Source organism: Eptatretus burgeri, chromosome 13 (genome assembly GCF_056783735.1).
Source record: "Eptatretus burgeri isolate ZD-2024b chromosome 13, Ebu_testis_v1, whole genome shotgun sequence".
Classification (NCBI taxonomy): Eukaryota; Metazoa; Chordata; class Myxini; order Myxiniformes; family Myxinidae; genus Eptatretus; species Eptatretus burgeri.
This window is the reverse complement of record NC_140973.1, coordinates 55,664,833-55,719,832: the sequence shown is the minus strand read 5'-3', so window position 1 is coordinate 55,719,832 and position 55,000 is coordinate 55,664,833. Positions and strand designations below refer to the sequence as shown.

Sequence of the window (55,000 nt, the reverse complement as noted above, 5' to 3'; positions counted from 1 at the left end):
CCAGTATACTCGATGGGACTCTTTTAGTTCAACGAGATACAAGATTGGTTTGATCAATGTATTAGTCGAGCAAAGAGGATACAGTATGTTCCAACTCCAAGCTTCATACAGAGATGGACAAGATTGCCGACATCCTCAGTGAGAATGGATATCCTGAGTATATCATGAGGAGGTTTATGCACAAATGCCTCACTACTGTAGATGAACGGAAGATGGGTTCTGAAAAGTGCCCGATCTACATCAAGATTCCTTGGAAAGGGAAAATGTCACAAAGATATGAGGAACAAATCAAAAGATGCATCTCAAACACATAACTGGCTGTTCGTCCAAAGAGTGATTTTCACCTCTCGACATTTGATTCCTGCAGTTAAAAAGGATGTTCTACCTGCCTCAAAACTTAGCAATATTATTTATGAGTTCAAGTGCCGATGTGATGCTCGGTACATAGGCAGTACTACCCAGAATCTGGCTGACCGAATCAAACAGCATGTCCCTTTGTCTATCAGGAAAAACACAATTGGTACATGAATACAGCGGGTGCATGCTTGTAGGAAGGTCCCAGCATCAATCCCAACATCGTGTGCATCTGCTATTGGACAACATTTGATTGAGAATGAAAACTGTGCTGAACATTATAATGTGGATTCATTCAAGATATTGAGTAGAGGACGAAGTATAACGCATCTCCGAATACGAGAAGCGACATTTATCAATTCCATGGACCCCAATTATGTCGGCAAAAAGTTTGTCCACTCGCTTTGCTTATTTGTGTAAAGAAGAAGAGGAACACGAACTCTTCTCATGGTCAGGGATGGTTATGAAGAAGATTCTACAACAGCCTGAGCGGCTCCGCCTCAGACTCTGCAACCTCCAATTGGAGAGCTGAACATTGAACAGGCTCATCCCACCTAGAGCATTGGGAGGTGATGACGTATCAGTAGAGAACGTCCAATCAGAATTTACTTTGTTGATAGGTGTCTATTAAACTGTTCTTCATCATTACTCACTCACTTTGTGGTTTTCTTTTTATGATAATGTCTCTGTTTATGTCTATATTAAGATCCATATATATATAGTGGGGAGAACAAGTATTTGATACACTGCCGATTTTGCAGGTTTTCCCACTTACAAAGCACGTAGAGGTCTGTAATTTTTATCATAGGTACACTTCAACTGTGAAAGACGGAATCTAAAACAAAAATCCTGAAAATCACATTGTATGATTTTTTAAATAATTCATTTGCATTTTATTGCATGAAATAAGTATTTGATACATCAGAAAAACAGAACTTAATATTTGGTACAGAAACCTTTGTTTGCAATTACAGAGATCAGACATTTCCTGAAGTTCTTAAGCAGGTTTTGCACAGACTGCAGCAGGGATTTTGGCCCACTCCTCCATACAGATCTTCTCCAGATCCTTCAGGTTTCGGGGCTGTCGCTGGGCAACACAGACTTTCAGCTCCCTCCAAAGATTTTCTATTGGGGTCAGGTCTGGAGACTGGCTCGGCCACTTCAGGACCTTGAGATGCTTCTTACGGAGCCACTCCTTCGTTGCCCTGGCTGTGTTTCGGGTCGTTGTCATGCTGGAAGACCCAGCCACGCCCCATCTTCAATGCTCTTGTTGAGGGAAGGAGGTTGTTGGCCAAGATCTCGTGATACATGGCCCCATCCATCCTCCCCTCAATATGGTGCAGTCATCCTGTCCCCTTTGCAGAAAAGCATCCCCAAAGAATGATGTTTCCACCTCCATGCTTCACGGTTGGGATGGTGTTCTTGGGGTTGAACTCATCCTTATTCTTCCTCCAAACACGGCGAGTGGAGTTTAAACCAAAAAGCACTATTTTGGTCTCATCAGGCCACATGACCTTCTCCCATTCCTCCTCTGGATCATCCAGATGGTCATTGGCAAACTTCAGATGGGCCTGGACATGCGCTGGCTTGAGCAGAGGAACCTTGCGTGCGCTGCAGGATTTTAATCCATGATGGCGTAGTGTGTTTACTTCTGGTTTTCTTTGATACTGTGGTCCCAGCTCTCTTCAGGTCATTGACCAGGTCCTGCCGTGTAGTTCTGGGCTGATCCCTCACCTTTCTCATGATCATTGAGGCTCCATGAGGTGAGATCTTGCATGGAGCCCCAGACCGAGGGAGATTGACTGTTATCTTGAACTTCTTCCATTTTCTAATAATTGCGCCAACAGTTGTTGCCTTCTCACCAAGCTGTTTGCCTATTGTCCTGTTGCCCATCCCAGCCTTGTGCAAGTCTACAATTTTGTCCCTGATGTCCTTAGACAGCTCTCTGGTCTTGCCCATTGTGGAGAGGTTGAAGTCTGATTGATTGAGTGTGGACAGCTGTCTTTTATGCAGATAACGAGTTCAAACAGGTGCAGTTAATACAGGTAAAGAGTGGAGAATGGGAGGGCTTCTTAAAGACAAAACTAACAGGTCTCTGAGAGCCGGAATTTTTACTGGTTGGAAGGTGATCAAATACTTATTTCATGCAATAAAATGCAAATTAATTATTTTAAAACCATACAATGTGATTTTCAGGATTTTTGTTTTAGATTCTGTCTTTCACAGTTGAAGTGTACCGATGATACCAATCTACGTGCTTTGTAAGTGGGAAAACCTGCAAAATCGGCAGTGTATCAAATACTTGTTCTCCCCACTGTATATGTGTATATGGTGTACAACGGGCGTAGTGTCCGGCTCCTCGGAGGCTCGCTTGAGGATGGGTGCTCTGCACTGGGCCACGCTATGAGAGGGTGTAGGGCAGCCTGGAATCATGGTGGAACCCAATCCTTATCCCTGTGTCGTAAGAGGCGACCAGGGTTGCATCAGGAAGGGCATCCGGCGTAAAACCTGTGCCAAATCAGTATGCGGATCATTATGAATGATCCGGTGTGGCGACCCCTAACGGGAGCAGCCGAAAGAACAACATATGTATATATGGTGTGTAATGAGACAAAGTAGATTGTTGTTAGGCCAGGAAAGTGCAGCCTTTTGTAACAGCAATTATTGTTGAATCTGCATGATTGAGTTTCTCAGGTTCTTAAACCCACACAGCATGTGATGAGCCCTCTGGCTTTGCTTGTTACTGCAACAAGCAGGACCCTTTGAGTTTGATTTCCAAAAACAATTCAAAAGTCAATGAAATGTAAACTTTTACTTGGAATAAAGCACTTGCCAAGACATTTGTAACAATTGGGCTTGTGATCCCAGCACCTTTAAAATGCATAGTTACATTATTTTTTTTTTTCCAAATGACAATTGTAATAAATATCATGATTATTCCTTAAACTTTAAACTACTTTTTGTTTGTTGCGATGGCATTACATCTATTCAGAACCTTTCCTTTATATATTTATATATATACAGTATATATATATACAGAAAAAAAAAATCAGAGACTTTCCACATTACACATTTGGGAGGATAGCTCATGAGCACGTTCTGCTTCACAGTGAAATTTAGAGTACAATCTGATCAGAACCCTCACACAGTTGTTGTAAACCACTTAAACATTTTCTGTCTCTGAGTTCTGGGTTGTGTAAAGGTACTTGCAAAGACCAGTCAATAAAACCAAGTAAAACCTGTTGGTAGTTTGCATAAGGAAGTATAGCAAAAAATTCCGTCATAAGGAGGTGAAATGAATTAAAAAACAAACCATTGGGTGCAACTCTGAAAGGCATTCTGCTTTTAACCTGACATCAGTTGGAGCAAGTAGGGAGGAATGCACATTCAGCCTGAGGGCCTGTTGTGAGGAAGGGGTCTCACTTCTCTGACTTCACCCTCCGGCATCATATCTTTGTCAGTCATGACCTTGATGCGCATCGGAGCTTCAAGTTGGCTCGTAGGATCTGCTGGAATGCAGAAGGAACACGTCACATAATCTAGTACCCTCGTCTACTTTGTCACTAGTTTTGTATAATTTGCAGACCCTTCTTGTATGGTGGTTTGAGAGCATCCCTTTATCGGATGTACATAAAATAGAGGTCACCTTGACAACGTAACACAGTCTGAACCTCCCATCACTCCATAAGGTAATATGTAAATAACCATCCAGGGATGAGATCTGTTTGTGGCTATTTTAGACAAATATGAATGACACTTAACACCAAGTGAATGAGCCACCTGTTAGAGAGATTTCTTGTAGCTCTGTGTTTTGCACGTACTCGTCCTCAATGAGCGGAGCCTGTAGAGGACAAGGGAAGGAAGAAATGGAGGGACAGAATAAGGTAAACACTGTTATAGGCTATTGTCACCTACTCATCAGTTGTGCTTTCATTGAATAAGCTCAATGCACAGTTACAAATGCTCAAAGGGCTTTTGATTGTACATGGCACCAAGTTAATCCGAAGTTTGCAGCACTGCTTTTATCGGCCGTTACACTTTGAACAGTTTAATCATTCGTGGTTTGAACAAATGGACACAAGTGGACATCTACGAATTTCAATCGACCTGCCATTTTGTTGGATGGCTTGCTAGATTACCACACAGTACGTGGAGCTCTGACATGCAACATCCAGGTAAACTTCAGAACTCAACCCACCAAGTCCGAATTGACCTCGGCACAGGAGCAAGTCGGCTGGGTTCGACCCGAAATCCAAGCTGCAGCCACATTGATGGGAATATTTATCATGGCAAAAAGCAGCAGCCCGGTGTTGGCTGCATGCACAAACATGTCATGGATGTCGTACTGGGTGAGAGGGGGAGGGACGGAGAAGATAGGTTTGAGAAGCGAACATGTTTTGGCAAGTTCTATATTCTTATGAAACTTACTCTGCTGCTGTTATGACAACAATCACCTGCACTATGGCATGGTCAAAGCAACAACTGGGGCAATTGAGGTTAATTTGTACGTGCGAGAAAAACTTGCAAGGTTGTGTTTTTTTGTTATAAAATAATGGGCTAGCATAGCGATCTTTGCACCAAGTTGTCGAAGCATAAGAATGTCCTTTGTGTTTAGCAGGAGTGACCATCCCTCGAAGACCCGCTGCTGCTGCTCACATGGTGTACAGTCCTAAATGTATTTCCCTCGTCTGCTTGTTTACTTACGAATTCTCCATGGTTCCTTCTGCATGCAGCATGACCGAATTGGCCACACTGTGGTGAACCCCCCCTCACAAATGTCAAAATACAGAGAACGATATTGTCAATTAATATAACTAGAAGCACCCGCTCCCTACGGGAGCCGCCAGAGGGTCATGTTATTATCGTTATGATTATTAATACCATAACCAAGTATGGATCCATGATTAGGTTGTGGGGGGTTGGGTGGGCGGGGGGTGCAAAAGTTTGCATTGCACGGAAAAATATAATTTTGCAGAGTGAGGGGGGAACATTTTTTGGGGTGTTTTTTGTTTTGTTTTGTTATAAATGCTTGACTATTCTAGTTGTGATCAAAACAAATCGATGTCTCTGACGTATTGAACAAGGTTTGACTTGGAAGTGACCTTCAATCAGAATTACGGTTTTGCTTTCAGTTGAAGGTTTGCCTTCATCATCTTGATTATGTGAATCACTCGCAACAAAACTTTCTTCTCCAACATTGTTGTATACCCTGGAGAATTCCCCACAGTGAAAAAGCATGTTCTTGAGTCTAGAAAACACAGACCGAGTGCCAAATTCAAACACAACGATAGGGACTTTGGATTATCTGATATTTGGGATACCAATCCACTTCTTGGTTCATTAATGGCTTGGAGAAAAGCAGCATCTCTGATGACAAATGATTCCGGGAATTCCTTAATCATCAAGTATTCACCATGGGAACAAACGGAATGGTACAAATCAGTTCCATGTTGAATGCTGTGGTCAACAGCAGCTGTGGTCTAAGGAATATTGGGTGACCCCACATTCCATGACCACATCTTCGGTTATATACACCTTAATACATATGAAAAAAAAAAACTATTGCTTTTGATGGGATGGGTGGGGTACACCCCCCCCCCCCCAGTTGGATCCACCCCTAATAGCAGAGTACCCACCCGATGGGCAATGTTGTTCCAAGCATTATTCTGGCACATCCCTTTATTTGGGCGGTGTATAGGCCACTGCCTTGATCCCCAAAATAAAATTAACCTGGGTTACATACATGAAACAAAAACATGTGTACTGCTTATGCGTATATATAATACATTGTGGTTATCCAGCTTGGATAATTCCAATTGCACCCCCACACCCAGGAAGAAAATGGCAAGATGAGTGAAATTATTATTTTTTTTTACAGAATTTTTGATGGAATCAAATGAAACTTGCACATGTACAACTTCAGTGTGCCCTCATTAATCCCAAAAAGTTTCATCTTCCTAAGTCCAATCCTCAGAAGAGTTGATGATACCTACATACATGTATATACATGGCATTAAAGTGCATCAAACAGTTAGGAGGGAACATCTAATGTGGAAATGTAATGGGTTCAGCCTTACGGTTGCAAGTATGACTACTGTCGAAAACAAAATGTTTGTTGGGGAATTTTTTTGTTATAAAGAGTGCAGGTAAACCCTATGGAAGAAAAATCCCAAAGCTCGATTGATTCCTTGAGGAAAGCTGGAATAGAAGCCTCCAAAAGAAGGACTCTGGGAAGCACCTCATGATTTTTAAAGATGTGAACATTCTGTAGATACTGGATCTCTGACTGGCTGTACACCAGGGTGAGCGTCGAATAGACGACGACCGGAAGCGAAATGAACCCGGCGATGATTGAAGTTACTTGCCAAGCGAGTATCTGCAAAACCACAGCAAGAGGTTCATCAGCTGTCACTGTTTCCACCAGAGATCCCAACACTCATAACTTGAACTTGTACGAACCCAATTGTCATACTTACTTCACTTTTTCACTTAACAACAATCATTCAATGTGTGCTTAACATCAATGTCTTGCTCAATTCGTTCATGAGATTTCTGGGGTTTGACGCAGGCCCAAAGGCCTACTTGCTTGTTTAAAAATGCTGTGGGCGGTTAATTTCCAAATGATCGCCGATAGAACAGCTTGCATCAAGTCCCCGTGGAAGGGAGGCATACTTAGTAATGCAGAATGTTTTACTGGAATCATCACATTGGAAGTTTGTTGCATCAAATTAATCATAGTGGGTATTGAACCCAACATCAGAGTTTGCTACCAAATTGGATATCCTGCCTGAAGATCAGATACATTCTAAGATTATTGTGCATTACCCAGATCAATGGTGCTTCTGGAAGAGCAAATAATAGATTCAGATCCATGAAAATGCAATTGCAGAGATGACACAATTATAAGCAAAATGGATATATTAGTCCATTATTAAACCTGGTGTTGGCTTAACGGTTAAGGTGGCTGGCTTGAGATCTTCGGGTCTTGAGTTTGAACCCGAGTCGTGCCGATGAAATAACACCGGGTGGGTTGACTCAACCTGTCATCCTTCTGAGGTTGGCAAAATGTACCAGCTTACTGGTAACAGGGGCACTGTATCAGGGGCATAGCTGTGCTTCCGGAAATGATGCAACCAGCAGCCACATGCTGCATTTCAAACAACAAGTCCATTATTGCAGTAACTTACCAAATTCCCACACAAAAGGATTTATCTGCTCTTCTCCTCCTCCTCCTCCTCCTCCTCCTCCTTCTCCTCCTTATAGATTTCCTTCCTTGGATGTGGTACTTTAGTTGTAAATACAAAGCCAAAAGTTTAAGTTTCTGCAATTGATCTTGCCAACCGTTGAGGAGCCACTGTAATGGTCAGAAACCTGGATAATTACCCATCAGGTGATGGTTAATCTGTGCAGTTGAAATGTGGTTTAAATTAGAGTTGTTTCTCTATTCCTGGAATTTTTCTTTACGTTCGGGCCAGCGGCTTGTATGGCGAGTACTTTTGGCTCAATTGTTTCACCAATTGGTTGGCTCGGCTTGACTTTTAATTGAAGATGATTTGGGCAAGAATTTAATCTGTTGAGGCTTCTGATGATGACTTGCTTACTTTGCCCACCCTCCTCAACCTTGCCATGCATGACCCATAAAATTTTAGGTCCTGTGATAGTACGATTATTACCTCTGCCACTTCAGGTGGACGGAGGTTATGTTTTCAACACTGTCTGTCTATGAGCAGGATATCTCAAAAAGTTCTGGACGGATTCAGATGAAACATGGTGGACAGGTCGTGAGTGTGAAAATGAAGAATAGATTCGATTTTGGTGAAGATCCAGATCTGGATCCGAGAATTTTTAAAGTGATTCTTCTCGAATGAGTGAGTGAAAGGGCGAAAAACGTTATATAGCACAATGTCTCAAAAAGTTATGGGTGGATTCGGATGAAACTTGCTGGACAGGTTTGGTGTGTGACAAGGATGGATTGACTCGAATTTGGTGAAGATCCTAATGCGGATATGAGAATTTTTTTTTAATATTGCAAGTGATTCTGCACCATTGAGAGATGCAGCCAAAAAACGATTATAAAGCATGACAAGTCTGGAGACGGCGATGGTTCACGAGCAATGAACACGGTTCGCCTTTTTTATTTTTTGACCTTCGAGGGGACGGCGCGGGCAAACTCGTGGGAATTGGGAAAAACGTAAATGATGAAAGTTGAAGTACTCGAAGAGCACTACTTGCATACCAACTTTCATTCGAAACAGTTGAAAACCCTAGGAGCTCGATGCCCAGTTTATTGATTTTTTTGACATTTTCTAAGTTCGTGACCTTGTGACCTTGACCTTGTGACAAAAATGAAAAATTGAGCTCCGTGGGGCTATGCAGGTGCCATTGGGCTAACAAAATACCGAAACCCTGCCAGATTCGACAAACCCCCTCGGAGAAGATGTAACTTGAAATTGGCTACCCCCTAAAAACACGTTTTTTGGGCGCGGCTCCACCCATAATGGGCGCAGCACGCCCATTCTCCAGAAAACACAACTAGATCATGATACAAACCTCGCACCCTGATTTTATCAAGATCGGATCAAAACCCACGGAGCTATGCTCGGGACAGACAGACAGACACACACACACACACACACACACACACACACACACACACACACACACACACACACACACACACACACACACACACACACACACACACACACACACACACACACACACATAACGAATATAGTGGTCACTTACTGACTCGTGAACCAATATTTCAAAAAGTTGTGGATGAGTTATGAGAAAACTTGGTGGATGAATTGGTTAGGTGACAAGATCAAGCCGATTAGAGTTTGGTTAACATCAGGATGCAGATCCGGCCTATCACTGGGATACAAAATGTCGGATTGTCGTGTAGCCAATTCCAGGAAGAGAATTTAATTCTCAATTTTACAAATCAGCCCACCCTGGAAAGGCAACATTGGTGTTTAAAATTGTGAAATAAATTATCTTCCCAGTAATGCTTGCAGTGCAATCCCACTGAGTAGTAGGGGGCTGTAGCTTTGCTCAGCTCATGCCTAATATGTGGAGATAATGCGACTGTTTTGCCAGGAGAGCCTTTTTAAAATCTAAACTGTTGCCTAATCACAGAACTGTTTTATATACCACAGACAAGTTAATGTGTGGCAGACATTTCCTGTTGGTCAGGATTCATGCAGCATTAGCTGGTGTGGCAATTGCTTCCTGGTACCGACAACAGTATTGAGGTCTGATCTCGATATACAGTAATAAATAAATAAAAGAATATATACATATACATATACATATTGCAATATTAAAAAAAAATATATTTAATCAATTTTAAAATGTCAGGTGCAAGTGTTTGAAATACATATACATGAACAAAACCATAAAGCCTGGTGTTTGCGTAGTGGTTAAGGTAGCAGCTTGGGATCCACAAGGTCCTGAGTTCAAGCCCTGTTGGCCGCTTGAATTAATACACACCAGGAGGTTGACTCAGCCTGTCATCCTCCCGAGGTCGGCGAAGTGAGTACCAGTGTACTGGGCCCGGTGTATGCCCCGGTTAGAATAGGTGTACCATATCCCTGTGTCGTAAGAGGCGACCAGGGTTGCGTCAGGAAGGGCATCCGGCGTAAAACCTATGCCAAATCATTATGCGGATCATAACGGATGATCTGCTGTGGCGACCCCTGACGGGAGCAGCCGAAAGAAGAAGAAGAAGATACATGAACAAAACCAGAATATATAAACTCACCAGTGCTGGTTTTTGATACTGAGCTGCAGCAACACCAACTACAGAAGGGACTGCCATGACCTGGAACAAGAATTCATGATCAGAGATGGTTACTGAAGTCCCCTCCCCCACCTTCCACTTCCAGATTTTAAGATCCCAAAACTTGTCAAGGGGCATTCAAATGTTCAGAAAATGAGACACACAACCTTACAAGGCTTTCATCCACAGTTTGATGGAGAACTGCTCTCCCCTCTGAGCTGGTTCCCCTGCCTCACATCTTGCTCAGCTTGACGCCCTGGAAACAAATGCTTCCAAGATCAATGGAATCTCTCACGATGAAGCTGAATCGATATGCCTATCACTTTGCCATCGCCGACAGGTGGGTGATCTCTCTGTCTTCTTCCACTTCATTATTCGTGTTGCACCCTCTGTCCTCTCCATGCTTTAACCCCTCCCAGGGATCTGCAGAACACGTGTGGTCCACCAGCAACCCTTGCCGAGTAAAACTCTCTAAATCAAGAACCACTCCTCACCTCCACTCATTTATTCCTCTTTTTCCCCACCTGTGGAACCACCTTCCATGCTGTCTTCAATCTCATTCTTCCCTCCAGGTCTTTAAGACAGCTCTTTAAGACAGCTCTTTACCACCATCCCCCCATCCAAAACCATGGTCTTTTCTGTACCCGTGAACCCAACTCTACCAAAATTTTGCTTTTGTATCCATATTTTCCACCCATTACGTTCTCCCCCAACCCTCATCGTTTTCTGCATCCCTTATTTGTCCATCTCTGTCTACTTTCTCCCTCCGCCCTGCTATTGGTGTTTCCCCTTTCTCCTGCTCTTCCATTTGTTATGTTGTGGCCTGATCTGTTCTGTGCCCTCAATCCTCCATGAGCCTTGACCATGTGTAGAAAAAAAGAAAGAATAATAAATAGTCCAAGCCATGGCAACTTTCATCTGATATAGTGTCCCTTAACTTAAATGCACTTACTCAATTTGTCCTTCAAACTGTCTATGCTAGTAAAATATAAGCTTTAAGATTACTCCTTCAGCCACATCTCGAGTACTTCGTTCAGTTCCTCATGATTGTTTTTTTGGTAGCAATGCAGACAGTTCTTCAGATGTCATCAGAGATTAGGTTTGGGCTGCATGACAGGTGATCCAGATGCCCAAAGCCAATCATAAACGGTCACCTGCACAACACAGGCTTTATACACAGCTGCATTGTTGTGAAGGATGAGCACATCTTTGGTCAACATCCTTCGGCATTCGTCCTTGATGGCCTGCATAAGTCCCCCCCCCCCCCCTGCACAAGGCTGGTGAAATATTTAACCTCTGAATGTAGTCTGTGAGGGATATTGCCAATCGGCATGATTCCCTTGGCATCTCAGAAAATTGAGGCCTTCATTCTTGGTGCCCCAGGGTTTGGTATGAAATGTCTCAGGTGTTGGTGATTCTTCCTGACATTGCATGACTTCTAATCTGGTTTCAGGATCCCAATTATGATCACGAGTTTTGTCACCAATTACCAGGTGAGTGATAGTTGCCTAGTGTGGAAACACCTCGAGGAACTCACAACACATGATACCAGCCATTGCTGTTGATGATGAGTGCTCGTCCTCCTCCTCTCCCCCCATCTTGCCGAGACTTTGGACTGTCCAAGTGTTTGTGGATAATGGTGAAATCGCTGCCTTGAGAAATTCCAATTTCTGTATCTATTTGGTGACCTTACGAGGTAGAGCAATCCTGGTCCACAATTTTTAACTTTCAGCAACTGCCCGATAACGAATACGACTGCAGAAAATAAATCATTAAGAGGAATGGTCTTGGAGACAATAGTGGAATGAATAAACATTTTAAAAAACTCATTCTTTGCCATTACTTCAGCAAAACTAGAGAGTTCATAGAACACAATACCTTGCGCAGTGTTCAAGTTTTTATAGGTGGGCCTTGTCGGACACGGGGGTTACATTCTTGAAAATCCCCGAAAACCGCAAATCCACAAACTTAGGGGGTAATAATGGGGAAAATAAGGTTAGGGCCTTCAACTTTAAAATATGTCAAAAGTGTGCCCTTAATTAACATGTTTGTGTAGTGTTTTTGTGCTATTTATTTTCATGAATAAAAGTATTAAGAACATAAAATAAAGTTTATTTTCTTGAGTTATTAAGATCATGAAACTTACCTTTAATAATAATGATGATAAACTTGATCCAACAATGCGATGGTGATGTCGATGAGGGTGATGATAAAGACGAGTTGATGGTAATGATGATGTTGGAGGGTTTGAGGGGGTTATTATTTTGATGGCTTATGCTAATGAGGTGAATTAACGTGGAAAAATGGTTCGCCAACCCGCGATTATTGGAGCGCTTTGACCGCAATCCGCCAACCTTGCTTCAATAAATTCATCGCAATACAACGAATCCACCAAGGGGAAACCCACAAATAGAAACGCCCTCCTGTACTTCAATTTTAGTAAAATAATGATTTTAAAGATCATTAAAAAATTTGTAAATCCAGAAGTTTAGTGCTACGAAAGTAGTCTTATTCACCAACCACGCTTATCAACCAATATTAAACACAGTGTGTATTTGTGCATTTATGTGTTTGTGTACTTGTCTGTTCCCCTTCATCAGGATGATTTAAGTATGGTTTTAAAGGCAAACCTTTTAACACCACTGTGTGTTCACGACGGTCTATTTCTCAGGATAAAAAACCTTGAAAATCATTTTTCATAAGAGAGTAATTACATCTCTTACTTTGGAATTGTCGACGGTGACTTGCAAACCGAAACTCAAGAGTTTTTCCTGTTCTGGGTTTGGAGCATTGGCAGGTCTCCTTGAGGGCTCCCTGCTGACTATCTCAAAGTTAAGTTTCCGGTCGTTGTCTGTCCCATTTTAACTGTTTATTTTCTCACCTACATGTTACTGTGTGTTCCTTGTTCGGTTTTGTTTCAAAAATCGTGCTATTTTGTCGAACTTGTCTTCTTGGGTGCTTGAGGCCTATCCTTGAGGCTTTTGAGGCCTACCCTTTGTTCCCCTCAGTGTACGATCGTGTTTATTTGTTTTTTCTCCGCATTATCTTCAATATCTATCCTTCCCACTTTCTTAACGTTTTTTTATCTAAAAAAAAAACCAAACAAAACAAAAAAAACCCACCACCTTTCTCCGATTCTTCTTCTTCTTCTTCTTCTTCTTCTTCTTTTTCTTCTTCTTCATCATCTCCTCTTCTTTTTCCTCCTCTTCTTCTTCCTCGATTTTTTCTACAACACTTCCATGAACTAATCTGTTGAAAACTCTCTCAAACATTAATAATAATAACAAAAACGATCTCTTATAATGCTTCATCTTCCTCTTTCACACGTGTGGTACTCTTTACTGTATCATCATGCACGACTCTTCAGCTATTTAAACAGACTGCTCTCAATTCGACCTTTCCTTCATACCTTGCCTAAAAAATCCAACTGTTACAGTGTTCTTTCCATTCTCTGAATTCTCCTTTATTGCATCCCTCAAGAAATGTGTTTAATCACATAACTGACCTAAAACTTTTAAAAACTCCAGTTTGCTATGAATGTTCGCTTTCCATCAACCATTCTTTTTTTCCAACTTCAGTACCAACTCACTCCTCTCACCCCTCACTCTCAAAGCAACCATCCCACTCTTCTCCCTCCAAGCCTCCCTCTCACCTCTCTTAAAAACTCCCCCCTCACCTTTCTCCCACCACTCATCCCCCTCACTCATCCTTCCCAAAGTTGCCCCCCTCCCATCCACAAAGCTGCCTCCTTCCACTGCCCGCTCACCTCCATCTCTTCACTCCACCTCCTCAAATCCTCAACTGCCTTCTTCCCCCTCTCTTGTCCCCCCTCTCCCCCAGCACCACAGTCTTTTCTCCTCCTCATCCGGCCCCTTCCCCTAGCTATTCTGCAATCCCCCACACTTTCAACAACCCTCCTTACCTCCCCCCCTCATCCCTTCTCCTCCTCCCCCCCCCCCCACCCCCTGCACCCAAAGCCTCCTCCCCTACCTCTTCATTAAAAGTATAGACCTCAAATATCCGGGGCCTTCGCTCAAACCTTTCAGATCTTTCCATACAGGTTGCCACTGACAAACCAGACATAATCTGCCCAACAGAAACTTTCCTCCCCCAAGACGTGTCTGACTCCCAAGTATCTCTCCCTGGTTACTCCCTCCTCCGGTTTGACAGACCTGAGCCTCGTCCTGGTGGAGGAGTTGCTCTCTTCATCAAAGACTCGATTGCTCACTCTCCATGCACTGCCCTCACTCCCCCACACCCCCAGGAATACCTCTGGCTACGGCATCCCCTCCACTCCCAACTCATGTTTATTTGTGTACTGTACCGTCCACCTAACAGTGATGACTCCATCTACACCTCACTATGTGAAAACATGGACCAACTTCTATCTTCTCATCCAAACTCTCTCTTCCTCATATGTGGCGACCTCAATTGTCATCATGCCAGTTGGCTAGGGGTGGGTACCTCTCTCACCTGTCAAGGCACTTCAGCAAAAGCTTTCTGCGACTCATTGGGATGGACTCAATCGGTCAACTTCCCTACCCGGATCTCAACCAATTCATCTCTTCTGGATCTGATTTTGACAAATTTCCCTGACAATATCTGCTGCTCTTCCTCCGATCCAATCGGTTCTTCTGACCACGTGCTTGTCAAAGTGGACATCTCTCTGGCTATTACACTGAACAACAAATTTTTTTTACTGGAGATGTGTAAAGTGATTTAGACTAATTTGGGTACGCTGATTTCAAAAATCATAACCGTTTTGCTGTATCACGTCAGGATTTTCAGTAACAGAAATATTCCCATTGCCTAGAAGTCAGGATTTCAATGAAATTTACAAAAATTCATTTATTCATTTATTTCATCATGAATGCTTCAAAATTATAGAAATTACAGAAAAACTCCACTAGAATGTAATTAAAAATGCTTTAGGCATTTGGCTTTGCGTTTGTGCTGCTCTGTGTCAGTTTCACGATGCAGGAACCAGCAGAAATCGCCCATCATGTTCGGGTTGTGCCGCCCTTGGTAACGCGTCTCCATGAGTGAAATCTCTTGGTGGAATCGCTCGCCGTGCTCGTCCGAGACTGCTCCCAAGTTGTCAGGGAAGAAGTTCAGGTGCTGGTGTAGGAAATGGATTTTCAGGGACATCCTGGAGCCAAGTTTCCTGAAGGACTCCAGCAGCTGCTGCACTATTTCTTCATAGTTGTCCGCGCGCTCGTTCCCCAAGAAGTTGTCCGTCACAGCTTTGAAGCTCCTCCACGCTGCCAGCTCTTTGGGGTTTAGAGTTGTCGGAAAAGTTTCGTCCTTCATAATCTGTCGGATTTGCGGTCCAACAAAGACACCAGCCTTGATCTTGGCCTCCGACAAGGTGTTGCCAAACTTTTCCTTGAGGTATAAAAACCCACGCCCATTCAGATCCATTGCCCGTACAAAACTTTTCATCAAGCCGAGCTTTATGTGGAGTGGTGGAAGGAAAACCTTGGCTGGGTCGACAAGGGCGACATGCTTCATGTTGTGTCGACCAGGTACATGCTCTTTTCGCTCTTCCCAATCTTTCTTCGTCCAGTGATTCTTGTCGTCTCTGCTATCCCAGAGACAAAGGAAGCACATGTATTTCGTGTAGCCTGACTGCAGCCCTAACAACAGCGCCACCACTTTCAAGTCTCCGCAGATGTGCCAGTTGAAGTCATTGTACTTGATGGAATCAAGCAGCTGCCGCATAGTCTCATAGGTCTCTGTCATGCCGAACGCGTGAGCCAGTGGGACTGATGGTTTCTCGTTGCCATTGTGGAGCAAAACAGCCTTCAAGCTGTTCTTCCCTGAGTCGATGAAGAGGCGCCAGTCTGCAGGATCGTGATCACACCCAAGTTCTTTCAACAGACCGTTGATGTCACTGCAGAATGTCATCGTGTCTTCCATCTCAAAGAACTCAGCCATGTCTCTGTGACGTGCTCTGAACAAGGATATCTTGGTGTTAGGTTCAAGTAGATTCCACTGCTGCAGCCTTGATCCAAGCAGCTCTGCCTTCGCCTTTGACAGCGAGAGATCTCTTACAAGATCATTTAAGTCTCCCTGGTTCAGAAGGTGTGATTCTTGAGTGTCGGGTTCAAAAGGTTCATCATCACCATCCTCTTCACCACTGCTTACAGCTATGTTCTGATCAGCTGGAGGTGTTGGAACGGGGTTCTCGTCATCATGAGGCACAGGTTTACGAGCAGAGACGCAGTCAGCGTACTTGATGTGACCTTTATTCTTCTTGTTGAAGCCGGCGATGCTTGTGCAGCAGAAATAACAATCATCATGATGATTCTGCGGCTCACGCCATATCATGGGCACCGCAAATGGCATGCTCGCGCGCTTGCCCACCAACCACTGAGTCAAGGTTGTGTGACAGCTTGTGCAGCAGATGTGTGGTGCCCAGCTCTGTTCTTGGTCCCCCACCTTACACCCGAAGTAGTGAAAGTAGGCGGCCTTCATTTTCACTGCTGTAGATATACTTCGCTGTTGATCTTTTTTGGTATACCGACCACAGACATAACAGAAGTTGTCAGGATGATTGGTACAGGAACGCCTACTCATCTTTATCTGAAAGAAAGAAATATAACACAAGTTAACAACAATTGTACGAAATAGACATGTTAAAGACATATGTAAATTTCATTGAAATCCTGACTTCTAGGCAATGGGAATATTTCTGTTCCTGAAAATCCTGACGTGATACAGCAAAACGGTTATGATTTTTGAAATCAGCGTACCCAAATTAGTCTTAATCACTTTACACATCTCCAGTAAAAAAAAATTTTGGAAATTTGTTGTTCAGTGTTATCAGAGAACCACCTCACTGTCATCAATTCTGGCATTTCAAGTCTGGTCTCCAAGCAGCCCTCAAACTTATAGACTGGTCTCCTATCTCTACTTTCTCCAACATCAACTCATCCTGGGAATTCTTTAAAAGAAACTTGCTCTCCCTCATGCACAGATTTATCCCCTCTCGTCTTCAGTTGTCCTTCCCTTCCTCCCACCCTTGGTTCACTGAAGCTTGTGACGAGGCAGTTGTCCCAAAACAACTTGCCTTTGCCTCATGGAAAGCAAACCCAACTGAGGGCAATCTCAGTTCCTTCCATAAAGCTCGGAACAAGTGTGTATCTACCCTCAGGAGAGCCGAAAAACAACATCTTTCTCATCTCAAGTCTGAACTCTCAAACCTCTCTCCCTCCTCCAAATCCTGGTGGTGTCTAATCAAATCTGTTTCTGGTGTATGTTCCCCCTCCATCCCCTCCCTTACCTCAAATGGCAGCACTGCTGATACCGCACATGAAAAGGCTGAATGCCTAAACTCGGTGTTTGCAGCTAAATCTCGTGTCCAAAACCCATCACTCTCTCTACCCACCTTACCCAGTCACACCCACTGTCCCTGGACTCTGTGTCCTTTTCTCCTGACAAGGTGGAGAGCTTGCTGTCAAACCTCGACTCAGATTCTGCAACCGGTCCAGACGGCATCAGCCCACATGTCTACAAAGCCTGCTCTTCTGCTCTTGCTCACCCTCTCTCTGTTCTATTCACCCTCTCATTTGCTCAATGCCATCTGCCATCTGCTTTGGAAATCAGCAAACATCACTGCCCTGCACAAAAACGTGCGAAAACAGATCCCTGCAACTACATACAAATCAGCCTTCTCCCAATCATCAGCAAGGTTATGAAATCCATCATCGCTTCAGACATCAAATCCTTCCTCTTCTCCAATGGCTTGATTTCTGATCATCAATTTGGTTTCAGACCAGGTCACTCTACACTGGATATGCTGCTTCTGCTTTCCCAACAATGGATGGAAGTCCTCAATGGCAGACAGGAAATCTGAGCCGTATCCCTGGATATAGCACGTGCTTTTGACATAGTCTGGCACTCTGCCCTGCTCACCAAACTCTCTTCCTATGGTATCCAAGGCCATCTCCACTCATGGCTCACAGACATCCTCTCCTGTCACAGTCAACGTGTGGCCCTAAATGGAGTTCATTCATCCCCTCTTCCTGTCCAGGCTGGAGTTCCTCAAGGTAGTGTTCTGGGCCCTGTTCTTTTTCTGGTTTTCATCAATGATCTCTCCGACTCTCTGGAAAATCCTCTATATCTCTTTGCTGATGACTCCACCCTCTGCCGTACCATCTGTCACCCCTTAGACCGGCAAGCAGCAGCTTCTTCGCTCACTGCTGATCTGGATAAAATCACAAACTGGTCCAACACGTGGAACATGTCTTTCAATCCGGACAAATCTCACACTCTCACTATCTCTCTTTGAAAGGACCGTTTAGAAACCTCCCCCATTCACTTTCTCAACAATCCTCTGGAAGAAGTCCTTTCTTTCAAGCTTCTGGGTCTCACGATCTGCCATGACCTTTCCTGAGAAAGCCACATTTCAAACATCGCCTCCAAAGCCGGTCGCCGACTGGGAATCCTCCGTCGTGCAAGGTCCTTCCTCGGCCCACCTGAGCTCCTGACCACTTACAAAGCTTTTTGCCGCAGCCTGATGGAGTACTGCTCTCCCCTCTGGGCTGGTGCTCCTGCCTCCCACCTTTCTCGGCTTCACGCTGTGGAAACCAAGGCATTTCAGATCATTGGCATCTCCCGCAATGAGGCTGAGTCTTTGGGCCTCTCACTCAATCACTGCAGGTTGGTCGGTGGTCTTTCTGTCTACTACCGTCTCCTCTCCAGCTTCGCCCCCCCCCTGCTCTCTCTGCGATTTGTCCCACCACATTTCCGCAGGGCGCTCAAGGTCCGCCAACAACCCCCTTCTGGTAAAACTACCAAAATCACGAATCACTGCTCACCTTCACTCTTTCATTCCTCTTTTTTCCCACCTTTGGAATAAACTCCCTCACTCTATTCATTCCCATTCTTCCCTCTAGGCCTTCAAAACAGCTGTTCACCACCACCTCTTATCATCCCCAATCCAAATCCTCAATCTTTTCTATCCCCCGATAATCCACCCAAGCCCACCTCCTTTAAATTCCCTGCTTTCCTTTCTGAAAGTCCCTGTAATATCCATCTTCTATTCCCCATGTTCCCCGTCCCATCCCTCTCCCTTCCACAGATCTCCAAATGTCTCTGTTCCCCACTATTTGTCCTTCCCACTCCCTCCCCTCCTGTCTCATGCCCCCCCCCCCTTGATGTGCATTGTGTGTTAGCTCTCATACGAGCCACAACAAGGTATACAAAAAGAAAAAGAAAAAAATGGCCGTGTACAGAAACGTTTAAAGAATAACAATAATTACAAAGCAAAGGGAGGTGAAAATCGTTTCACGTGATGTGTAACATGCACAGAGTAAAACGAGTGTTAATTTACGTTGGTAAGATGTCAAATAAAGAAGATATAAGCACACCTGACGCTAGGCCGAGGCTTCAGACATTGGCACGCTCAAGAGGCTGTACCGTCGAAATGAAACATCCCAGAAAATAAAGAAAAAAGTGGCACATTTGTACATATAGTGATTTAAAATGTTTATTTTTGCTACAAAACATATCCTCCAGTCTCCTTTAATATTTCGATTAAAATAATTCCAACCCGTCATTTTTGATTGACTTTTATACTAGTACAATAATAAGACGATGTTGAGTTGCAATTGAGGAAATAGAGGTTTTATCGATTGGTCCATAGCCATTATCGGTACATATTGGCCTCTTTTTCACCCCGATACACATGCCACGCCCTCTCATGCTATATATCTATGTATTGAATGGTTCTTTGAAGTATTATGAAGGTGATTTGTGTTCTTCAGTCTTCAAGTATACGATTCAATTTCAATAAAAGTTTAAAGGCATATAATTAATTCCGAATTTTTCCCAGTGTCTATTACTCTACCCGATCTAACACGTCACATTAATTTTTTGTGCCCGTTGTTTGTGGCATTTATGACATCCTTAAAAACAACAAGTTTCCTGTTTTGAATGATTTCAAATTTTGTTTCACTGCCAGGCAGGGAGATGGAAAAAAATAATTTTCCCCCACCTCTCTGCACATGTGCAGTCAGGATGAATTCTGAGCCAAGGTACAGTAAAATGACAGACTTGTCTTCTTATTCATGCTCAAAATGCAACATTCAATTTACATAAGTTGTTTCTTGGTCATAAATTGATGACAGACAGACAGATGGACGGATGGATATGAACCAATTCCTTAACCCTGCTATTTGCTTCATGTGTGTAGGGTAATTATTGTGAAAGACCATTCCCCATAATGACACTACAATATCCAATATTAGTTCTCGATGCCAAACCTCTGTGCCAACGCCACCCTGTCCCACGCTCACCACACCAGCCAACATCGGAGCACGGGTGCGAACCATTGCTGTCTCTCTGCGAAAAGCCATGTCCATGAAGCCCAGCACAAAGCAGGAGACAGCAGTGATCATCTGTAGTATGGCGAGGGTCATTGCAAGACATTCACTGATGTAAGGATGGCGTTGAGGCTGAAGGCGTGTCCCCCGAGGGTTCCTGCGATTTGAAAGCCATGACGATGATAGTATAAACAGGTCATTATCTGCCTCCATGATCAAGCCCTGTAGAAGGAAATATAAATAAGTGAATTCCCTGTGAAGCATTCATTACATTGTCCAATCATTTATCAGGGACATAATCCCATTGTTGCGATTGTAATGAACATATTTTATGTACTGCAAAGGAAAATCTAAATTTAAAAAAGTAAGAATAACTACAAGCATAGTATTTTCGATTAAAAAAAAAAAATTCATTTTAAATCCTTGCACGTAAAATGTACCTTCAAACAGCAAATTAAACTTCTTCAGTTCACTAATTTGTGTGGAGGCTGTTACATCTTGCCTTTGTGGGTCCCTGATTGGCCACTCACAGCCAATCAAGGATCCACAAAGGCAGCATGTGGCAGCCTTCACATAAATTACTGGCATATGCAATTTCCCTCAAAATGGTCAACTTTTTTCATTTTAAGGGATGGAAAGTGAAAAATCCGATCGTGATCAGGTTTAGTGATTTTTTTTTCTGGCTCTGAAATTAGTTTAGTTTTCCTTTATTGGAGTAGAGTCATAATAATGTTTCATCTTAAGGATAATGCCTTTACTCTGATAATTTTAGAACAGTTGTACTCGTTCACGAGCAAACAATTACAGTGTTGTAAAAATAATCCTCAAAATTATCAATCATTTATGATCCTGTAACACCCAATGGAATAGTTAATGTCAAGTTACTTTGACATTTATCGTTCCAAGCCAGTATGACTAGTGTAGATGGGTTACTAGTCAATTGTTTTTCTATTATGCAAGCAGATACTGGGGCACATCCTGCAGACTTAAAATAAACAGGCCAAACTGCACCCCCTCTCAGGTGAGGAAATGGCGTCGTGTGATCCTGTCATCTTGACAAATGATGTCTCGCCACTTCCTGAACCTGTGAAGAGCGACGTTGGTGCTGCAGATGGTACTGCGCCACTCCCTGAGGCTGACCCCAATAACGCTGTTGCAGTGCCACCAGCGGGGCCGTCTGTCAGCTTTGTACCCCGACGATCACCCAGAGCTCCAAAGGGGCCTATCTGCCTCGATTTGTAGCCAACACTCATATATTCATGATCTTTGTATTATTTACTAGTTTCTCATTACTCTTATGTTCATCTTGAATGCATTTTCACACTTAATGGGAGTGGGGAGACGTCATGTATTCAATATACATGTACGAGATCAACCGGAAGTGTGGTAATCGTGAGGCGGGAACATGGCGGCACGACGAGGCTGGGCTCATGGATGGTTCTGAGGTGTCTGTGTGTGGAGCACAATAAAAGATTGATGGTGCATTCAAACTGCTTTCCCCACTTTTTACATTACATGGCGACGAGGATTGGATTCTGGTGAATACATGGAAAGTAAGCTGAGCTATTGCAGTTTGCTGTTGACCTCCAAACTCATTATTTCCCTGCATACGTTACTCGGTCACCATGTCCCTTGGCCGTATTGACGAGTTCAACATGCAGGAAGCAAGCTGGGAGGCGTACATTCAGCGTCTACAGTATAACGACCAAGCTAACGGCAGAGAGGATGATGCCAGAAAGAAAGCAATCTTGATATCAGTATGTGGCAGCAGGATGTTTACTATTCTGGTTATATAGGTTATAATAGGTTATAGTCCTCTTTAATCCTTTATATTATAAAATCCTCTTTATCTCTTTGCTGACGACTCCACCCTCTGCCGTACCATCTGCCATCCCTCAGACCGGCAAACAGCAGGTTGTTCGCTCACTGCAGATTTGGGTAAAATCACAAACTGGTCCAACACGTGGAACATGTCTTTCAATCCGGACAAATCTCACACTCTCACTATGTCTTTCCGAAAGGACCGTTTGGAACCCCCCCCCCACCCCCATCCACTTACTCAACAATCCTCTGGATGAAGTCTCTTCTTTCAAGCTTCTAGGTCTCATTATCTGCCATGATATTTCCTGGGAAAGCCAAATTTCCAACCTGGCCTCCAAAGCCAGTCACCGACTGGGAATCCTCCATGCAAAGTCCTTCCTCAGCCCACCTGAGCTCCTGACCACATACAAAGCTTTCGTCCGCGGCCTGATGGAGTACTGCTCTCCCCTCTGGGCTGGTGCTCCTGCCTCTCACCTTTTTCAGCTTCACGCTGTGGAAACCAAGGCATTTCGGATCATTGGCATCTCCCACGGTGGTATCTTGGGCCTCTCACTCTAGCAGAGATGCCAACTTTTGGAAATCAGAATTAGGGAGGATTTTCAACCGACACCAAATAATGTGCGCGAAGCGCACATCTCGAGCGCGGAGCGCTCGACCCTTGCGGCGGGGTCCAGGGCCCGCCTTAGGGCCCTGGAAGCTCTGGGGTTCTAGATGCTCTCTAGTGCCCTCTGAGCCCTATTTTGGAGCATTTAACATGTTAAGAATTCCCACTTTTTGAACAAAAAAAGGGGAAAATTGTGCACTTTTTAATGTTACATGTATGTTAATATTAGTAAGTTAGGGGACAATCAAAGATTAACAAAAAGCACAAAAGAAGCAATATTTTTCTTACCTTACTGGCTGGTACTACTGCTGCTTGCTTTTTCCATGGCAGCTTTGCTGAGTGACAGCTGTGTGGCTCTTTTAGCCCTTCTGATTATGTCTTTGCTGTATTCTCTCTGGTAGCAAGGGGTGCTATGAGCTAGTTTTTCAATTAAGAGAGCTTCCAGGGTTTTGACACTCAAATTGGGACGAAATTCAGTATGATTCTTCCGTACAAGACTGAGTGCCCGCTCACATGATGCGTTCGAATGAGGAATGACCAAGATTCCCTTCATCACTTTGCTCAAATTAGGATACTTCTTGGCACCAGTGCAGGGATCTGTGAGCTGTGAAATCCGATGCCACTGCTCATCCACTCTCACTGTCTCAGTAGCAATTGTAGCTATGGAGGCGTCTGCCTGGTAGTGAGCGAATTCACTCTCAAGACTGTCTATGTCACTATCACCGCCACTGAACAGACAGGGGAATTTCTTGATGAAAAACTCTACACAGTCAAACCCCACTTCTTGGTGTAGCTTAACATCCAGCACCTGAGCATGCTTGGCTAATTCATCATCTAGCGGCCAGGTTTTGAAGATGTAATTGCAGGCTTTCACATAATATGAGCGAACTGCACTGAAGAAACCTTGGATGTCTGACTCACTCAGAGTGAAGGTGGATTTCTTGAGACTCCTTTGTTCCCTTATATACAGTTTGGCATCGTTCCCAATCATGAGGTCCTCATCATTCTTCTGATGATTTCTGTCAGAGAAGGGTACATTTACCAGAGCAACCGATGACACCGATGGTTTCAAAAACCGTACGAAGATATCTTTCAGAAGACCATTCAATTCTCCGTGCAGGAGATGAATACAGGGTTCGTCTCTTTGGAGCAGAAGATTCCCCTTCTCAAAAAGCTTGTTAGCATATCGAAGGAAGAAACAATGGAGTTTTGTTTGTGGAGACAAGAACATCCTGTTGACACGTTTTTCTCTAGATTCCTGCACAGTGTTTGAGGAAGATGCGCTTTTAGTTGTAGAACTCGTAGTACACTTAGCCGCAGGGCGATCACACTTGCGTTTACTGCCAGCAGAAGAGGTCAGACTCGTAGTACCAGATCCAACTTTACGTTTGAGGAGAGAGCTTGAGGTAGGTGCAGCCAAGGAAGAAGACCTCTGATTCGAAGGTTTTGCTGAGCTTCTATCAAGTGATTTGGCAAAAGCAGAACTTAACTTGGGTCCTTCTTTGCCTGTAGATGGGACTATCACAGTCTTTCTCGACTCTGAAGGGATCTGCTTTGTAGATGAACGTGATGAAGGGCCGGTGATGCTACCTGCTCTCAGCATTGGTTTTGGTGCTGTCCCTGCTGTCTTCTTCGCAGCAGATACTGCAGTGGTAGTGGTGAATGCTGCTCCACTAGTGCTTGATCCTGCAGTGCCAGTACTGGCAGTAGATACAGTGCCGTCCTTCTTGCTCGTTGTTAGAGTCTTGGCTACAGTTGGTTGCATTTTTCTTCGTACTTCTTCTTTGAAGAAGAGGCGAAGTGGCTCCCACTGTTCAATCAGCCCGTCTAGGCACTGACCAAGGGACAGCCACCTTGTTGCGACATGCTTCAGAATCTTGTGTGTCGGGGCATCACAGAGTTCTTGCAGTGCTTTCACTCCTTTGACGCGTTTACTACTTTTGTCCAAGTAGTAGTAAATATCGATGAGAAAGTCATCTAATTCAATGGGTAAGGCCTGAGCCGCCTTCTTGGCCGTATTGTGCATCATATGGCAAGGGCATCCCATGATGTAGCACTCTGGATTTTGTTTGTGGATATAAGCAGCGACTCCTTTGTGCTTGCCCACCATGACAGAGGCATTATCAGCACAAAAGGAAACACAATTTCCCCACGGAATTTTCCTGTCACTGAACTCATGATCAAGCAGTTTGAAAATGTTTTCTCCAGTGGAATCTTGTTTGCACGCAGGCAAACTTAGCAAACCTTGCTTCACAATCCCAGCACTGTTGTCATAGTACGAAATCAGGACAGGATATAGCTGGGCCTCACCACTGTCATTGCTACCGTCTGTAGCTAGGCTAAATGGAGCTCGTCTAGCAATATCGGCAATAGATGAAGCAGTAACATTTGACAACTCACCAATTATTGCTGAAGTTTTTGTTCTTGCACATCCATACTTTGAAGCAACTTTTGAATCTGGAAACATCTTTTGAAATAGAGGTCCAGCATGATCTGAGACTGATATGGGCAAGTTATGTTCCACAATAAATCCACTAAAGAGAAGTTCCGCTCAGGTAACATCCTCTTCCTCGCTTGTCCCTTGTTTGGTGAAATAATTCAGAAGTGTACCGGTACTCGTGCTCGAAGATCTCTCCTTTGCAATGTCTGTGTGCCGTTTGCTTCCAACGTGCTTCCGAATATCATCGCGACCTCCGTGCTCAACTGAAATATCAACGCTGCATACTGTACAATACGCATGATGAATTCCTCTTTCAGACTTTCGAATACACGGGTATTGGAGACTGTATTCGGTCTTGTACTTCTGAGACCATTTCTTGGTCTTCGTAAGCTTCTTTTCTGCCATTTCGTAATCAACATCGAGGGCTTGAAGCATCGGTAACTTCGAAGTCAATACAATATCTGATATTGTATGTGCAATACAATATCGAAGTCAATACAATTTCCCTGACAATATCTGCTGCTCTTCCTTCGCTCCAATTGGTTCTTCTGACCACGTCCTTGTCAAAGTGGACATCTCTCTGGCTGTTATCAGAGAACCACCTCACCGCCGTCGAGTCTGGCATTTCACTCAAGCCGACTGGCAGGGTCTCCGAGCAGCCATCAAACTTACAGACTGGTCTCCTATCACTACTTTCTCAAACATCAACTCATCCTGGGAATTCTTTCAAAGAAACTTGCTCTCCCTCATGCACAGATTTATCCCCTCTCGTGTTCAGTTGTCCTACCCTTCCTCCCGCCCTTGGTTTACTGAAGCTTGTGGCGAGGCAGTTGTCCTGAAACAACTTGCCTTTGCCTCATGGAAAGCAAACCCAACTGAGGGCAATCTCAGTTCTTTCCACAAAGCTCGGAACAAGTGTGTATCTACCCTCAGGAGAGCCAGAAAACAACATCTTTCTCATCTCAAGTCTGAACTCTCAAACCTCTCTCCCTCCTCAAAATCCTGGTGGCGTTTAATCAAATCTGTTTCTGGTGTATGTTCCCCCTCCATCCCCTCCCTTACCTCAAATGGCCGCACTGCTGATTCCACACGTGATAAAGCTGAATGTCTAAACTCGGTGTTTGCAGCTAAATCTTGTGTCCCAAACCCATCACTATCTCTACCCACTTTACCCAGTCGCACCCAACTGTCCCTGGACTCTGTATCCTTTTCTCCTGACAAGGTGGAGAGCTTGCTTTCAAACCTCGAGTCAGATTCTGCAACCGGTCCAGACGGCATCAGCCCACGTGTCCTCAAAGCCTGCTCTTCTGCTCTTGCTCACCCTCTCTCTGTTCTATTCACCCTCTCATTTTCCCAAGGTCATCTGCCATCTGCTTGGAAATCTGCTAACATCACTGCCCTGCATAAAAAGGTGCAAAAACAGATCCCTGTAACTATAGACCAATCAGCCTTCTCCCAATCATCAGTAAGGTTATGGAATCCATCATCGCTTCAGACATGAAATCCTTCCTCTTCTCCAATGGCTTGATTTCCAATCATCAATTTGGTTTCAGACCAGGTCACTCTACCCTAGATATGCTGCTACTGCTCTCCCATCAATGGATGGAGGTCCTCAATGCCAGACAGGAAATCCGAGCCGTATCCCTGGACATATCACGTGCTTTTGACACAGTCTGGCACCCTGCCCTACTCACCAAACTCTCTTCCCATGGTATTCAAGGCCATCTCCACTCATGGCTCGCAGACTTCCTCTCATGTCGCAGTCAACGTGTGGCCCTAAATGGAGTTCTTTCATCCCCTCTTCCTGTGCAGGCTGGAGTTCCTCAAGGTAGCGTTCTGGGCCCTGTTCTTTTTCTGGTTTTCATCAATGATCTCTCGGACTCTCTGGAAAATCCTCTATTTCTCTTTGCCGATGACTCCACCCTCTGCCGTACCATCTGTCATCCCTCAGACCGGCAAGCAGCAGCTTCTTCGCTCACTGCAGATCTGGATAAAATCACAAACTGGTCCAACACGTGGAACATGTCTTTCAATCCAGACAAATCTCACACTCTCACTATGTCTCTTCGAAAGGACCGTTTACAAAACCCCCATCCACTTTCTCAACAATCCTCTGGAAGAAGTCTTTTCTTTCAAGCTTCTGGGTCTCACTATCTGCCATGACCTTTCCTGGGAAAGTCACATTTCCAACCTTGCCTCAAAAGCCAGTCGCCGACTGGGAATCCTCCGTCGTGCAAAGTCCTTCCTCGGCCCTCTTGAGCTCCTGACCACTTACAAAGCTTTTGTCCGTAGCCTGATGGAGTACTGCTCTCCCCTCTGGGCTGGTGCTCCTGCCTCCCACCTTTCTCGACTTCACGCTGTCAAAACCAGGGCTTTTAAGATCATTGGCATCTCCCGCAATGAAGCTGAGTCTTTGGGCCTCTCACTCAATCACCGCAGGTTGGTCGGTGGTCTTTCTGTCTTCTACCGACTCCTCTCCAGCCTTGCCCCCCTGCTCTCTCTGCGATTTGTCCCCACCACATTTCCACAGGGCGCTCAAGGTCCGCCAACAACCCCCTTCTGGTAAAACTACCAAAATCACGAATCACTGCTCATCTTCACTCTTTCATTCCTCTTTTTTCCCGCCTTTGGAATAAACTTCCTCACTCTATTCTTTCCCATTCTTCCCTCCAGGCTTTCAAAACAGCTGTTCACCACCACCTCTTATCTTCCCCCATCCAAATCCTCGATCTTTTCTACCCCCGATAATCCACCCAAGCCCACTTCCTTCAATTCTCCTGCTTTCCTTCCTGAAAGTCCCTTTAATGTCCATCTTCCCCGCGCCATGTTCCCCGTCCCATCCCCATCCCTCTCCCTTCCACATTTCACCTGTGTCTGTTCCCCAATGTTTTGTCCCTTCCACTCCCGCCCCTCTTGTCTCATGCCTCATTGCTGTGAGTTGTGTGTTAGCTCTCATACGAGCCTCGACCAAGGTATACAAAAAAAAAAAAAAAAAAAAAAAAAAAAAGTCGATGTTCCACAGCTGCAGCGCGACTCGTAGAACTCTAGCGGCTGTTAAACACCGCACGGTGGTCGCGACCGCCGGGCTGGTACGGGGCCCAGCTGCATGCAGTGAGCGTATCGCATGCATATACACTGTGCATACATACCGCATGCACTGTATTGCACACATACCGCATGCACTGTATTGCACACATACCGCATGCACTAAATCTCAGTGCATGATCGCATAAGCGAGATCCAGACCCAATGTTTCGCTGCTCCTCATTTGAATTTGCAATTTTTTACGTACAATTTGGAAGCAGCGAACGTTATGGAGTTACCACATGCTATACGTAGCAGACGATGCTTTTCATTCAATTCTCATACTAGTACATTCTGATTAGTGAACAGTGCAAAAATATCAAAATTTCGGGAGGATAAGGATAGTGATCGTAAGGGCGGGAGTTTGGGTGAATTTTCGGAAGCCTCCCGATGAAATCGGGAGGGTTGGCATTGCTGTCTAGCACCACAGGCAGGTCGGTGGTCTTTCTGTCTTCTACTGTCTCCTGTCCAGCCTCGCCCCCCCCCCTGCTCTCTCTGCGATTTGTCCCCACCATATTTCTGCAGGGCGCTCAAAGTCCGCCAACAACCCCCTTCTGGTAAAACTACTAAAATCACGAATCACTTCTCACCTTCAGTCTTTCATTCCTCTTTTTCCCCACCTTTGGAATAAACTCCCTCACTCTGTTCAATCCCATTCTTCCCTCCAGGCCTTCAAAGCAGCTCTTCACCACCACGTCTTATTGTCCCCCATCCAAATCCTCGATCTTTTCTACCCCCATGAATACACCCCAAACCCACCTCCTTCAAATTCCCTGCTTTCCTTCCTGAAAGTCCCTGTAATGGCCATCTTGTATACCCCGTGTTCCCCGCCCCATCCCTCTCCCTTCCACAGATCTTTTAATGTCTCTGTTCCCCACTGTTTTTTCCTTTCTACACCTCTCTTGTCTCATTCCCCCCTTGCTGTGTGTTCTCTCATCCGAGCCTTGACAAGGTATACAAAAAAAAGAGGCTAATTTAGTAGCAATAGGTTATAGGCTAATCTGGTATAAATAGGTTAAAGGCTAAATTTGTATCAATAGGTTATCAGCTAATGTGATGTAAATAGGTTATAGGTTACTATATAGGCTAAACTGGTATATAGGGGTTATTGGCAATGGCATTTATGATTTCAACATTTGTGACTATATCCGAGAAATACTTCTTTGCAAAGAAATATAACATCCACAACAACTGGACACATCAATCCATAATTCGAGAGAAGAAAAACAGCTTTTTACAGGTTTGTAGTTTTGTCGGTTTCAAAAATGCTAAACAGGATGTCATGTCTCTTTTTTTTTCGTTCTTTCAGGTATAAAAGTGTTACTGATTTGAAGCCTTGATAGTTTCTCAGGGCTGGCAAGAATTTGCTCATGTTTCTGAGCTCTCCAATCTTGGATTGAATCCCAAACCAGTTATAAACTGTCATCTTGATGTTTCACAGGCATGGAGGGTGAGGCATGAATGTGTGTGCCATCCCTCGGGCGGATGTTAAATTGCGCATCCCGTTTGCCAGCATTAGTTAATGGACGTTAAAGATCCCACAGTGTCCTTCGTGAAGAGTAGGCAAGTTATTGGCAAACTTCCCAGAATTACAAGCCACTTAGCATAACCCTGTCCAGAAACTGCTTTAGCAGCAAAGACATTATTAAGAATATGGTACGCTGATGATGATGAGGATGATGATGATGATGGTTGCCACAATCTATTTCTTTTTACATCCCCAGCAAAAACAAAAACATTTTTGGTGGATTATTATACCCTTGAAATTGAAAAGATTCAATGCCATCTGATTGAGATGTAGAAATTAACAATGATCATTACATTCCCTGTTTGTAGTGAGAAATCCTGGTGCGTAACACCGCCAGCACCAGATCGGAATCAAGCCACAAGCTGGGCAGTACTGCAGTGCTTTATAAATGGTGAAAAGCCAATGGTATCACACGATGAACATGACCATCATCAGTAGAAAGAGGGAAACAGGTTGATAAAAGTGATGTTTACCCTTTACAGACTGAAATGCGCAGAGTTGTTTCTTGTAACTGCAGATGCCACAGAATGTGGCACGGAGAAAGAAAATGAGTAAATAAACTGGGATTTGTAAATGAAGCAACACAAGGCAAGAGATAAGGACTAATCTGAAGAAGGAATTACACAGTCTTTATCAAGAAGGCCCGTGTTCTATTACGCCATGTGTGTTTGCTGCTGAACTGGAGAGGCGTACGGTAATCGCATCGCCCTGTGTTCAAACGAAAGCAAGTCAAATGGTCCACCATTTTGATTCAAGGCTTTTTGACAAATGAGGTTTTAATTAATCAGAAAGTTTGATGAAGAAGATGCCCACATTTATTCAAGACCAACCATGGTACAACGATGATGATGAGGGGTGTGTATGTGTGTGTGTGTGTGTGTGTGTGTGTGCATATATATATATATATATATATATATATATATATATATATATATATATATATATATATATATATTACAGTTTTCTGATTAATTATATTCACTTGCACATTGATAAATACTAAAGCGTCAGTATGTATCATGTATCAGACGATGGTTAGCATCTCATTTTGTCGACCTTTTTGCACGACCGTTGTAGCTGTAAAAATTAAATAAGCGGTTCTCTGCTTTCCTCCTGAAGCTTTTTGAGAAAACTACCACACTTGCCTTTCCAGTATGATAGCAATGCCATTTGGGGGATAATTTTGTGAGTAATTCCAAACAATTCCAGCTGGACTCCAAACATACCGTGAACACCGTGGCATGTTGGTTGAACTTGCTGTGCAGGTGTAGGTAGGTGCAGTCAAATTGGGGTAAAAGATGAGATGAACATCCTACAACTGTGTTCATCAACACAACTTGCTCTTAAATTGAATAAAAAATAAAAGAATCGTGAAACAGACGGTCTCTTCGGAAGCTGATTGTCCCCATTTGGGACATTCATAAATAATGTGGAATTAAATTAATAAATAATGTGGAACTCGAATAATGATTTGAACTTCAAGGGGAACAATTTCATTATAAACTCACATTTCAGTGTCCCGACTTAACCAGTTTTATTAGAAATGAAAACAGTTTGTATTCAACTTCCTGAATCACACAGGTGTATCTACACAACACACACACACACACACACACACACACACACACACACACACACACACACACACACACACACACACACACACACACACACACACACACACACACACACACACACACACACGTCTTTTCTTCTCAGTGGTTTCGCTGCGATAGAGGTGGAGAGGGCGAACATGGCAGCCACCGAAAGGTAAGGCCAAAGGTAAATCGTATTGCTTGTGCTTTGTCACAGAGCTCACTTTACACAAACGCTATGTCACATATTGCTCAAGGTGACGCACTTGTAAACACGGGACTCACAATATGAAGGTGTAACAGCACCAAGACGACTGCGATCCAGGTACAGGTAGGTGACCAGGTGAGCACCGCACACCGACGTTCTTGAACAATGTTCGGTATTAAACCTTTGGTTTCCTGATCCCCGCCCACACTCTGGAAGGAATTCTTCTTCTTTACCTTCATTTCCTCTTCATAATCACAGGCATTTCAACAGGGAGATGATTGAGGAATCGTTACCAAGTGAGTAATAAAGTAACTATTACAAGCAATACACACACACACACACACACACACACACACACACACACACACACACACACACACACACACACACACACGCAGCCCACATGATTCACTCACTGGGCGGCTGAGAAAATCCCACATTACATCACAATCATCACAATCATCACAATCACCACAATCACATCCTGCTGTTGGCTTCATGGTGAACTTGGTTGGCTGCGCTGGCTGCAGATACAAGGTTCTTCATTTCAAGCCCCTGTCCTAACGTTGAATCAACACCAGGTGGGTTGGCTCAGCCTGTCGTCCTTTCGTTGAGGTTGGCAACACAAGTACCAGCACTTACTGCAAACAGGGGGCACTGCATTAGTGGCACAGCTGTGCGCTTATAGGAAATGATGCAACACAGCCTGCACATCCTTAAAATGGATGAGGTGTGTGTGTCCTACTGTTTGTGTCAATTACATAGTCTGTTCATTTATTACGCCCTATTGGAATGTACCTTTTGACCCTTTAGACTTCTGAGAACGTTCTACCTTTGAAGACCCTTTAAGACTAAAATCCCAAAAGACCCAAACCATCCAGAAGACCCATCCATCCATTGGGACCATACTTTGTGCAGAGTGTTGGTGCTGCCAAAGCAGTTTCCTTGGCTGTTGAGCACAATCCTGGATGGGTCGCCACTCCGACACAGGCAGAAGACCCTGAAGACCCAAAAGATCCTGAGGATCCAAAAGACCCAGATTACCCAAAAGACCATGAGGACCTAAAAGACCCTTAATAAGTTGAAGACCCAAAAGTCTCGGAATACACAAAAGACCCTGAGGACCGAAAAGACCCCGAAAACCCAAAAGACCGTGAGGACCGAAAAGACCATAACCCAAAAAACACAGATGACACAATAGTCCTGGAGGACCCAAAAGACACAGAGACCAAGAAGACCCTGTGGACCCAAAACATTGAGAAGGACCCAAAAGATCCCAAGGACCAAAAAGACCCAAAATACCCTGAGGATCCAAAAGAAAGACTTTTGATCCAAAATATCCAAAAGATCACTGAATTCAACGACCTATTATTTTTGAGGTCAACGTAGGTCAAAGGTCACCAACTGAGGTGCAATTTCTGAAATCCTGAATTTTCATCTGATTGACCTGAAATTTCAACAGGATTTGCATCTCAAGTCACCAAATTCAAGCACCAATTATTTTTGAGGTCTAAACGTCAAAAGGTCAAAAGGTCACCAAAGGCCATCCTGGAACGGCCTACATGTCCCAATTATTGAACAAGAATGCTTCAGGCAGTTTAACCAACACTTGCAGAGGTTTAAATCACTTTTACTTCACTTTAAAACACTCCGTGTGCGTCGGTAAAAACCATGCCCTTTTCCAGATACATGCACATGTCCATCCATATACATCCATATACCAGCATAAATATGCATGAGGAAAAACATGGGCGGAGCATAAATATACATGAGGAAAAACATGAGCGGAGCATAAATATACATGAGGGAAAACATGGGCGGAGCATAAATATACATGAGGAAAAACATGGGCGGAGCATAAATATACATGAGGAAAAACATGGGCGGAGCATAAATATACATGAGGAAAAACATGAGCGGAGCATAAATATACATGAGGAAAAACATGAGCGGAGCATAAATATACATGAGGCAAAACATTGGTGGAGCATAAATATACATGAGGAAAAACATTGGCGGAGCATAAATATACATGAGGAAAAACATGGGCGGAGCATAAATATACATGAGGAAAAACATGGGCGGAGCATAAATATACATGAGGAAAAACATGGGCGGAGCATAAATATACATGAGGAAAAACATGAGCGGAGCATAAATATACATGAGGGAAAACATAGGTGGAGCATAAATATACATGAGGGAAAACATGGTGGAGCATAAATATACATGAGGAAAAACATGAGCGGAGCATAAATATACATGAGGAAAAACATGAGCGGAGCATAAATATACATGAGGAAAAACATGAGCGGAGCATAAATATACATGAGGAAAAACATGAGCGGAGCATAAATATACATGAGGAAAAACATGGGCGGAGCATAAATATACATGAGGAAAAACATGAGCGGAGCATAAATATACATGAGGAAAAACATGGGCGGAGCATAAATATACATGAGGAAAAACATGGGCGGAGCATAAATATACATGAGGAAAAACATGGGCGGAGCATAAATATACATGAGGAAAAACATGGGCGGAGCATAAATATACATGAGGAAAAACATGAGCGGAGCATAAATATACATGAGGAAAAACATGGGCGGAGCATAAATATACATGAGGAAAAACATGAGCGGAGCATAAATATACATGAGGAAAAACATGGGCGGAGCATAAATATACATGAGGCAAAACATGGGCGGAGCATAAATATACATGAGGAAAAACATGGGCGGAGCATAAATATACATGAGGAAAAACATGGGCGGAGCATAAATATACATGAGGAAAAACATGAGCGGAGCATAAATATACATGAGGAAAAAACATGGGCGGAGCATAAATATACATGAGGAAAAAACATGGGCGGAGCATAAATATACATGAGGAAAACATGGGCGGAGCATAAATATACATGAGGAAAAACATGGGCGGAGCATAAATATGTGCAGTTGTATTTAGTGTTCAGTCTCCGTGAGAAGTATTACGTATTTTTCAAGTTTTCTTTCAAGACATTTGCTTTAATGTTTCGAAAAGTTCACGTTGCTATTTAGAGATTATTCCATTTAATGCATTGTAATTTCTTAAATACATTATTTTCTCGTCATGAAACGACGATCGTCCATGACGGGTCTCGCTATTGGCTCAATCAAGGCACGTGACGAAATATCGGAAGTTGTTGTTGTTTTTTTCTCCTTCTTCCTCTTCTTCTTCTTCTGGTGAAGACAAATCCTTTAGGACGCGGCTCTTGGACACATTTGTCCTTGTTTTTCTTCCGTGGTTCAGAGAAGACAAAATCTCAGAAATCATTAAAACACCGTTGTTTGCAATCATCGACTTAAAAAAATCATTTTCTCACAAAGACATTTATTGTAAATGATTTGAAGTTACTCTTTGCACAAGGCCAGTTGGCTGTGAATAATCTACCGCGTTTGAGGCGGTGTATGGTCACATGCTCACTCCGTGGATTTCTTTTCCTGTTTATGTAAATTATCGTCGTGCGTTTAACGTCCGATTTGATCAGGATGCTCGATTTGCGTGTTCAATAATCAGGTTCCTGTCAGTCGACGGGTGGTGATCTTTAGGCCCGAAAGAAGCGATCACGGGTCACCTTCGGTTGAGGTAATGTTCATTTGGATGACTCCACTCGCGATGTTTTCGATAAAACTTGCAGTATTAAAGAAATATATTTGTTGGACGGATGTAAAGTCCCTCTGTCCGTGTTTAAATATTACGAAGAAAGATCGATCCGTTAAATATCAATAGGAAGTCCTTATAAATCACAACCTCAACTCGAAGGGCACTCGGGAGAGCGCATCCCACCGTCACGCAATGCCTGATCCACGAGAACATATGGGGCCCAAAACATTTTTGAAGTATCGTGTTGTACAGAACTATATCGTTTTTGGCCCAATCACCCAATGGTTAAGAATCATTAAAAAAATTAAATAATTATCGATCCAGATTTGGATTCAGATCTTCACCAAAATCGAATCAATTCGTCCTTGTCTCACACACACACACACACACACACACACACACACACACACACACACACACACACACACACACACACACACACACACACACACACACACACACACACACACACACACACACACACACACACACACACAAACACACACTCACACTCACACAACGTGTCCACCAGGTTTCGTCTGAATATTGTTGCGGACCAGGTGTCTGGTGGCGAGAGCGACCACGAGGTGGGGGAAGTTACGCCGTCTCCCACCAGACTCCCGGAATTGTCGGCCGTCGCTCCGGATAATTCTGTGACGCGGCGGGTTGCTTAACTGACCGTGGACGCCAATACCTCAACCGCGTAGCGTAGGGTCTTCCTGCCAGGTGTAATCAGTTTACCTAATTAACCACGCGGTTTCGATTACTGGGGAACCACACCCTCGGTTCGCCCCGCCCGAACCGGATCACTCTACCAACTACGGTGGAGTACCAACTACCAACTCCGGATCGGATGCAGCCGAGCGGAACTGCCAAGGACGTACTGGCTCGAATGAACAGATTATCGGGGATAAAGACCCGGCTAAACTGAGATCCGAACCATGCTGGACCAATGGAGGAAAAGCCAAAAACGAACTGGGAACATTTCTACAATCATTTATTTACACTAAGCGAGGAAAAACATGTGGTACAGGAACAGGTTTATTGGTGTGTTATGCCGGGGACAGAAGAGAGATGTAATGCGACAATTTTACAGCAACTTACAAAAGAGGACACAGAGCAGACTTGTCGCGAGAATAATAAAGGCAAGAATTACAATGATCAAAAACTTATACAATTCTACTTAAAGCACAGGCGCCACACACTCAGACGCACACTCAGACAAAATAAACCCAGTTGAATGGCAAAGGACTTTTGCAGCCAGAGAGGGAGGGAGCTGAGGTCGCAGTTCTTTTGGAACCTGAACGTTCCGAGGGAAGGGACGCTTCATGGTGCGGCACCCAACAAAGGTCGTGCAGTTTGGCCCACAGCTGCACGTGTGGAGACCGTGTCTGCGAAGGAGCCCACGTGGAGAGCACGGAGTTCAAGGTAGAACGGGGCAGCAGACACGACCCAACGAGAGACCTGGTCAAGGTTGGGTGTACTCAGACCAGCACAACAGACGAGCGGCCGAGGCGAGACGTGGGCAGGCACTCCGTGATCCACTTCCTTCTTCAACCAACAACCAAGGGACCAACTCAACCGCCGAACTCAAGACTCCACCACAGAACTCCAGAACTCGAAAGAACTCAACCACTCAACTAACGACCTTCCTTCTTTCTTTGCAACCAGCCAACGAACCCACCGAACTCTCTCACTCTACCCTGAGGATGGTGTCGTAATTTATAGATCCCCCTGGGCGGGGAGGGGCCATGGCGAAGCTGACGTCACTGTCCGCCCTGATTGGACAGGGCCTTCATGGGGTCCGCCCTTTCTGGGCGGAATTTCGGCCAGACCGGGAAAGCCCGCCCACTCCACGCATGTTTGAGGAAGGTGAACGGTGGTACGGCCAAGATTGAGTTGGAACGTTTGGGGAAGCCGAAAAGGAACTGCGGACGTGAAGATTCTGCGTCGGAAAAACGAGGCTCCGGAGATGCAGGTGGACATTGGATCGTGATTTGTTATAATAAAGATTTATTAATCTAACTAAAAAAAACATCGCAACGCACCCCCTTTTGCTTCCCCACTACACACAAGGAGGGATTCTATCTGCATATATACTTAATGGCATTATAACTAACTTTGGAACAATTGTATGTTTGTATGCATACAATTCCTAGAACCGTAACAATACGTCCACAACTTCTTGAGATATCATGTTATATATTGGTTTAGTCCAATCTCTCAATGGTGAAGAATCCCTGAAAAAATTCTCGTATCCGGATTCAGATCTTCACCAAAATTGAATCTGTTCGTCCTAGTCACACACCAAATCTGTCCACAAAATTTCATCCAGATCCGTCCACAAGTTTTTTTCAGATATCCTGCACACAGACAAACAGACAGACAAACAGACAGACAGAAAGGGGTGAAAACATAAACTCCTTCACCTTCTGGTGGCGGAGGTAATAATGACATGTATGTGTGTGTATATATGTATGTATATATATATATATATATATATATATATATATATATATATATATATATATATATATATATATATATATATATATATATATATATATACATTGTTACGGATCTGGAAACCATTTGCATTCAACATACAGATGTCCCAAAAGTCAGTTATGTCGTTAAGTATGTGTGTAGTCAGATCTCCTTCCTTTTGTCTCGTGGGAGAATCAAAGGTGTGCGTTGCGATTTATTTTAGTTAGGTTATTACATCTAACAACCATCTAACAACCATCCCATCTGCATGACCCCTCGGCCCATTACGATCCACCACCAACCAGCTGCCTTCTCGCACCCTGACGTGCCAAGGCAATATCTCGCGGTTCCGGTTTCTCGGCTCCCACCAACGTTGTAACTCTTTTACGACGACCTTTGCAACATTGATACTGTTACTCGCCAAGTATGAACCCGCGTGGAAGAGTAGCTCGGGTTTCCCGGCAGGGGCCGTTGCAGCGTTGATACTGTTACTCGTCAAGTATGAACCCGCGTGGAAGAGTGGCTGGGGTTTCCCGGCAGGGACGAAGGCCCCGCCCCGGAACGGTATGCTGTGGGACCCTGTCCAATCAAAGGCGGACAGCGAGGTGTGTTAACCAAAGCCGCTCCCCGCTGAGGGAGGTCAATAAATTCTCGAGCACGCTCTGAGGCAGGGGTCTTTTTGGGGTCTTGGAGAGTTTTTGCTGAGTCTTTTTGGGGAGTTTTGGACGGTCTTTTGCTGTTACGAAGGTCGTCGAGGCGGCGAACATGTCTCTGCTGGCCCTCTACAAGGAAGGAAAGAGCGACCCCGACCCCCCCCCCCTCCATGGACCCCGCTACTCACCACCCGAGTTCCGCCACGAACCTTGAGTCCCACACGTGCGACTGGGGACCAAACCAGTGACCATTGTCAGGTGCCGCAGCACGGAGTACCCCCTTCCTCTGATGGCCAGGTACCCAACCGAACTCTGACCCCCAGCTTGTCTCTCTCTTCAGCTGCGACGGTCAAATAAAGAACTGGGTTTCTTTTCATTTGTGTGTGTGTCTGCGTGTGGGCCCATCTTTAAGTAGAACTGAACAAGTGTTTATGGATCATTGTAAATACTTCTTGCATATTCGCATCAAGTCTTGGTTTGTGTCTTCATTTACTGTAAATAAAACTTGTTAGAAATGTTCCCAGTTCGTTTCCGTCCCTTCTTGAATTGGTCCAGTATGGTTCGGATCTGAGTTTAGGTGGGGTTTTATCCCCAATAATGCGTTCATTCCAGCCGGCACGGCTTTGCCAGGTTCTGCTCGGCTGCACCTGAACCGGAGTTGGTAGTCGGTAGTTGGAACTCTACCGCAGTCGTAAGAGTGACCCGGTTCGAGCAAGATGTGCCGAGGGCATGGTTTCCCCGGTAGTCGAAATCGCGTAGTTAATTAGGTAAATTGGTTATAGACAAATAGACCCTATGCTACGCAGTTGAGATATTGGCGTCCACGGTCAGTTGGACGACCCGCCGGCTCGCGGAGTTATCCGAGCGACCGCCTACAATTCCGGGGAGACGACGCAAGCTTTCCCCACCTCGTGGTCGTTCTCGCCACCGACCCCAGCCCACAACTGTGTATATATATATATATACACATACACATACACATACACATACACATACACATACACATACACATACACATACACATACACATATACATACATACATATAGAACCGCCTAACTTGATGAGGCAGCAGGTCACAGATCGAGTCCCATCACAGCAATTGATGCACGACCGGTCAGCAACAAGTGTCACCTGCCACACGAGCACATTGTCTCCACCCCGCTGATCTGTGCCCTGCTGACTCATCAAGTTTGGGGGTTTGTTTCAGTTATATTAATGAGCCTGATATGGTCACAAATAAACGACAAGCAGTATGTTGTCCTGATGAGCCTATAACAAGGGCAAAATGTAGATCGACATCTCTGCTTTCGTCTGTTTGTGACTATCGGCTTTAATCTCAGCCTGCAAAGGCTTGAGAACCATACGGATGCCTCCGAGTTTTCAGGTGATGTATTGGTGTAATGTATCCACATGACATCATCGTGTCATTGTCAGCATGTTTTTTTGTTGAATATATATACAGCATATATATATATATATATATATATATATATATATATATATATATATATATATATATATATATATATATATATATATATATATATATATATAAACAAAACTTCTTCGCATTTTGTGAATTATTTATTTATTTATTTTCTATGAAACCACTTCAGGGTACATTTGAGTTTTAAAATTGCTATAATAACCGATGTCTGCATTGTCAGTGTTACGCAGAGAAAGAGTGGATTGGAGGAGGACTCGGAGAACCATTATGACGATGAAGATGGTGCTTCGACCACAGCTGTGGTTCCTGGGTCTGAAAAGGTCCTTTCACCAGCAACCGATCCACCCAGAATGGGCTGCACTTGCACAGAAGCAGCTCAAGGGCAAATCGGTCGAGTCACTCATGTGGGAGGCCACTGAAGGCCTCAAGGTGAAGCCGGTTTACACGTCCCTCGATGCCGATCCTGCCCATCGGAACGAGCTGCCTGGAGTGTTTCCGTACAGCCGAGGTCCGTATCCGACTATGTACACCCACAGGCCGTGGACCATCCGTCAGTACGCCGGCTTCAGCACCGTGGAAGAGAGCAATCGTTTCTACCGAGAGAACCTGGCCGCTGGTCAGCAAGGCCTCTCTGTGGCCTTTGACCTGGCCACGCATCGTGGCTTTGATTCGGATAGCCCCCGGGTCGAGGGGGATGTTGGCATGGCTGGTGTGGCGATTGACTCGGTCGAGGACATGAAGTTGCTATTTGATGGCATACCTCTGAAACAAATGTCCGTTTCGATGACTATGAATGGTGCAGTTCTTCCAGTGCTTGCCATGTTTGTGGTAGCAGGTGAAGAACAAGGTGTTCCCTTGGCGAAGTTAACCGGTACAATTCAGAATGACGTCCTCAAAGAGTTCATGGTGCGGAACACGTACATATTTCCACCCGAATCGTCACTGCGTATCATTGCTGATATATTTAGCTTTACGGCACAGCACATGCCACAGTTCAACTCCATCTCCATCAGTGGATACCACATGCAGGAGGCAGGTGCAGATGCGGTGCTGGAACTGGCTTACACGCTTGCTAATGGGCTGGAATATTGCCGTACCGGTTTATCGGCGGGCCTGCACATTGATGATTTTGCTCCACGACTTTCCTTCTTTTGGGGCATCGGTATGAATTTCTATGTTGAGATAGCCAAGTTGCGGGCTGCACGGCGTCTTTGGGCATTGCTCATGCGGGAGAAGTTTTCTCCCTGCAATGAGAAATCCCTGTTGCTTCGCACGCACAGCCAAACCTCTGGCTGGTCACTTACTGAGCAAGACCCTTTGACAAATGTGATACGTACGACGGTTGAGGGGCTGGCAGCGGTATTTGGTGGGACGCAGTCTTTACATACCAATGCATATGATGAAGCACTAGGACTGCCGACAATACATAGCGCGCGGATTGCACGCAACACGCAACTTGTGTTGCAAGAGGAAACTGGAGTCTGCAATGTGGCAGACCCTTGGGCTGGATCTTACCTTATGGAAAGCCTGACTGACCAGATTGCTGCAGCTGCACATAAGGTCATTAATGACATTGAGGATTTTGGAGGCATGGCAAGAGCAGTCACGAAAGGAATCCCCAAGTTGCGTATTGAAGAGTGTGCTGCAAAGCGTCAAGCACGTATCGATTCTGGGGTGGAGGTTATTGTCGGGGTGAACAAGTATCGCCTGGATACTGAGGAACCAGTAGAGGTGCTGTCGATCGATAACTCAGCTGTGCGGAAGAAGCAGATTGAAAAGTTGTGCCAACTTCGAGCTAAGAGAAATGAAGGAACTGTGGTCCAGTGCCTGTCAAAGCTGAGCACAGTCTGCCGATCTGGTAAAGGTAATTTGCTGGATAGTGCGGTAGATGCAGCACGTGCTCGTTGCACTGTTGGCGAGATAACCGATGCTATGAAGGCTGTCTTTGGAGAGCATGTGGCAAGGGATAGAATGGTCAGTGGAGCATACCGCACAGAGTACGGAGATAGCGCTGAGATCAATGAAACCATAAGTTGTGTTCAGCAGTTTGAATGTAAGGTCGGACGCCGGCCTCGTATCCTTGTGGCGAAGATGGGACAGGACGGACATGATCGTGGGTCGAAGGTCATTGCAACTGGATTTGCTGACCTTGGCTTTGATGTTGACATCAGTCCCCTTTTTCAGACCCCAGGAGAGGTTGCCCAGCAGGCGGTAGACTCTGACGTTCATGTCGTTGGAGTCAGCTCGCTGGCGGCTGGCCACCGCACACTCATCCCACACTTGGTGTCCGAGCTAGCAAATCGAGGAGGTTCAGGAATCCTTGTCGTTTGTGGAGGTGTCATTCCGCCTCAAGATTACGATTTTTTGTACCAGGCCGGTTGCTCCAGCATCTTTGGGCCTGGTACGCGTCTCCCCGAAGCAGCCCGAAAAGTCCTGGAGGATATTCTGAATGGTCTGGAGAAACAGGCTAGCACCGCCTAAACTTGCACCGTACGAGAAATCCGAGGGTGGTTGAAATTTGACTTTGGACTTCTGTTGATCACTCAGCTTGTAGGCACCCTTGACAGGCAATGAAACGTCACTTTGCAAGCAACAATCTAAATTTGAACATGTGTTGTGTTTCCTGTTTCCTTTGAGTAGAAATTTTATAATAATTCGATGCTTTCTCTTTCTCTCTTTCTCTCTTTTTCTCTTTCTTTCTCTCTTTCATTTTCAGCACGTGCATTAAAACAGGAATCACGTGATTCTCGGTCTTGATTGCAAGATAATGATTAATCTAGACAGCTACATTACTCTGCCTTTGGAAACACAAACCCCAATCAAAATTAAACAACACACCAAGCATATCTGATCAGCTGTTGCTTCCAATTTGTTGCACCTCTGAGCTCAAATGGTGTCTTCTTCACTCACTGTCTATTTGCTTTGGAAATTCCAAAATGGAACTTATTTTTGTTCTTGCGATATTAGTTTTTGTTTTTTTTTGTAAACCAGTGGCTTCAAATTATGTGAATAGTGCATTCTGTAAATATATTACTGGTATAACTGTTACTGATTGTGATGACTATTATAGATGAATAAATGGATCCCAACAAAGCAACTTGGTGCAAGTTGTTACGATAGTTGTTGTTGTTGTTGTTGTCGTCCCCATAAGACATAAGTGACAAACCGATGCCATATATGGGATATAACAGTTGGTTAAGTGCACGCCATTGAATGAACTTATAATGATAACTAAATAATGTATAAGTGCTGCTGTTGCCTTCTGTAAGGCCATATTGAAAATATTAAACGTGTTTCTATTGAGGGCCAAAACTACTGCCATATTATAATGAACAATTTTTTTTGTTTGTTTTAAATGTTCATCTGAAGCACTTAGAGGTGCTTGCACATGAATCACGTGTAGGACAAAAATCTTAGCAGACATCAGTGTACTTTACTTGAATAATGAGGACGCATGATTTTGAACACGGGTTCCTCACATCAGAGCCATCGCTTCCGATGGAAATACTAAATAGGCTGACTTGTTTAATGTAGCATTTGACGTCATCTCCTGAGAGGACATCTTTGTTTACTTTTTCTGAGTGTTGGGAATACTTTGTGGGAAATGATGCTCTTTGGAATGATCTCTGAAATTATTCAAAATACTCTATATATAATAATTTGACTACGATAAATCAACCCCCACATCCACACAGCCAAATTGTGGAAAACCCACTGATGGTTGTTATTTTGAATACCCATGGTCTGATAATATTGTTTATAAATATTTTTATTGATTTAAATTAACTTGAAACTACACCCCAACAACTTCATGGTTATATATTTTACGAAAACAATATTCATCCCACTCTAAATTCCAAAGCTCCAAATGTGGTGCTCATTAATTTTGCCATCGAACAACAGATGCTGCTTTCAATTACCTTTTATATTTGAAAATAAAAATAAAAAAATTCTTAGTACGATGAAAAAATTTTGATTCATTACCCAGCCCTCCAGTCTATAGCCACTTTTGTTCCTGACCATAGCCACTCCTCTCCCCTCCACTCCACTCCACATCCAACTCCTCTCTCTCCCCTTCACTCCACTCCTCTCTCTCCACTCCTCTCTCTCTCTCTCTCTCTCTCTCTCTCTCTCTCCCTCTCCCCCTCTCTCTCTCACTCTCTCGCTCTCTCTCTCTCTCTCTCTCTCTCTCTCTCTCTCTCTCTCTCTCTCTCTCTCTCTCTCTCTCTCTCTCTCTCTCTCTCTCTCCCCTCCACTCCATTTCACATTCATTCCTCTCTCTCCCTCCACATCCATTCCAGATTCCACTTCTTTCTCCCCTCCACTCCACAGCCATTCCTCTCTCTCCCATCCACTCCTCTCCCTTCCACTCCACAGCCACCCCTCTCTCTCCTCTTCACTCCACTCCACATCCACTCCGCTCTCTCCCCTTCACTCCACTCCTCTCTCTCCCCTCCACTCCTCTCTATCTCCCATCCATTCCTCTCCCCTCCACATTCCACTTCCCTCTCCCCTCCACTCCATTCCTCTCTCTCCCATCCTCTCTCTCATCCACTCCTCTCTCTCCCCTCCACATTCCACCTCTCTCTCCACTCCACTCCACGTCACATCTACTCCTCTCTCGTGCTGTCTCATCCACTCCACATCCACTCAAGCCCTTCCATTCCCGGTACTCAAATTAATGGTCATTTCCACCTTGCCACTTTATGGTCACCGAAGCTGTTTTTATTCATCAAATGATGTCCAAGCAAGTTAATATTACAACCACTCCTGGTATTTCCTTTTTTATATTAACACACGGCTGCAGAGGTAGGCTTGGGATCCGAGGGTCCTGAGTTCAAATCCCACTCACTGTTGAATTAATACTAGGTGGGGTTGACTCTGCCTGTCATCCTTCCGAGGTCGGCAAAATGAGTGCTAGCATGCTGGTTTCCTGTGTCGGAGTGGAAAACCGTCCAGGAATGTGTCCAATCGTCAAGGAGACTGCTTCGGCAGCACCAACGCTCTGCACAGTGTATGGTCCCGATGGATGGATGGATCTTAGGTCGGGTTTCTTCCTTTTGTATGAGGGATGTTTGTAAAGTTCTAGAGAGAGACAGAGACACACACAGATGTGATGCATAGTGTTTCAAAGTGAACAGAAGCTGCGGTAACAAGGTTCGGATACAGCGAAGCGAATGCCACACAGGAATGATCCAGCCTTGGTACCCCAGGGATCTACACACCCAGTAGGGGAGGCTGAACCTGCTTCTCTCATCATGAGCATGTACCATCATGTTCTATGTAGTGTTGGTGCTGCCGAAGCAGTTAGTAAGCCATCCTGATCGGACGATAGCTTGCCTACTGTTCTCAAAGGACATCATTGGATCATTGACGTCCACAAAATAATTCTGGTGGACGGGACGCCTGTTTAATGCCCATCCGAGGCACGGCACACCCATTGATGAGGCCTGTGAATCACCAGGATGACAGTTTATAGCTTCATTGTGGAAAACGAATGAATGAAGGATATCCGCTCCCATCAGAAGGATTCAAACCCAGGGTAGACAGCTTGGAGGCGAGGTTGCGTACCTTTTGCGTCTTGAGGGCTCAGCCATCCTGCAACCCCTGTAATTAACAAGTCTGAAGACAACGATGGTTCACGAGCGGTATTTGACGATGTAGATGGTTTCAGAAGTCAAGGATGAGACAATGTGATAATGTTTGACCAAGTTATAAAAATGATCACCATGATGTGGTACGAGTGACGGGTCATTAGCTGCAAAATGTTGAAAACCCGGTTTCGTTCAACAACTTTAAAAATTTGACCTTTGCATAACCTTTAAAGGTCACAAAACAATGTTGTGGACATTAAAATAAGGAAACAGGATACGTGTTATAGCTTCATGGAGTTAGTTCGTCGAAGAAGGTCGAAAAACCCAGTTCGATTCCCACAACTTTGAAAATTTGACCTTTGTAAACTTTAAAGGTCAAAGGTCAAGGATTATGACCTTTGGTGCAAAACTTCCTCTGGAACATTCCAGGAACAATATAACGTCATATAGGCTACATGGCATTTCACACTCCTCGGATTATTATCCATACTTTGATGAAATCATCGTAAAAACAAACTTGAAGGGGGCGCCACGGGAAAGGTGTTTGAGATAGAGAAAAATGGTTTTATGACTTTAGGTGGGGAATGACCTTAAGATTATGCATAAAAAATATTGTCATCCTAGCTCTCAAAGTTTGGGTGGTCGTCTTATTTTTATGTCAAAATTCGAAATTTTCTAAGTTCTTGACCTTGGGACTAAAATGAAAAATCGAGCTCCGTGGGGCTATGCAGGTGCCATTGGGCTAACCAAATACTGAAACCCCTGTCAGATTCGCCAAAACCCCCTAGGAGAAGATGTATATTGAAATCGGCTACCCCCTAAAAACACGTTTTTTGGGCGTGGCTCTGCCCATAATGGGCGCACCACGCCCATTTTCAGGAAACCACAACTCGATCATGATTATAAACCTCCCACCAAAATTTTATCAGGATCGGATCAAAACTCACGGAGCTATGCTCGGGACAGACAGACATACAGACAGACAGACAGACAGACAGACAGACAGACAGACAGACAGACAGACACACAACAATAACGAATATAGTGGTCACTTATATTTTTCGTGAAAATATTTTTTTCATGAACCAATTATATTTTTCGTGAAAATATTTTTTCGTGAACCAATAAAAGGTTGAATTGACCAATTGTTAGCGCTTGACATAAATGACCTAATTAAAGATTCATAATGATTGTGATGTATGCTGTATTTTAAATTTCCTTTAATAAATGGACATTACTCAACATGACCTTTCAACACTGTCACATATTTAGGTTCACCGAACGATGATGATGATGATGATGATATTTTCGATATTGTGTGAATAATATTTTTTTATTTTTTGGAACAACCAATGTAGTAGGTTGTACTTTGTTCGAATGCAGCACAAGGCTGTGGGGTAGCATCATTGGCTGGGGGCACAGCTGTGCCACTCACTGATGCAGTGCCCTCTGCTGGTTATGGAAGGAATTTATTACTTGTTCATGGTGCTCAAGACAGCTCACCAAGTCGTCACGAAGGACACCATGGGATCTTTAACATCTACCAACGAATACCGCAGACAAGAGGTCCAGTTTCATGTCCAGCCAAGGGACGACAAGTACATTGATGAATGACCTGTCTGTGAAACACGAAGATGGCAGTTTATAGCTGGGTCCAGATTCAAACCCAGGCTTGACAGCTTCGAGGTGAGTGTGCATACCTCTCGGTTGTCCTGACAGCCCCATCTATTGGTAATCTTATTAGCGAGATCGCTTAATAGTTTAATTAATTGTGCAAAACGAATGAATAAATTAGGAGTGAATTAGGACTTTCTTTTATTGAAGAAATGAAAGATAACAGATGATGGATTGAAATTTGAGTAAACTGCGCAGAAGTTAATCAAGCATGTTTTTTGGAATTATTTATTTTGTTCCCAGACCTGACCTGACCAGGATATTCTCTCTCACCACCAGGATATTCTCTCCCACCACCAGGATATTCTCTCCCACCACCAGGATATTCTCACAACACCAGAATATTCTCTCCCACCACCAGGATATTCTCTCCCACCACCAGGATATTCTCTCCCACCACCAGGATATTCTCACAACACCAGAATATTCTCTCCCACCACCAGGATATTCTCACAACACCAGAATATTCTCTCCCACCACCAGGATATTCTCTCCCACCACCAGGATATTCTCTCCCACCACCAGGATATTCTCTCCCACCACCAGGATATTCTCTCCCACCACCAGGATATTCTCTCCTTCCACCAGGATAGCCACTAACACTTCCAGGATATTATCTCCCACCATCTGGAAAGCCACTCACAACCACCAGGATATTCTCACAACACCAGAATATTCTCTCCCACCACCAGGATATTCTCTCCCACCACCAGGATATTCTCTCCCACCACCAGGATATTCTCTCCCACCACCAGGATATTCTCTCCCACCACCAGGATATTCTCTCCCACCACCAGGATATTCTCTCCCACCACCAGGATATTCTCTCCTTCCACCAGGATAGCCACTAACACTTCCAGGATATTATCTCCCACCATCTGGAAAGCCACTCACACCACCAGGATATTCTCACCCACCACCCGGAAAGCCACTTCCACCACCAGATAAAGACTCCTCTCAGCAGGCTATCAATTCCTACAATCAGGATATTCTATCCCAACACCTAGAAAGCCACTCACACCTCCAGTATATTCTCTCCCACCACCTGGAAAGCTACTCCCACCACCATAATATCCACCACACCATCAGGATATCCTCTCCCACCACCAGGATAGCCATGCCCACAACCAGGGTATTCTCTCCTACCACCAGGATAACCACCCACATTACCAGGGTATTCTCTCACGCCACCAGGGTATTCTCTCACACCACCAAGGTATTCTCTCCCACCACCAGGATATTCTCTCCCACCACCAGGATATTCTCTCCTTCCACCAGGATAGCCACTAACACTTCCAGGATATTATCTCCCACCATCTGGAAAGCCACTCACACCACCAGGATATTCTCACCCACCACCCGGAAAGCCACTTCCACCACCAGATAAAGACTCCTCTCAGCAGGCTATCAATTCCTACAATCAGGATATTCTATCCCAACACCTAGAAAGCCACTCACACCTCCAGTATATTCTCTCCCACCACCTGGAAAGCTACTCCCACCACCATAATATCCACCACACCATCAGGATATCCTCTCCCACCACCAGGATAGCCATGCCCACAACCAGGGTATTCTCTCCTACTACCAGGATAACCACCCACATTACCAGGGTATTCTCTCACGCCACCAGGGTATTCTCTCACGCCACCAGGGTATTCTCTCACACCACCAAGGTATTCTCTCACACCACCATGATATTCTCTCCCACCACCAGGCTAGGCACTCAAACAACCAGGATATTCTCTCGCACCACCAGGATATTCTTTCACACCACCAGGAGAGCCACTACACCATCAGCATACCCTCTCCTATCAGCAGGTTTTCCATTCCTAAAACAAGATATTCTCTCCCACCACTAGGATCGGCACACCCACCACTGGATAATCACTCCTATCAGCAGGATTTCCATTCCTACCATCAGGATATTCTCTCTCACTCCCAGGATAGCCACTCACACCACTTGGATATACACTCACACCCCCACCGGGATAACCACTCACACCCCCACCAGAATATACGCTCACACCACCAGGTATCCCCTCCCACTGCCGGGATATCCTCTTTTACAACCGAGATATGCCAACCAACACCTCTTCCACCATCAGGATATTCTCCACCACGACCAGGATAGCCACGCATGCCCATCAGCGGGTGAACCACTACTATCAGCAGGATATCCATTCCTACATGCCTGGAGTTGGTTTAATGGTTAGGGTGGTGGGCTTGGGATCCTGCATTCAAATCCCCCTTGGCTGTTGAATTAATACCAGGTGGGGTTGACTCTGCCCGTCATCCTTCCGAGGTCAGCAAAATGAGTGCCAGCTTGGTGGTATCCTGTGTCGGAGTGGCGACCCGTCCAGGATTGTGCGCAATAGCCAAGGAGACTGCTTCGGCATCACCAACGCTCTGCACAGAGTACGGTGCCAATGGATGGATGGATCCATTCCGACTATCACGAGAGTCACTCACACCATTAGGGTAGTCACCCCTACCAGGGCTTGCATACATTCACGGTACTCCCACTACCTGGATATGCACTTACACCACATGGACATTCACTCCCACCACCAATATAATGACTCCCACCATCAGGACGCACTACCAGAATATTATTTCCAACCAACAGGACACACCACACGGATAATCCAATCCCAACATTATGATATTTACTTCCACCGCCAGGATAGTCACTCCCACACAAGTGTGACACACCATCAGAATGTTCCTTGTATTTGTGTTTGTGACGTGCAACGACGTCTTGGTATTTAATAAATGACCAAACATACCCTTGGAGACCATCTCTTTAAGACAGAGGACGATCTTCGGGAGTGTGTGTGGATAGGAGATGGCTGGGAAGATGGAGGAGGGATGGCTGAGTAGGCGTGAGGGGGAGGGGCTCAAAAAATCTACCATGTTCACATAATGTACGTAATAAATGGATGAGCCATTGTGATGTTGGTCGTCTGTTCAAACCGTCGCATGAAACCATCGAAGAGTGATGAATGAATATTTGTTGCAAATGTTGTTGTTGTCGGAAGTCGTTGTTTTAATGAAAATTAAAATAAGAAACATTTCCCCCCCCCGCCCCCCCCCGGTTGGAATTCCACGACGGATCTGCGTTTTAACGAAATGAAAGTCCGCACGTTGCTCTTCCAACACACGAGAGAATGTCAGGTTGGGGTGAGGGTGTTGTTGGGGTTAGGGTGTTGTTGGGGTTAGGGTGTTGTTGGGGTGAGGGTGTTGTTGGGGTGAGGGTGTTGTTGGGGTTAGGGTGTTGTTGGGGTGAGGGTGTTGTTGGGGTTAGGGTGTTGTTGGGGTGAGGGTGTTGTTGGGGTGAGGGTGCTGTTGGGGTGAGGGTGCTGTTGGGGTTAGGGTGTTGTTGGGGTGAGGGTGTTGTTGGGGTGAGGGTGTTGTTGGGGTGAGGGTGCTGTTGGGGTGAGGGTGCTGTTGGGGTGAGGGTGTTGTTGGGGTGAGGGTGTTGTTGGGGTGAGGGTGTTGTTGGGGTTAGGGTGTTATTGGGGTGAGGGTGTTGTTGGGGTGAGGGTGCTGTTGGGGTGAGGATTTTGTTGGGGTTAGGGTGTTGTTGGGGTTAGGGTGTTGTTGGGGTTAGGGTGTTGTTGGGGTGAGGGTGTTGTTGGGGTGAGGGTTTTGTTGGGGTTAGGGTGTTGTTGGGGTGAGGGTGCTGTTGGGGTGAGGGTGTTGTTGGGGTTAGGGTGTTGTTGGGGTGGGGGTGTTGTGGGGTTGAGGGTGCTGTTGGGGTGGGGGTGTTGTTGGGGTTGGGGTGTTGTTGGGGTGAGGGTGTTGGGGTGAGGGTGTTGTTGGGGTGAGGGTGTTGTTGGGGTGAGGGTGCTGTTGGGGTTAGGGTGTTGTTGGGGTGAGGGTGCTGTTGGGGTGAGGGTGCTGTTGGGGTGAGGGTGTTGTTGGGGTTAGGGTGTTGTTGGGGTGAGGGTGTTGTTGGGGTGAGGGTGTTGTTGGGGTTAGGGTGTTGTTGGGGTGAGGGTGTTGTTGGGGTGAGGGTGCTGTTGGGGTGAGGGTGTTGTTGGCGTTAGGGTGTTGTTGGGGTGAGGGTGTTGGGGTGAGGGTGTTGTTGGGGTGAGGGTGCTGTTGGGGTGAGGGTGTTGTTGGGGTCAGGGTGTTGTTGGGGTGAGGGTGATGTTGGGGCGAGGGAGCCGTTGGGGTGCGGGTGATGCTGGGGCTAGGGCGTTGTTGGGGTGAGGGTGTGGGGGTGAGGGTGTTGTTGGGGTGAGGGGGTTGTTGGGGTGAGGGTGCTGTTGGGGTTAGGGTGTTGTTGGGGTGAGGGTGTTGTTGGGGTGAGGGTGCTGTTGGGGTGAGGGTGCTGTTGGGGTGAGGGTGTTGTTGGGGTTAGGGTGTTGTTGGGGTGAGGGTGTTGTTGGGGTGAGGGTGTTGTTGGGGTGAGGGTGTTGTTGGGGTGAGGGTGTTCTTGGGGTGAGGGTGTTGTTGGGTTCCAAGCTCGTCCAAGGAATGTTCACGAAACCTTTACATTGTTTGAACGTGCGTTTGAAAACAATTGCTGCAACTAGTGAACCAACCGGCCGTACTCGAACCGCAGTCGGTGTTTTGCGCATTTCAAGCCGACAGGGCGGGGCGCAGTCACAGCCTCGGGCACCCAACCGGAGTCGCGCGTTCTATCGTTTGCGTGGCTGAGTTCTTACCATTAAAAGGTCTCGGACGGGAGTCCGTGTAGGTACCAGCCTCGGGTGGCGATCCTCGGACCCTGAACCCCGAACCCCCAAACCCCCGAACCCCAAGTACCGACCCCCCGATCGCCGGGTACCGACCCCGAGTGCCGAGACCCGGTCACCGAGTCCCGAACCGCAGGTATCGACCGAGCAACGTCCAGGGAAAGCGCGTCCCTCCGCCCGTTGACGCCCCGGTGAGGGATGCGCGCTTGTTGTACAGGACAGGTGTTCGCACGTACAGTGTACGCCCTTGTACGAACCTTCTGTTCTTTGTTGAGTGTGATGTGAAAGAGCCATTTGAACACGGTCTATGGGTCTCCGTTTCAAGCATTGTGACGTCCTTCGGCATTGTGACGTTTTAGTTGATAAACCACCTGATAACCTCGTTTTTAACCCGTGTTGGTGTTTCCTTTACTAGCTCGCTTCGTTACGTTCGTGATTCTTTTTGAGATTTTCTTGTTTCATGGTAATGGAACCATAAGGAGATAAGTTTTAACGTGTCTGCACCGTCATCCGTCTCGAAACAAATTTGTCCTCTTGTGGACAAACTTTTAACAAAGTGACGACTTGTGCTCTTGCGGACAAACTTTTTACAAAGTGACTCAATGACGACCGGTCATAGTTTGGGATGTCCGTGACGCGCTATACCGTGAATTTTCTCCTCTCTCATGAGGTTGCCCTTTTGGGCGGTCCACGAGGGTCCACCATGGGTGCCCCTTTGTGGCTCTGTGAATGGCTTGTCAGCATGTAAATAGTTAATTGGGTGGGGCGTGACACGCCCACATCACGTGGTCGGCTCATTCTCAAGTTTGGCCATTCTGAGTACCCAAAGGGAAAGGAAGGGGAAAAGGATGGAAAGTAAGGGTACAGGAAGAATTGAGGGGTGGGGAGACTTTGGGATATGAAAATCACGTGGTTGGGGTTGAGGTTGGGGGGGGGGGGTAAAATGCGAACCCATTTATGAGTTTGGTTCCATTTTCTCATGACTTTGATGCACTCATTCATGTCATCGAATGGAACTTGGGATAAAACCATTGAATTTTCATCGATCATTCGGTGACAGCCGGCACCGCACGCACTCGCTTTACCACTGCAAACACGACCGCCAGGGGACAGTGGATAGGCGGTGGATCTTTTGGGACACATTTTGGAACCAAATCCCATCATTTTTTGGCATCTGGAGAAAAGGTAGTGATCTTGAGGTCACAAGGTCAAATAGGTACATCACACAATCTCAGCTGGTTAACTGTGCTTAACTTGTCTCATGATACCTAACTTATCACCTGAGATATTACCTCCGCCACCGAAGGTGAAGGAGGTTATGTTTCATCCCTTCCTGTCTGTTTGTGTACAGGATATCTCAAAACGTTGTGGACGGATCCAGATTATATTTTGTGGACCAGTTCGGTGTGTGATAAGGATGAACTGATTAGATTTTGGTGAAGACCTTCGATCCGGATCCATCATCGAATCTGGATCTACTAGAATTTTTAAAGTGAATCTTCACCATTGAGAGATAGGGCTAATCTAAATATAGCACAATATCTCCAAAAATTGTGGACGGATTCCGATGAAACTTGGTGGACAGTTTGGGTGTGTGACAAAGAAGAATTGATTCGATTTTGGTGAAGATCCGAATCTGGATCTGGATACGAGAATAATTTAATTTTTAAAGTGATTATATTATTCACCATTGAGAGATTGGGCCAAAAACGAGAGAGTCGTGAAAAGCATGATATTTCAAAAATGGATTGGGCCCGATATGTTCTCGTGGATCAGGCATTACGTGGCGGAGGTATGCGCTCTACCGAGTGCCCTTCTAGTTGGGTTTGCATTAATGTGTTTAATTTGAATGACACTATGCTTCAATTGTTGTACTGGGTTTAACTAGTAAAGTGTTCAATTTAACCATCCAGTGTTTAGCGCATCGTTCAACTGTATATTTATAATGGATTGAATCAAAAGACCATTGACATTGATCAAAGTATGATTCAATCAACTGTTCTACTTGTCTGCTCATACAGATCGATACGAACTTTGCCAAGTAATAATAAAAATTAGACCGTACATTCTGAAGCTCATGTGGATCAGGAGCAACAGTCAATCAACCCCCCCTCGCCCCCCCCCCAACAGACCCCCTTAGACCTTGATTTTTTGGTTAATGCCATGAATAAACTTTAGTACATCATGGATTGATGAAGGTTGTGGTCAAGTTTAATTGAAATTGTGTGTGTAGTTTTAGAGAAGAGAGCAAATACTTTTTGGGGGGGGGCTAAAAACCCCCACATACCCCCAAGATGCTGACCTTCTTTTGTAATGTCGTAAACAAACTTTGGTACATCACGGGTGATGAAGGTTGTGGTTATGTTTCATCAAAATTATGTGCGTAGTTTTGGAGAAGACAGCAAATACCTGTATTTGGTGGGGGGGTGTCAACCCCCCCTCTAAGCCCCGACAATGAGCGCACATTTTGATGCAGTCAATACACCATTGTTAAGCATCAGAAAGGAAGCTTGTGGCTAAGTTTCATCAAAATTGTATGCTTGGTTCAAGCGATAATGACAAGTGTTTATGGACTGACCTGACTCACTCACCCACTCACTTACGGACACTACTCGATCACATAAGCTAAAGTCCAGGTGAGCTAATAATCATTATTGTCCTGTATCCAGGGAAATTCCTCTTCAGTGAAACATCAAAAGGAACTAGAAGGGCACTTGGTAGAGCACATAACTCTGCCCTGTAATGCCTGATCCACGAGAACATATTGGGCCCAATACATTTTTGAGATATCATGCTATATATTGTTTTTGGCCCTATCTCTCAATGGTGAAGAATCACTTTTAAAATTCTAGTAGTCGGATCCGGATTCGGATCTTCACCAAAATCGAGTCAATTCATCGTGGTCACAGACCCAACCTGTCCACCAGGTTTCATCCGAATCCATCTACAACTTTTTGAGATATCCTACAAACAAACAAACAAGCAGTCATAGACTGGTACTTACGAAATCGGCAACTTGACCTCTGACCTTGTCTAATAAAAG

At 44.9% G+C, this 55,000-nt stretch overlaps 3 protein-coding genes across 12 annotated transcripts in view; 2 read left to right on the top strand and 1 right to left on the bottom strand.

Annotated features, from left to right (window-relative positions):
* Positions 1-3,151: 3,151 nt before the first annotated feature.
* On the bottom strand, positions 3,152-32,083 carry LOC147014518 (uncharacterized). Of its 3 annotated transcripts, XM_085852524.1 has the most exons (7): positions 31,824-31,981; positions 20,440-20,688; positions 10,121-10,180; positions 6,593-6,730; positions 4,553-4,699; positions 4,135-4,195; positions 3,152-3,860 (listed from the first exon to the last, which is right to left on the bottom strand). In XM_085852524.1, exons 2-7 carry the CDS (start codon positions 20,677-20,679, stop codon positions 3,742-3,744), a joined length of 765 nt encoding a protein of 254 aa, XP_085708650.1. In that variant the 5' UTR covers positions 20,680-20,688; positions 31,824-31,981; the 3' UTR covers positions 3,152-3,741. The 3 variants fall into 3 exon arrangements, with proteins under 3 accessions (XP_085708650.1, XP_085708651.1, XP_085708649.1); XM_085852525.1 differs by lacking the exons at positions 20,440-20,688; positions 31,824-31,981 and adding an exon at positions 13,261-13,789 and having other exon boundaries at positions 3,152-3,863; XM_085852523.1 differs by lacking the exons at positions 3,152-3,860; positions 4,135-4,195; positions 4,553-4,699; positions 6,593-6,730; positions 10,121-10,180 and adding an exon at positions 14,118-16,723 and having other exon boundaries at positions 31,824-32,083.
* A 3,126-nt stretch (positions 32,084-35,209) lies between these two features.
* On the top strand, positions 35,210-43,080 carry MMUT (methylmalonyl-CoA mutase). Its single transcript, XM_085852522.1, has 2 exons — positions 35,210-35,376; positions 40,204-43,080. Exon 2 carries the CDS (start codon positions 40,251-40,253, stop codon positions 42,462-42,464), a length of 2,214 nt encoding a protein of 737 aa, XP_085708648.1. The 5' UTR covers positions 35,210-35,376; positions 40,204-40,250; the 3' UTR covers positions 42,465-43,080.
* Positions 43,081-51,896: 8,816 nt separating this feature from the next.
* LOC147014516 (ETS-related transcription factor Elf-1-like) overlaps positions 51,897-55,000 on the top strand; it is a 95,198-nt gene continuing 92,094 nt past the window's right edge. For 2 of the 8 annotated variants that reach the window (XM_085852512.1, XM_085852514.1), the window contains exon 1: positions 51,899-52,148. The gene's annotated coding sequence lies outside the window, so the exon portion shown is untranslated. Of the gene's footprint in view, positions 52,149-55,000 lie in introns of all 8 variants that reach the window. The other 6 variants (XM_085852510.1, XM_085852508.1, XM_085852504.1 and 3 more) reach the window with 4 other exon arrangements.

Bases quoted from the DNA above. Each gene is read 5' to 3' on its own strand.
- MMUT (XM_085852522.1), top strand. From the start codon at position 40,251: ATGACGATGAAGATGGTGCTTCGACCACAGCTGTGGTTCCTGGGTCTG.
- LOC147014518 (XM_085852523.1), bottom strand. From the start codon at position 31,985: ATGAAGGTAAAGAAGAAGAATTCCTTCCAGAGTGTGGGCGGGGATCAG. The intron at 20,689-31,823 runs GTGAGTCCCGTG...TTCCTTCTACAG, and splicing joins TGCTGTTACACCTTCATATT to GGCTTGATCATGGAGGCAGA. The intron at 16,724-20,439 runs GTGAGCGTGGGA...TCTTTCTTTCAG, and splicing joins CTCCGATGTTGGCTGGTGTG to ATAAAGATGAGTAGGCGTTC.